The sequence below is a fragment of the Vidua chalybeata genome (genome assembly GCF_026979565.1).
Source record: "Vidua chalybeata isolate OUT-0048 chromosome 38 unlocalized genomic scaffold, bVidCha1 merged haplotype SUPER_38_unloc_2, whole genome shotgun sequence".
In the NCBI taxonomy this organism is placed as follows: Eukaryota; Metazoa; Chordata; class Aves; order Passeriformes; family Viduidae; genus Vidua; species Vidua chalybeata.
Window position 1 is genome coordinate 1 of NW_026530312.1, and position 56,982 is coordinate 56,982.

A 56,982-nucleotide genomic window follows, 5' to 3' on the forward strand; every position below is an offset into this window, starting at 1 on the left:
CCCTATGATGTCACACAGCCACGTGATGTTCACACACCCATCACTGTGATGTCATAGTGCCCCTATGATGTCACACTGCCTGGTGATGTCACACAGCCATCACTGTGATGTCACAGAGCCATCTCTGTGACGTCACACAGCCCACTCTGTGATGTCATACTGCCCCTATGATGTCACACTGCCCCTGTGATGTCACACAGCTATCTCTGTGATGTCACACTGCCCTGTGATGTCACACAACCATCACTGTGATGTCACATAGCCATCTCTGTGACATCACACAGTCTGCTCTGTGATGTCATACTGCCCCTATGATGTCACACTGCCCCTGTGATGTCACACAGCTATCTCTGTGATGTCACACTGCCCCTATGATGTCACACAGTGCCTATGATGTCATACTGCCCCTGTGATGTCACAGAGCCTGCGTGATGTCACATTGCCCTTATGATGTCACACTGCCCCTGAGATGTCACAGAGCCATCTCTGTGATGTCACAGCGCCAGTTCTATGATGTCACCCCGTGATGCCATACAGCAGTGCTGTGATGTCACAGAAGTCTGTGATGTCACAAAGTCACCCTGTCAAGTCACAGTCTGTTCTGTGATGTCACAGGATGCTCTATGATGTTACACAGCCACCCGGTGATGTCACAATCCACGCTCTGATGCCACAGAGCCACCCTCTATGATGGCAGAGTCTGCTCTATGGCCTCACACCCTACTCTGTGACATCACAGCCAGCTCTGTGATGTCACAACTCCATCAGTGACATCACAAAACCCTCAAGAACTCAGTTGCATTGAAACACTGAAGTTTCTTGTACTTTGAAGAGATCCCTGCCAGGGACACAACTGAGAAAGTGTGGAAGGAAAGCCCAGAGCCCCAGTGCTTCAGGGGCAGGTGAGAAGCAGCCCTCGACATGCCAAGGTGGGCAGGTGGTCCCCAGGAGGCCCAGCCAGCCAGGCCTGGTCCGTGTTCCCCTGGTTTGGTGGTGATGCCTTGAGAGGCCACCTAGAACAGAGCTAGACAGTGCTAAAGGAATAAAGCAGGTGTTTATTAAAAGGCCTTCAAGGGATACACCTGGGGCAGTACAAGAGCCTGGCCCTGGCTCCATCCTAGATGGAGTCCAGGTCACGAGTTTTCCCTGGGGCAAACAGGGAGATTTGGTCTGGCAGGATGTGTAAAACAATCTCCTGTAATATCTACTTGTTCTCACACAGAGCACTTGGCTGCAGGGACACATTCCCATCGTTCCTGCCCAGCTTTCAGGATTCAAACAGTGCTGTCTTTCCCCACAGCTGCTCCTTCAGCTGCCTCGGGAGGGGCTTTTGGTCTCTGGACCCACACTCTGGCTCCTTTATTAGCACTGTTGGATCCAAACCCTTTATCTCCACCAACAGCAGTGATTTGAGGTGGATCTCCTTTTTCCCAATTGTTTTAAAAACTGACAATATTAATATTTGTGCTACCCTGTCATGGGGTTGAATAATCCTATCTTGTTCACTATTGTTTAACACAATTCCTTCAATTTCTCCTTGATAATCTGCATCAGTTCCTCCTCCCATGGCATGAGCACTTTGCAAGGCCAAACTCCAGTGAGCTGTATCAAACCAAAGTGTCCTGGAGGAATCTGGATTCCTGTTGCTGTATTGTTAACTCTCATTTGCTTCTGATTTATCCTAACTAATTCAAGTTCATGAAGGTCCAGCCCTGCAGCCTCTGGGCTGGCCCTGCCAGGGCCATCACAGCCAGAACAATTTCCCAGGCAGTCCAAGTCTCACTGTCCATGGCTGTATTTGCAAATTGGGAGCAGCCGTGCACAGCCAGGGGGTTTCCATTTCCCCAGGGGGCCATTGCTAAGGGCATGGAGCACATCTGGGAGATGGCTTCTCCATGGGGACAGGTTCCCATTCCTCATTCTTTCAACTGCTCTTTTAGCAACCCCTTCACCCGTTCAACCAATCCTGCAGCTTGGGGATTGTCTGGGACATGAAAAACCCAGCAGCCTTAATCACTTTATTTCTCACATAACAGACAAAGCATTCTGCACCACAGTATCAGCAAATCCTATGAAAATAGCCAATTTCATCCCTTCCTCCTTTATTCATTGTATGCAATCTTGCAGAGTTTACCACTGACATTTGGGTCTTGGCCAGTCCTTTTCTGTAGGGTATTCAGTGTCACAGTGAGCAGCCAAAGCTGACATATTAGCATTGTCAGCATTATTTCACATTATCAATTTTTAATTATATCTAAAATATATATGATCATGTTATATTTTTTTATAACTGCTATTATTAATAATAATAATTATGTTCACTTGCACAAATGAACCTGAGTTTATGATTTAAACCTTCCTCTGTCCCTCCATGTGGGAAGATTCCAAACTGTCACGAGAGGACACAAGGAAAAACAATGCACTACAGCTATGGTCATGATGAAGAGACTAATTTATTTCTTCTGATTCCAATCATTTATAGTTCTGCAAAGGTGCCAATGGATTGGAGGGTGAACGTGCCACCTCTCCAACGACACTGGGCAAACTACTAGTACATCAAATTTCTCCACGTCTATGAAGGAATGTAAAACAGTAAGTTGTCTACAGAAAGTTGCATGAGAAAGTTTTCTACAAGAACGTAAACTCAGAAGGCTTTAGAAAATCTTAAAAAATCAGGCGAAAAAAAAAAACAGTTCTTCCTCCTGTTGCTGCTATTTCAAATGTGCTGTTAACAAAATCCATCCCTGTCTTCCCAAACCCACAAGTTCTTTTCCTTTTCCCATATGCAATTTTTGGATGCATTTTAAGACATCCACGGGTTCAGCCTCTTTTAACCGACTGCCCCACTGCTCACACGGTGCTCCCACCTCAGCCCACTCCAGAGCCACGGAACTCCAGGGAAGGGCTTCCCACCTGGGAATTTCTGATGGGACTGATTCCTCACATTTACATTTAAAAAGTGACATTTTGTGGTGATCTGGCCAGACTGTGCCAGTTTTGTTTCACCAGTGGGCAGGGTCAGCACCAAAGACACAGACACCAACTGAAGGAATCAGTGTCATTGACCGTAGATCAAAGCAGCAAAGAATCACAAAAGGAGCAGCTCAGCAATGCACCCAACCATCACCACCAGAGATTGCAGCAGTGATTAAGAAAGATCCAGCCCCAGTTACCCTCAGGCTTTACCATCCCCCAGATCCACACAGCAGCTGGGGAAGCTGTCACAGCCAAGGGCTGCAGAGCCACTCCTGGACACTGGCAATTCCTGCAGGTGCCTCCAGCCACAGGTGAGGCTCCAGCCTCGCTGTGAGAGGGCCCAGCTCTGACAGTGCTGAATGAACAAACTGACAGCACTTCTGGTGCGGCAACATCTGCTTTCATCCTCCTCTTGGCTTCCTCCCAAAGCCTGGCCAGGGCCCCAGGAGGAACCAAGGGAGGTGACTTTGACCATTCAGCCCCAGACAAGGCCAGATGTCGGATTTCATGGCCTTGTCTGGCTTCTAAACACAGAAAGGTCAATACATGTTTCACTAATGAGTGGATACATCTATCACAGCGCTAATGACCATGCATGATTCATTAGTGAGCAGATCCAAAGATAACCTTTGGCTGGAAGGTTCATCCAGAGGCCACCTTTGGCTCAGGGCCTGTTGTTCAGGCCTCACTCAGGGCTGTTGTCCAGGCCTTGGCACTTCAGGGACGTGGTTTAGTGCTGGGCTCGACACTGCTGGGCGACCAGCTGGACTGGATGAGCTCAGAGGCCTTTCCCAACAGAAAGGATTCTGTGAGTCCATGATTCCATCTGCCGCATTCAGCCAGGTCCATGTTAGCAGCATTCATTTGCTCAGAAAGTCTCCTCTGGCCCAGCTCTTGTGGCCTGAGGCTTCAGCTCCTTCAGCTCCTGGTGCTCAGCTGCTCGTGCTGAACCAGACGATTCGGAGAGAAGAACACAGTCCATCCAATTCCTTCTGGCACACGGAGAGGGGAGGCTGTGGAAACAGGAGCATTGTTTGCTGTGGCCTCCTCTCTGCCCTTCACGCCTTTCAGCGCTTTGAACCAGCCAAGAGCTTTCTCCAAGAGTGCAATGGAGCAGCTGTTCCTGCTCCCGGGTCTGGCTCTCTCCACTCTCTGACCTTTCCTGCTTTTGTCCCTCTTGCTGTGCCCTCTGCTCCCCCAGGGCTCGGTGGCTGCTGCCCAGGACTGTGGGACTGGCACAGATCCCGTGGTCGAGACCCTCCTTTCTCTGCCCTTGGAGCTGCCTGGGCACAGCAGCCTTTTCCATCTGGAAGCTGCCCATGGCCAGAGAATCCCCAGCTGCGTTCCTTGCACAACCTCCAGGAGCCCAGGGCTGCCATCTCAAGTCCCTGCTGGCACTGGGGGCTCCCAGGTGGGCACAAGGGGGGCAGCAGAGCCAGCAGGGAGCCTGCGAGTCTCTTCCAGCCCTGTCTGCTCCGAGTTTGGGCCTTGGAGCCTCAGGTGGCCAAAGGCAGCTGCTGCTGGTCCCTCTGTGTGCCCGTGTTCAGCAGTGCTGCTCCATCAGTCTGTGCCCAGCAACGGGGAAAAGCCTCAGCCCTGCAGGGCCAGGAGCTGCCGGGCTCTGCCTGAGCAGCTCAGCCAGAGGGAAGGGAGCTGCTCCCCACGGGAACCAGGAGCAAAGGGCTGGAGCACCTCGTTCGGGGGCACAGCCCAAATTCTGTGAGGGAGTAACAGAGTTATTCACGTGCACTGGTGTGTCAGCACTGCAGGTGCTGTGCCTGCAAACACATGGCTCCAGATGTGCAAAAGAATTCTGCAACTCTTGGCTGGATCAGGATGTCAGCAGTGCTGAACTCCAGCTTAGTCTAAAGCAAACACTTTAAACCTCTGCTCATATCTGCTAGAATTTTTACATCAGGGTATCCAGAGAAAAGTAAACAGAGGAGTAAATACTTTCATTGTTTACCAGCAATGTATCTCATTTTGCTATACATTTCTTTTTCAGGACGTTATCTGCTTAAAAAGAAAAATGAGAAAAATATGAAAGAGAAAAACAAGAAACAAATGTGTAGTGAAAATCTTCTGTAACTTTGGATTAAGAGGTAAATGATCATTTTAAAAGGAGAACTCATTTACTTGGGGCATGTTCTAATGGCCTGGATCCATCTTACAGACTGAACTCAGCATCCTTTTTTTAAAGATTTTAGGTTTTGTTTCCAATATTAAGATTTTTTTTTAAATTGGAGTTGAAGCAATAGGAGGATGAGAGATGGATTGTGCACGACTCTGTCTTGAGGGCAAAAACACTGCAGTTTGAAACTTGGACCTAAAGTATTGAAAATGACACTTAAAAATCCCAGTGCATTGTGTGACAGCAGCTTTTCCTATAGGATGTGCAGCATCACAAAGACTTCATCAGTGGGGTTGGGGGTGCTTGGAGCTTTGTCCTGTGCCACTCTGGGATGTCATGAACCAGGACTTCACCTGCCACCAGCCCAGGTCACCCTCTGCCACCACAGCTCCTTGGACCTTGTGTCCCCAGAGCAGACACAAAGTGTTTCTGCTGCTCCCCCTTTGCACAAATCCACAGAGAGCTGGGATTTTTCCAAGTCTCGTGTCTCCATTGGGCCATATTCCCAAAGAACCAGCAGCACATCCTGATGAATACAGTGAGTTACATGGATGGTTGTCAGCTCCACTGCCTGCCTAGAAATCCTGAAACTGCTTCTAAATGCTGCTCCTTCAGCTCCTGGACACCTTCTCACACAGAGCTGGGGAAAAAATCCCCTGGCCACCGGCTAAGAGGTGAGTTATGCCAAAGTTAGAGCTCTGTGAGAAATCTCTCTCCCTCCCTGTCCTTTTAATGTATCTGTGCATGGGGGTTTGCGTTGATGTGTCTTGTATGCAAAGGAAGGAGCGTGCAAGCAACGTGACTGACACTGTCACTGTCCATGCTATTCCATACCCATGGGTACAGAGACATTATGGAAACCCTGGCACAGACAGAGCCTTCTGTCCATGGGTACAGAGACATCCAAGAGCCCCTGGCACAGACAGGGCCTTCTGTCCATGGGTACAGAGACATCCAAGAGCCCCTGGCACACACAGAGCCTTCTGTCCATGGGTACAGAGACATCCAAGAGCCCCTGGCACACACAGAGCCTTCTGTCCATGGGTACAGAGACATCCAAGAGCCCCTGGCACACACAGGCCTGGCACACACAGGCCTGGCAGCACAGGTTGCTTTCCCCACAGGCTGCAGGAGATGAGAACACAACATTTGCCAACACTGACTGCAAGCCACAGCTGCGGGTGCTCCCCGTGAACCTCAGCTCTGGCACCACTGTCTGCCCCAAGCTTCAGGGCTGCAGTGGGAGCCCGGCTGGGCTCTGCCCTGGGGCCATCCTGCAGGGACAGCTGCAAACAGGGAGCATTCCCTTGCCACCAAGAGCCAAGCCAGGGCTGCAGGGCAGCTGCTCCAGCCCTGACTGCACTGCTGAGTGCTGCGCTCTGGGGCTGGGGCTCCCCGCACAGGGCACTGGACTGGTGTGCCAGAGGAGACAGAGAAGCTGCAGCTTCAGCCTAACTGAGGTGGGTGCGTGGGCTGGGAAGAGTGGGAGGCTCAAGGGGATTCACAGAGCTCATCCTGCTGCAAGGATGAGGAAATGGGAGTGGGAGCTCAGCAGTGAGGAGAGCTGAGGGCTGGAGAGCAGCTCTGAAGGACACTAAAATCCCATTGGACCTCTGAGACATTGCTGCTCCTCAGCCAGTGACAGGATGAGTCCCTAAGCCTGGGGCTCGGCCTTCCTCGTGGTGAGGGGCACCAAGGAAGGCAGCAGTGTGATGGAGACTGCCATGGGCTGGGAACTCACTGGGGGAAAAGAGGGAGCAGTTGGGAAGTAAAAGGCAGGTGGGAGAGAGAACTGTTCAGAGAAGGGCTGAGCTACAGCTTGAGCAAGCTGCAAAATGTCATTTGGGGTCATCCCAGATTGATTTCATTTCAGAAGCTATTGAACAAGTTTAATTTTTGGGTGGTGGCATGTTTTCCCTTGGAGGTGTACACTCTGCAAACTTGAGCTGTGTTGCTGAAATGCTCAAGCAAGTCTGTGCTGCAGGGCACACCATTTCTTCTTTGGCTGATTCTGGCCCGGTGCTGAGCTCCAGCAGAGCCCTGGCAGAGCCCAGAGCAGCCTCAGCACCCGCAGAGCCCGGCTGCAAGGAGAGAAAGCAGAAAGCGCCCGTCAGCTGAAGGCTCCTGTCCCCTTGTCCCAGCCGCCCGCGGTGCCCAGGCCATGCTGGCCGTGCCCAGAGCGGTGCCCAGAGCTGCCCATCACTGCTGCCTTTGGCAGCAGAGCAGGAGGGCAGGACATGTGCCCAGCCTGCAGCCAGCCACGGCACATCCAGCCCTCAGCAGCTGCCCGGAGCAGGATGCTCCTGTGCTCGCTGCCATCTCCCCAAAGCTCTGATCCCACCATGCCAAGCAGACGGGACCCACCTGACGCCATCCACCGCTGGAAGAAAAGCTGGTCCCAAACGATGTCCTCAGCCTTCTCCAAGGGCACGGCCCATCCACGCCACAGCTGCTCCCAAGCACTTCCCCATCCAGACTGGACCCCACCTGGAACGCTTCCTCTAGAAAAACACACAACAAATTCTTGAAAATAGATTACAGACAAAAAGGGAACAAGAAAAAAGGTCAAAAATCTTATCTCTGTCAGGGGCTTGAGGAAGGCCCAACCCCTGCATGCCAGGGAAAAACCCACCCACAGGTGAGGGAAGCCCAGGCTTTCTCCTTCCCCCTGCACTGCCCCCAAAATAACGCTGATCCCAAAGCAAACAGGGGCAGTGGAGCAGCCCAAGCCCTTCCTTGCCTGCAAAGCAAAGCAGCCCCTGCACAGGTTCTGGAGTCCCACCTCTGCTCCCACCATGGGGGTTGGTTTGTGTCGGGCTGGCTGCCCCAGCCCCAGCCCCAGCCCGGGGCACGGTGGGTGCTGGGGGCTGTTGGCAGGGCCAGGAGCCCACTCCCATTTCGTACCCACCCCAGCCCATGCCCCCAGCCCTGCCAAAAGCAGCCTGGCAGCCGACTGAAGGATCAGCTGCATCCCCCCCAGCAAAGGGGGAACCTTTGGCTCCCGGCCAAGCTGAGCAATGCCCAAATCTGGGAGCATCCCCCTGCGTGTGGACTCATCTGCAAATTCCCTGTGGAGCCTGGCTTTGGAGAAGGTGCCAGAATCCAAGTCCATCATCTTCAGCTGGCCAGGCCGAGGAAGAGATTGTCATCCTTGAGGTTGTCCTTGGTGTCTCCAGCAGCAGCAGCCCCACCTGGTGCAGCTTCTCCAGGGGCTCCTTCTCCTTCCCTGGGGCCAGACCAGGCTGTCAGGGTTCTGCCTAGGGCCCCAGCTGTCAGGGAACCAGGACAAGCAAAACCCAGGGGATGGTGGCCACCAGTGCTTGCCACACCAGGTGTTCAGCTCAGCTCCAGCCCAAGAGCTGCGTGTTCCCTTCTGCTGACCCTGCTCAGAGCTACAGGCAGCACAAAACCTGTCTGGTTGGCTTTGCCACTGATTGCCAAGAGATGTGTGGAGCTGATACCTGCCAGGCCCCTGGATCCAACTGTGCACGTGGATCTCTCCCATCCTCTAGGGCAGAGGAACACCCTGCACCCAAGGATCACGGAAAAGCTCTTCTAAGGACGGCCTGTCCAAGGGCTGCATGGACAAACACCTCTTAATGACATCCTGGCACTCTGGGGAGAGAAACCAGGAATCACCAGTCAGTTGGAGAAGTTGCCCCCAGTTCCCATGCCCAGGCCATGCTGGGTGTGCCCAGAGCTGGGCCTGAACTTCCCATGGATTCTCTGTTTGGAGGAGAGCAGGAGAGCAGGACTTGTGCCACCTCCTCAGCAGCTGCCAGAGCGGGATGCCCACGAGCTGCTGCTGTCTCCCAGCACTGGTATTGCCCCCGTGGCCAGAGATGAGGATCCACCTTGAGAGAGCCGTCGTGGGAACAAGATCCGCCCCCAGATGATCTCCTGGCCCCTCCTGAACGGGTGCTTGCCCATGACCAGGTGGCACAGCAGGAGGCCCAGGGACCAGATGGTCGCTGCCTCGCCGTGGTAGCGGTGGTGGTGGATCCACTCTGGTGGGCTGTAGGACAGGGTTCCTGTGGAACACAGACAGAGTTCAGCAGGGGGATGCTGCTGCTCCCAGAGCCTGGCCCCAGCACCCCTGGGCATGTGGGGGCTGCCCCAGTGGCACACGGGGTGACCGCTGCCCTCTCGCCAGCACCTGGGACTTGTGTACAGACTCGGGGCTGGAAAAGAAGCCACTGGTGCTGGAAGAGGGCAGCAGAAACCCTGGGAAGGCCCAACCATGACACACAAAAGAAAAACTCACCCAGTGGTGGAGAAACCCACTCGACTCCCTGCCTGCACAGCCCCCCAAAATTGTGAACAAGTCCAGGCAAACAAGGGGAGCAGAGCAGTCCAAGCGCTTCCTCGCCTGCACACCAAACTGTCCAGGGCACGGGGTCAGACCCCCCTCTCTGCTACCCCCATGGGGGTTTTTGTCAGGCTGGCTGCCCCATCTCCAGCCCCAGCCCAGGGCACAGTGGGTGCTGAAAGCTGTCAGCAGGGCTGGGAGCTGGACCCCCTCACACCCCCACCCAAATCAACCTGGCTCCAGCATTAATCCCATCCCAGCTGCAATAGGGGGGAGCCCCGGTGCTGCACCCCGGCTGGCCCATGAGATGCCCAGGAGCATCCCCTGGCAGGGCTCACCTGCAAACTGGGTGTAGGCTGTGTCTTGGAGGAAGGCGCCACAGCCAAAGTCGATCAGTTTCAGCTGCCCTGTGGCCAGGTCGAGCAGGATGTTCTGGGGCTTGATGTCCCTGTGCAGGACCCCGCAGCTGGTGCAGTGCCGCACGGCCTCCAGCACCTGGCGGAACAGCCCCCGCGCCTCCTCCTCCGGCAGGAACCTCCGCTCCGCCAGGAAACCCGACAGGTCCTGGCACCGCTCCGGGCGCTCCAGCACCAGCAAGAAGCTGTCGGGGAGCTCGAGCCACTCCAGGAGCTGAATGACACCAGCGCAGCCAGAGGCCACCTTGGCCAGCAGCACGATCTCCAGGGGTGCGCTGGTGCCGTCGGGCTGCGGGAGGAGCGCGATGCCGTCAGTGGGGCTGAGGCCGTGCCGGGGCTGGGGAAGCCCTCAGCCAGCCCGGGATGCTCTGCATGCCCCGCTCAGCCCACGCCCGCTCTCCCTGCAGGGCTCCCGGCAGCTCCCACCCTGCCGGGCCCCGGCTCATCCCCGCCCGGCACGGCCCGGCTTCTGCCGCTGGCCCCGCTCACTCACCAGCTCGCCCCAGTGCCGGATGCGATCCCGCGGCACCCTTTTGATGGCCACCTGCGAGCAAGGGAGAGCAGCGGGTTCAGCTCGCCCCCCGCCTAGCCCAACCCCATCCTCCTCCTCCTCCTCCTCCTCCTGCGCCCGCCGCCGGCCCCGCCGCTCACCGGGGCGCCGTCCGAGAGCCGCGTGGCCGCGAAGACGCTGCCGAAGCCGCCGCTGCCCAGCAGCGAACCCAGCCGGTACCGCTCCTGCAGGGCCTCCTGCGCCTTCCCTGCGGGCGGGACGCGGCTGTCAGCGCTCGGCCCGGGGCCAGGAGCGGCCCCCGAGCGCCCCCCGAGCGCCCCGGGCCGGCCATCCCCAGGCGTTCTCTGCTGGCAACGGGACAGCGGCGGCTCGGGGCCGGCGGCCGCGCTGCCGAGCGGCGGAGCTCGGGCCGGGGAAGCCGCAGCGGAGGCGGCGGCAGCGGCCGCGCCGCCTGTGTCCTCCGCGGGGCCCGGGAGGAGCCGGGGCCGGGGCCGGGACTGGAGCCCACGTCGGGGCCGGGGCCGGGCTCGGGCCAGGCGGAGCCAAAGGGCGGCGATGCCGCCCCAGCCCCAGGCACTGATGCCCGCCCAGCAGCGCCAGCGCCAGCACGGCCAGAGCCGGGCGGGGGCGAGACCGCGGCGGGACGGCCGGGGACGGGGACGGGGACGGGACGGGGACGGGGACGAGGACCGGGAAGGGGACAGGGACGGGACAGCCCCGCCTGGGGCCGGGGGCGGGTCGGAGGCATGGCCCGGCCCGGCATGGGGAGAGGGAGACTGGGAGAGGAGGGGACAGTGGGAAAGGGAGAGCGGGAGAGGCTACGGGACAGCGGGAGAGGGAGAGGAGATGCAAGAGGAACTTGACAAAGTCGCTTCTTTTTCTGCTGCAGCCGCTGCTGCCGCTGCTGCTGCTGCAACTGTGGCTCTGCTGTGTCACCATGGATCCTCTGTTCCATGAGGTTCCATGGTGTCGCCATGGTCTTCTTGAATTGGCAGTGTCACAATGGACCACTGGTTCCATGAGCCCCCGCTGTGTCACAAGGGTGTGCTTGGTTCCATGAGGAACCAAAAAGCTCTGCATAAACATTGAGCAACAGTTGCTTAACACAGCTGGGAACATCTGTTTGCATTCAAAAGGGAGGTTAAAGGTGAGAAGGGCAGCAGCAGCTTCCATCTGCAACAGAGATCCAGGGAAAGGACAGGGACAGAGAATTCAGCTGGAAGAACTCAGAGAATTCTGCTTCCAGAGATCATTTCTGGCCACACTGTCCCTTGTAGAAAGGTGACACCATTCCAGGCAGCCTGTACTGAGCAGGTGCTTCCTGAGTGGGGTTTGTTGTTCAGGAAACCTGCTCAGGCTTTTCCATTCTTTCCTTCCCAAGAGGAAAACTTCTCCTGGGCCTGTGTGCAGGCAGAGCCCTGAGGAGAGCAGGTGGGACACGGTGCAGTGGGCTGGGACATGGAGCTGCAGAGCTCAGGGACAATGTTCTGCTGCAGGGCACAGGGATGTCAGTGCCAGGTGGGCCATGTCAGACGTGGTGAGGCTGGGGCTGAGGAGCAGCTTGTCCAAACAGGGTCAGCCTGCACGGGGCTCATTCTTCTACATGCCCAGAAGTCCCAAGGAGACATTCAGCATCAAGATCACTTGGGGAATGCTTCTGTCACCTCTTCTCTGAATTGAAAAGTTCAGAGTTTGTTTGAAGACCACCAGACCTTGTGCTTGTAGGTGCCTTTAACCTGCCAGCTATCTGCTGGGATCTCAACACAGCAGAGAAGAGGCAGTCCAGGAGGTTCCTAGAGTGTATGAGGACAACTTCTTGTAACAGCTGGGGAGTGAGCCCACCAGGGGAGGGACTACCCAGACCTGCTGTTCACAAACGGGTGAACTGGAGAAGGGCTGGTGGGACATGTGGGGGTTGGAGGCCATCTGGGGTACAGTGACCATGAAATTACAGAGTTTTCAGTATTTAGTGATAAAAGGAGGGGCATCAATACAACTTCCACACTGGATCTCCAGAGGGCAGACTTTGGCCTATTAAAGAGACTTATTTGAGAGTACCTTGGGAAGCAGCCATTAAAAACAAAGGGGTCCAGGAAGGGTGGGTGTGCTTCAAAACAGAAATCTTGAAGGCACAGGAACCGATTATGCCAGTGTCCTGAAAGATGAGCCGAGGAGGGAAACAGCCGGCCTGGATGGGCAAGGAGTGTTGCAAGGACTAAGGAGCAAAAAAAAGGGTGTATCATCTTTGGAAGGAGGGTCAGGTTTTGCAGGAAACCCTTCAAAGGGTTGCTAGGCCAGATAGGAAAAAAACTAGAGAGGCAAAAGCCAACTTAAAACTCAATCTGGCCACTTCTGTAGAGGTCTATAAAAATATATCTTTATTAATACATCAGTGGTAAAAAGAAGGGCAAGGACAACATCTATTCACTATTGGATGTGGTGGCAAATGCAGTCACTAAAGATGAGGAAAAGGCTGAGGTAGTTAAACCCTTCTTTGCCTCAGTTTTTCAATGAAAAGAAAGGTTGTCCTCAGGACAAGTGTCCTCCTGAGCTGGTGGATGGGGACAGGGAGCAGAACAGCCCCTGTAATCCAGGAGGGAGCAGCTGGGGACCTGCTGAGCCACTCAGATGCTCACAGGTGTATGGGATGGGATGGGATCCATCCTAGGGGGATGAGGGAGCTGGTGGATGAGCTCCCCAAGCTGCTCTCCATCATTTCCCATCAGTCCTGGCTCAGCAGGGAGGTGCCAGAGCACTGGAGGTGCCAGTGTGAGCCCATCCCCAAGAAGGGCTGGAAGGAGGATCTGGGGAACTCCAGGCCTGTCAGCCTGACCTCGGTGCCTGGCAAGGTTCTGGAACAGATCACCTTGAGAGCCATCACAGGGCAGCCACAGGATGGCCGAGGGGTCAGAGCCAGCCAGCGTGGATTTCAATATTTGCATTGATGGTCTGGATGAGGGGATTGAGTCAATGATCAGCAAATTTGCAGATGACACCAAGCTGGGTGTGAGTGTGGATCTGCTGGAGGGTAGGAGGGCTCTGCACAGGGCCCTGGACAGGCTGGATCCAGGGCCCAAATCCAACAAGGTGAGGTTTAACAAGTCCAAGTGCCGGGTCCTGCACTTTGGCCACAACAACCCCTGCAGCGCTCCAGGCTGGGGACAGAGGGGCTGGAGAGCAGCCAGGCAGAAAGGGACCTGCAGGGACTGATGGACAGCAGGCTGGACATGAGCCAGCCGTGTGCCCAGGTGGCCAAGAAGGCCAATGGCTCCTGGCCTGGATCAGGAATGGTGTGGCCAGCAGGAGCAGGGCAGTGATTCTTCCCCTGTGCTGGGCACTGCTTGGGCAGCACCTCGAGTGCTGTGTCCAATTCTGGGCCCCCCAATTTAGGAAGGACATGGAGGGGCTGGAGCGTGTCCAGAGAAGGGCAACAAGGCTGGTGAGGGGTCTGGAGCACAAGTCCTGTGAGGAGCGGCTGAGGGGGCTGGGGTTGTTGATCCTGGAGAAGAGGAGGCTCAGGGGAGACAAGGCGGTGTCAGGGCCCAGGTTGGACTTGATGATCTCCAAGGTCTTTTCCAGCCTTGCTGATTCTGGGATTGTCTGAAACCACCCTTGGAGCAGTTGCAGGAGGAGCCCTGGGCCTCCTCTTCAGAAGCTGCAGCAGCCCAGGTCCCTCAGCACTCAGGCCCTGCAGCAACACCAGGGCCACCAGGGCAGCGGGGCAGGGCCACGGGAGCAGCACTGGCAACACCAAGTGCTGCTGCTGCTGCTGGGCACAGCTGCTGTGCCAGCACTGATCTGCCCCCAGCTCTGCACACAGACATTGCTGCTGCAGCTCCAGAGAAGGCAACAAAAGGGCAGTTCGGCAGAAAACCCTGCTGAAAGATCCTAGAGTTCCTTTAAAGCCACCAAGAGCACAGCCCCTCATTGACACAGTCTGTGGCACAGGGAAGGTGGAGAGAAAGAAAATGAGAAATGGCACAAACAATGATACTTCTTTGTGGACAATCTGAGAAACCTAAGACAAAGGGAAAAGAACTTCCAAAATGAAACCAACAAGAAGTATCAAAGATGACTTTTATTACAAGTGATTTCCAGAAACTGGCCAGCAGTTTAATGTTTTTGAAACCACCCAGTCATCAGTCTCCACACTGCAGCCTTGAGCTCCTGGTTCCTCAGGCTGTAGATGAGGGGATCAGGGCTGGAGACACCACAGAGTACAGAACTGACAGGGCCGGATCCAGGGATGGGGAGGAGATGGAAGGGGGTTTAAGGTAGGCAAATGCACCAGTGCTGATAAACAGAGAGACCACGGCCAGGTGAGGGAAGCAGGTGGAAAAGGCTTTGTGCCGTCCCTGCTCAGAGGGGATCCTCAGCACGGCCCTGAAGATCTGCACATAGGAGAAAACAATGAACACAAAACAACCAAATGCCAAACACACACTAACAGCAATGAGCCCAAGTTCTCTGAGGTAGGATTTGGAGCAGGAGAGCTTGAGGATCTGTGGGATTTCACAGAAGAACTGGCCCAGGGCATTGCCATGGCACAGGGGCAGGGAAAATGTATTGGCCGTGTGCAGCAGTGAATAGAGAAAGGCACTGGCCCAGGCAGCTGCTGCCATGTGGGCACAAGCTCTGCTGCCCAGGAGGGTCCCGTAGTGCAGGGGTTTGCAGATGGACACGTAGCGGTCATAGCACATGATGGTCAGCAGGGAAAGCTCTGCTGAGATGAAGAAGAGAAAGAAAAAGAGCTGTGCAGCACATCCAGTGTAGGAGATGGTGCTGGTGTCCCAGAGGGAATTGTGCATGGCTTTGGGGACAGTGGTGCAGATGGAGCCCAGGTCGCTGAGGGCCAGGTTGAGCAGGAAGAAGAACATGGGCGTGTGCAGGTGGTGGCCGCAGGCTACGGCGCTGATGATGAGGCCGTTGCCCAGGAGGGCAGCCAGGGAGATGCCCAGCAAGAGGCAGAAGTGCAGGAGCTGCAGCTGCCGCGTCTCTGCCAGTGCCAGCAGGAGGAAGTGGCTGATGGAGCTGCTGTTGGACATTTGCTGTGGCTGCACATGGGCACCTGTTCATGGAGAAAGGACAGTGACAAGTCAGGAGAGGCTGACAGGAGCCAAACCTGGGCCATTCCCTGTAGATTGTTCCGCTGGGACTCACCCACCCTTGTTCCTGCTCTGGGCAAACCTTCACCCAGGTCCCTGCCTGAGCTCCAGCTGTGCTGGCTGAGTGTGCCAGGAGCAGCCAGGGCTGTGCGTGGTGGCTCTCAAGGAGCCATCCCTGCCCTGCTGCCCTGGGTTTGTGGCCATGTGGCAGAGGGACACTGCTGGATATTCAGAATTTGTCAAGGGAATCACTCCTACTGCAGACTTAATGGGACCATCTGCACTCCCACTTCTAAGGGAAATAGATGGCAGGAGCTGGTTTCAGGAATTGTTTTCCTAGCCACACATCATTGCTGCCTCTCTGAGGTCAGAAATCCCCAGCATTCCTGCTGCACTCAGAGTTTGGCACTGAGAGATGGGAGAGGCAAAGGATTCCCTGTGGCTGAGGGCAGGTGAGGGGCTGGATGGGCTTGTTCCCCCAGCACTGCTCTGCTCAGCCCCCTCTCCTTCCCCGAGCATCTCCCTGGGCCTGGACATTCCCTCCTGAGAGGTGCCTTGTCCCTGCCAGCGCTCACAGAGCCCATCCCACCCCGTGTGCCCTCGGCCCGGCCCTACAGAAACCTGCCTGTGTGCAGGGCCCTGGCTGGGGCAGGGTCTGTGTGCAGCTGGGCAAGGGCAGCTCAGGAGAGCCCTGCTGGGCCCTGCCAAGGTGATGCTGCTGCTGTCCAGGGCTGAGCAGTGGCTGAAGGCCCTTTGGGAGGCTGCCAGCAGAGAGACTGACCACCCAAAGTCACAGTTCTGGAGTCTCTGTAAATGTTCAAACATTCCTTTGAGGATCCTGTGTGTCCCTTTCAACTCAGAATGTTCTGTCATTCTGGGATTACAATTCCTCTTCTGCTTCTCTCATCCCCATGTTTTCTATGATGAAACGAGAAGAAAAAAAAAAACAAAAAAAAAGCCCTTGCAACAGAGTTAGAACAGTAAAGTAAAAACCAGACCTTTATTGGAAGCTTCCAGGTGTCCCAGTGGGGATGAGGCTCAATTGGCTCCTGTTTTCAACAATTTATAAAGGTTGATTAATTAAGATATTTAACAGGAACACCCAATAGGAGATTCAGTTGTCCCAGTTACACACCCCTAACTCAACCCTTTGGAGAAGGTCCAAGAACTTCTTTGCCCCACTTTTTGTTATGACTGTTCACATGCTGGTCAAAACCAAAATGTTCTTCTTGTAGGCCTTCTTCCAGATAATAAGACTATGCGGTATTTCAGGAATGTATTTAGACAGGTTATTGTTCTAAAATCTAAGAGAAAGTTTAGGAAATGTACTAGAGTTAATTAAGGATTGTATTGATCGAAGTATATAATAGCAGTTTAATAGAATTAATTAAGAGTTTAATAGTGTAAAGTAAGGATTATAGTTTTATAATTACATAATAGTAATTCATAGAGCTATGAATATATAAAAATGTATCCAAAGCAAAAATCTTTTTGTCATCACCGCAACTTTCCCATCCTGTTCCAAGCAGGAAATTGAAAAAAAGTCTCAGGAAAGCTCCTGATCTTTACATCAATCCCAGGCTTACCTACTTTGGGAAGTGTCCTCCGGAGCTGTGCCCAGGCTGGTCTGGAGCTGGGAGCAGCCCTGCCCCAGCCAGCAGCTCTCAGCAGCAGCACCTGCCCTGCTCAGGGTGGCTCCTTCCCCCCACAGCTTCTGGCCAGCGCTGGCAGCAGCTCCCCAGGCCAGCTGAGAGCTGTCCCTGGCAGGCAGCAGAGTCCCTGGCCCAGCACAGCGCCCTGGGCTGCAGGACCCTGCTCTGCAGGACAGCCCTGGGCACCCCTGGCTGCTCTGCACAAGAGACCATCAGAGAATGGACTCACAGGGGCTGTGGGCATTGGGATGTTCCAGCTGGAGGAGATCACTGCAGGAGCTGCAGCTGCATTGTCCTGCAGCCAGAGGTTCCTGTGCCAAGGGCTGGCAGTGATTCTGCCCCAGGCACTTCTCAGCACCTTCCCAGCCCTGACTGATTGAAGCTCTCTGTGCCTCTGGGCTGTGCCCGCGCTGGCTGCAGGCAGTGCCCCAGCCCTGCTGGGCTGGGAGAAGAGCTGCTCATCCAGAGAAATGTGCTTTTGAAGCTCTGCTTGCTTACCAGCATCACCCTCTGTGCCAGGAGCCCGGCCCAGCTCAGCAGCACAGACACAGCACAAGGACTTGAATGAGCCTCTGGGGCTTTGTGCTCAGGCCCTGAACATCAGGCCCTGAGAGGGACCTGCAGAAACCTCTCCAGAGCTCCAAGTCAGAATCCAACTCCAAAGTTTCTTGGACTTTTAATGGGTCCCACTGAGGGACACAAGTGAGAAAGTGTCCCCAGGCCCCAGGCAGAGCAGAGAACTGGAGGCACTGATGACAGGTGGGGACAAAGAGAAGCCAAGTCTTGGTGGCCTGGGGCACAGCAGGGTCTGTGCCACCAAGGGCTGTCAGGAGACACCTTGTCCTGAGGCCCTGGGGCCTCCTGGCACAGCCCCAGCCAGGCTGGGCTCTGTCAGCCCCTTGTCCTGCCCTCAGCATCCCCCCCTAGCCCACATCCCAGTGGCCTCAAGGATCTGCTGGAAGGAGTCCCTGGGGAGCCTTGCTCAGCAATGGCCCTGGGGGCTCCACAATGCTCCCAGGCACTGCAGGTTTTTCAAAGGACTTTGGCTTTGGCTTTTGCCTGGCAGTCTCTGAGAGCTTTCTGCAATCATGGCCTCCAATTATCTGCTGTAATTAGTCCCTGGAGAGGCTTGGTCAGGAACAACACTCAGTGGGGCTCATTAATGCTTCAAGGTACTTCAGTTCTTTTAAGGTACTTGGTGTTTCACTTTTGCTACAGACTCTGTGAGAGGTTTGTGCAATCATGGCCCCAATTATCTGCTTTAACGAGTCCCTGGAGAGCTTTGGACTGACACTCAGTGGCGCTCATTAATACTTTGAGATACTCAAATTTTTTAAGGTACTTCGGATTTTCCTTTCCACAGTGAGATGTTTTTGGGTCATTTTGAGTCTCTGAGAAGTTTTTGTGCCATCCTGGCCTCCAATTCTCTCCTCCAAGGAGTCCATGAGGGGCCTGCATTGGGAATGGACCTTTTTGGGTCCCCTTTATGCTTTGAGACTCCAGCCACGTAGGGCTTTTCTTGTGACTTTGACTCCTGGAAAGGTTTGTGCAATCTCCTCTCAGGCCCTGAGGTTCCAGGGCTCAGCTCCAAATGCACCACGGGGCTCATTAGGATCAAGCAAGTCCTGACAAACCATGGCTCTGCCTTGATTTCCCTCTTGCCTGGCGCAATTAATTTGGAAGTTTCTGTAGTGGTTTTGGTTCACCAATTTGAGATTTCTCGGCCAATGCATCAATTAGTGTGGTGGGTTCAGTGCTGGCTAATTACCAGTGCACTCACTAGAATATACTTACTCTTTTCCTGCTGTGAGATAGGATTAGGAAAAAGGCAAAGTATGCTCAGACTTTAAAAGTATATAAAGAAAAGTTTAGAATATTCAGTAATAGAAAGAGTAATAAGAATCAGAACAAAACTTCCAGAACACTTCCTCTCTCCATACAACCTGACAATGGAAAGAGACAAAACCTAAAATTTTCTGTTAGTTTACCACTGCTAGAATAGTCTTTCTTCTGTTCACTTAGGGAGAGAAGTTCCTCTTGTTAATGTTATGGAGACTTCTCCACAAGAAAACAGTTCTCTCATTGCTTTTCATTTCCACAAATACCAGTCACTCAGAAAATCTGCAATCGTGAAGTCTCTCCCATTTTTTCACAGCTTTTCCCACAGCTGTGTTTATGGGCCATGTCAGCTTATTGTTATTGTATACAGCTTAGGTATTGTTTTAAAGATGAGCTTTTTAAGAGCAAATGTTCTCTTCATTTATTTCTGAAATCATCTTCATCTCACGGAACAGAGATCTTCTTCTTCTCTCCCTGAGGGCACAGGGTCTCATCACTCTTCTCTCTGTCTCTGTTCAAATTTCTCATGGGATCACAGCTACTGCAGCATTTCATTCCTTTAGCATAGAGGCCTTTGCTGAGCAAGTCATCTCCCCATATTTTTCAATGTGTTATAGGGAAAAAAAGAGTCTGATGTATCAATTCCATCCTTCTCCACAGCTTTACCAGAGGATTTCAGCCCCAAGTCAAGGCATCTCCTCATCCCTCCCATCTGGGACTCAACTTCCTCTTCACTGACCTTGGTGTCTTCACGTTGCTCCTGTGTGTGCCTGCACTTTGTCCTTTTCTCTCACTGGAGGGAGGATGGAAGCACGGGAAGAGTCAATATCTCAGGCGGGGCCTGCAGATGGTTGCGTGAGCCCGGCCGGGCTGGGTCCTTGCGGCCGGAGCTGTTTTCCCATGGAGGTTTGTGCAGCGGCTGCGCTGGGGCTGTGTCAGGCTGGGCGGCGCTGGGGGCAGGGCCAGGATCTCAGCAGCCAGGCCAGAGCAGAGCAGCAGCACGGCCGGGGCCGATGGCTTCTCCTGGCCCTGCCCGCTGGTTGCGGGCCAAGCCCAAGGGCGGCAGAAGCTTGGCCCAGCCGGCCCGGCCCGGGGCTGCTCCTGGGGCCCGGCGGATCCTGGCTGGGCCCGGGCTGGCGGCGGGGCAGGGCTCGGCAGCGGCCAGATGTCAGCAAGCGCAGCCACGGCCCGGCCCGGCCTCGGCCCCGCGGCCTCCCCTCCCCTGCCCGGCAGCCGATGGGGCCTGGCGGGCTCCCTGGGAAGGGGCCCGGCCCCACGGCAGGAGCCGCCCGGCCCGCCCCGGCCCAGACGGGGGCTGGCCCGGCCTTGGCACCTGTGTGCTGGCCAGAAGGGAAAGAGACCCAGCCAGGCTTCTTCCTCTTTAACTTGTGTCTTCACAGAGGTGTGTGCAGTTTCCTTAGTGGTTTAACAGATTGTCAATTCTCAAAGCTAATAGTTTCTTGTCAGACGCGGAGGAAACTGCTAGCAGCTTCTCTCAGGACATCACTTCCATGATGCAAAACCACCACAACAGCACAGAGCACAGAGCTCCTTTGTCCGTATGTAGTGGTCATGTGCCTGAGGCCTCAGAACCCCACCTTGGGAGATCTCTGGGTGCTCTCCAATGTGTTTTCAAATGAAAACATTCAGCTCATAGTCTAAGAAAATCACCAGAGGAGAGGGCCTACCTGACCTGTCTGTCCTGGCTATTTTTATTATATCCTCGCAATCCCTGGATATACGGAATTTGGGAGGCCAAATTCTAATTTTGGCCATGGTCTTGGGCAAGAAAGCTGTTTTTTTTCCATAGGAAGGACAGAGCCCCAGTGCTTCAGGTGCAGATGAGATGTGACCACCAGAGGCCACGGCCAGCCAGAGCTGGCAGGATTTTCTGAGAGATACCTTTGAATAGAGGAAAATTCTTAGGGATCTTATCAATTTTGGCAATGGGCATCTGGAAAGATGGACAGTTCTTTCCCATAGCAAGGAAAGCACGGAGCCCCAGTGCTGCAGGAGCTGATGAGAGGCAGCCCTTGGCATTCCAAGATCAGCCAGACCTGTCAGGTGGCCCCTGGGAGGCCAAGCCAGCCAGACCTGTCCCATGTTCCCTCGGTTCCATGGGGCCCCACAGTGTTCCAATGGTCCCTTGCTTCCAGGAGGCCCTGAGGTGTCACAATGCCCCCTTGGTGACACGAGGCCCTGAAGGGTCCTCATGGTCTCCATGGTTCCATCAGGCCCCACAAAGTCAGAATGGTCTCTGGGTCCATGAAGCCTCGCTGTGTCACCATGGCCCCTTGGTTCCATGGGCTCCAGTGGTGCCACAATGATCCCCTTGGTTCCATGAGGTGCCCACAGTGTCACCGGGATCTCCATGGGAAGGAAAGAACTGAGCCCCAGTGTGGCAGGGGCAGCCACCAGAGGCCAAGGCCAGCCAGACTTGATGGTACTGGCAGATTTTGGCTGGGAACAACCCTCGGATATAGGGAATTTTGGACTTGGAATCCCAATTTCAGCCATTTCTGTGTAGATAAGAAGGACAGTTCTATTCCATAGGAAGGCAAGCACAGAGCCCCAGCATTTCAAAGGCAGAAGAAGAAAGAGGTGGCTCCTGGGAGGCCAAGCCAGCCAGACCTCTCTGTCCTGGTAGCTTTTGTCTGAAAGCAAGCCTTGGATATAGGGAATTTTGGAGGTGAAACCCCAGTTTTGGCCATTTCTGCATAGGTAAGTAGGATGGTTCTTTTCTGTTGGAAGGAAACAGAGACCAAGAATTTCAAAGTCTGAAGAGGAGAGAGGTGGCTCCTGGGAATCCAAGCGAGCCAGACCTGTTTGTCCTGGCAGCTTTTGTCATGGAGGAAACCTTGGATACATGGAATTTGGGAGGAGGAATCTCAATTTTGACCATGGATAACTTGAGAAGAAGAACGGTTCTTTTTCATTGGAAGGAAAGCACCGAGCCCTAGTGTTTTGAAAGCAGGTGAGAGGCATCCCGAGGAGGCCAAGGGTAGCCAGACTTTTCTGTCCTGGCTGCTTTCACTGGGGAGCAATCCGTGGATGTACAGAGTTTTGGAAATTGAATCCCAGTTTTGGCCATAGACCCCTGGAGAAGGACAGTTCTCTGCCATAGGAAGGAAAGGCCAGAGCCCCAGTGCTTCAGGGGCAGGTGAGAAACAGCCCTCAACATGCCAAGCTCAGCCAGACCTGTCAGGTGGTCCCCAGGTGGCCAAGGCAGCCAGACCTGTTCCATGTTCCCTTGGTTTCGTGGGACCCCACAGTGTCACAATGGTCTCCTTGGTTCCATGAGGCCCTGGAGTGTCACAATGTCCCCCTTGCTTCTGCAGTGTCACAATGGCCCCGTGCTTCCATGAGGCCTTGCAATGTCACAATGGCTTTGTGGTTCCACAGAGCCCTGATGTGTCACAATGGCCCCTCGGCTCCGTGTGCCCTCGCTGTGTCACAACGGCTCCTCTGTGACACTGCGGGCTCCACAAGGTCACCACGGACCCTTGGTTCCTTGGGGTCCTCGAGTTCCACAATGGTCTCCTTGATTCCATGAGGCAGCACAGTGTCACAATGGACCCTTGGTTCCATGAGGTTCCATAGTGTCACCGTGGTGTCCTTGGACCCTCACTGTCACCACTGACCCATGGCTCCATGAGGTTCCCCAGTGTCACCGTGGTCGCTGTCAGAGGCTGGATGAGATCGATGTCCCGAGACCCCTTGGGATGCTCGGAATGCCCGTGTGGGGCCAGGGCCGGGTCAGGCCTTGGTTTGTGGTGGGACAGAGCCCCGCCCCCAGCCCTGGCCTGGCACAGCTGTCAATCACACAGCAGGGGCGGTGCTAACCCAGCTCTGATTGGCTGAGCTGTCAATCAATCACACACCAGCAGTGCCTACCCTGACTCTGATTGGGCAATCAACTGGCAGTCCCACCCCAGGGGCGGGCCCATGGAGGCCCAGGGGGTTAAAAGCCGGAGCTCGAGGCCAGCCCATGGTCTGGGTCCTGCCTTCTCCTGGGGTTCCTCTGTTGGCGACGCTGGAACCCGAGCAGTCGGTGCCTGTGTGTGTCTTTCTACAGGTCTTCTGTCTTTCAGTTGTTCTCTATTTATTCTCTTTCTAATCCAACTTACCTGGAACGTTTTTGGGCAACTTAACATCTTAAGGGTTAAAGGTTTTTAGGGTAAGTGGTGTAAGTTAATGAAGTTAATGCTAGGATAAGAGGTTTATGTTGAAGTGGATGTTGTATGAAACCCTTTGCTCAAGTTCCTAGATTGTCCATATTTTGCCAGTAAAATTTTGTGTCATTTTGACCTCTTAGCTCCGTTGGTTGGAGCATGGTGCTGGTATCACTGAGGCTGTGGCTTCAATCCCTGTATGGGCCATTCACTTAAGAGCTGGACTTCATGATGCTTGTGACTCCCTTCCTACCAAGAATATTCTTTCATCTGGCCATGGTGAGAATATCTGCTCGGTGTTTCTCCTGTGCACCAAACTCAAGTAAAGGAGCCTTTGGTGACCCCCCAGCATTTCAGTGTTCTGGGGTGTTACAGCCCTGCAGGCTCACAATGGCCTCTTGTTTCCATGAGGCCCTGCAGTGTCACAGTGGCCCCTTGGTTCCATGAGGATCTGGAGTGTCACACAGGTTTGTGACATTTGTCCTTGCTGCCCCTCACATCCCACTGCCCCACAAACAGCCCCGAGCCACCCGTGAGGGACAGGCCCTGCTGTGCCAGGCTGGGCTCAGGGCTTGGCCTTTCTGCTTCCCCCAGCCAGCCCAGGCCTTGCTCAGCATTGCAGTTCCCTGCTCTGAGCCTTTGGCTCCCTGCAGTCCTGGCCTCAAGGATCTGCTCTCACCAGTCCCTGGGGAGCCTTTGGCAGTCCCTGCCCTCAGTGGGGCCCAGTGATGCTCCAGGGGACTTGGAGTTTTGCTTCTGCCTCCTTGAGCAGCTTCTTCAACCTTCTCTCTGTGCCTGAGGGTCCTGGACTCAGCCCTGAATCCAAATCTTCAAGTCTCCAGGGCTTGTGCAGCTGATTGGAGTCAGTTTGGAGTTCTGTTAAGGAGGAAGATTTCAAAGTGCACCTCATGACTTCTTTTCTTTAATCAAGTGAGTATTTTTTTATTTTCCAGTTCATAGAAGAGCTGATAGAAGCATTCCCCAGGTGATCTTGATCCTGAATGTCTCCTTAGGAGGTCTGGGCATGTAGAAGAATGAGCCCCTTGAGGGCTGACCCTGTTTGGACAAGCTGCTCCTCAGCCCCAGCCTCACCATGTCTGACATGGCCCACCTGGCACTGACATCCCTGTGCCCTGCAGCAGAACCTTGTCCCTGAGCTCTGCAGCTCCATGTCCCAGCCCACTGCACCATGTCCCACCTGCTCTCCTCAGGGCTCTGCCTGCACACAGGCCCAGGAGAAGTTTTCCTCTTGGGAAGGAAAGAATGGAAAAGCCTGAGCAGGTTTCCTGAACAACAAACCCCACTCAGGAAGCACCTGCTCAGTACAGGCTGCCTGGAATGGTGTCACCTTTCTACAAGGGACAGTGTGACCAGAAATGATCTCTGGAAGCAGAATTCTCTGAGTCTCCCAGATGAATTCTCTGTCCCTGTCCTTTCCCTGGATCTCTGTTGCAGATGGAAGCTGCTGGGGCCATCCTCACCTTTAAGCTCTCTTTTGAATGCAAACAGATGTTCCCAGCTGTGTTAAGCAGGATTTGCTCCATGTTTCTATAAATCTTTTGTGTTCCCCATGGAACGAAGGGGCCATTTTGGCAGTGAGGGGGTGACGTGGAAGCAAGGAGTCAGTTGTGACCCTGGGGTCCCATGGAAGCAAGGGGCCATGGTGACACAGCAGGGCCACGTGGATCCAGTGGTCCATTGTGACACTGTGGATCCAAGGAGACCATGGAGACACCCCCAGAACCTCATGGAACCAAGGAGTCCATGGTGACCCAGCGGGGCTGCATGGAGCCAATGGCCCATGGTGACACTGCCCATCCAAGGAGGCCATTTGGACACTGCGGAAGCTCATGGAGCCAGGTAGGCCATTGTGACACTGAGGAACTTCATGCCACCAAATATCCATGGTGACACAGCAGGGCACCACGGGAACCCAGGAACCGCTGCTGGCAGTGTGGAAACTCATGGAACCAGGGGCCCTTGTGGCACTGCAGAACCAACACAGCTGCTGCACCTTGTCCCCGGGCCCTGCACAGCTCCTTGGGAGGCACGGCAGGAGCAGCACCCTGGGAGCCTCGGGAATGCCCCTCTGGGATCCATGGCACACGCTCCCAGGGGCTGGAATTCCAGTTCCCAGCCAGGAAAAGATCTTCCTGCCCTTGAAGGCAAAACTCTTATGGAAGAGCCAAAAGCCAAGTGGAGCAAGGTCCTACAGTGACATTTCACTGCCAGCCTTCAAAACTTCACCCATGGTGGTTGTAGCTCCTGGATTGGGAATGAAATCAGGGCAGGGCCTTTGGTGGGAGCTGCCCTGGGTCAAGGGAGACACTGAGAGAGAAACAGAGCAGGCAAAGAAAGGCAGGAGAGAAAAGAGGACACAAACACAAACTGCTGAGAAGGCGGCACTCGGGAAAACAAACCAGAACTGATGGAAAATGAATGGGACAGGAATCAATAATTCTGAAAATTTTATTTACTGCTGAAATACATCCTGCCCACCCAGTCCCACACAACCCCAATCCCACTGCTCCAAATTTGGATCCCACTTCTCCCAATCTTCTTCCAACCCCATCTCACCCTAGAGGCTAAGGAATTGAGTAATTTTGGCATGGGACTGAGGTTTTTTGAGGTTAGAACAAGCCATTTATAGATGGGATTGAGACTATTTTGGGGTAAAATTGCGTTGTTTTCAATGGGACTATTGTTTGCTGTTTGGAATGCAGAGAGATGAAGAACAGTGCCCAAAATCCCCCAAGGACCAACAAATCTTCCATAATATGTCCCCAAACTATAAATTCCCCCTCAATTAGCTGTGAAATGGTGAGACTTTAGACATCTCTGACAAATTTCTTTCTTTTTTTGTCCTATTTCAGGTGTTTTTAAGGGAAGAAGATAGATCAGATGAATATTAGGGCCATACCAAAATGATAACCAGCCAGGTGTCTTCCCTCTGTGTATCACAGGGAATGTGGGTCACTGGGGCTCTGACCAACGTGGGTCCTCCCATGGGGGATGGAGTTGGAGCAGTGCACAAAGCTCTTCCTGCCGTCGGGGCACTTGCAGGGCTTCCCTTACCGGTGAGTCTGCTGGTGTCGGGTCAAGGCAGAGCTGCTGGAGAAGCTCTTCCCACACTGGGGACACTCGTAGGGCCTCTCCCCGGTGTGGACGCGCCGGTGCCTGATGAGGTGGGAGTTGTGCTTGAAGCCCTTCCCGCAGTCGGGGCAGCGGAAGGGCCTCTCCTCAGTGTGAATCCGCTGGTGCAGGAGGAGATGGGAGCTGGTGTGAAACCTCTTCAGACACTGGGGACACTCGTAGGGTCTCTCCCCAGTGTGGGTCCTCTGGTGGCAGATCAGGCTTGAGCTCTGGCTGAAGCTCATCCCACATTCCCCACACTCGTAGGGCCTCTCCCCAGTGTGGATGCGCTGGTGCTTGACGAGGGTGGAGCTGTGCTTGAAACCCTTCCTGCAGTCAGGGCAGAGGAAGGGCCTCTCATCTGTGTGAATCCGCTGATGCACAAGGAGACTGGAGCTGGTGTGAAACCTCTTCTGACACTCAGGACACTCGTAGGGCTTCTCCCCAGTGTGGACCATTTGGTGGATGATCAGTTTAGACCTCTGGCTGAAGCCCTTCCCACATTCCCCACATTTGTATGGCGTTTCCCCAGTGTGGATGATCTGGTGGCTGATCAAGTAGGACCTTCGGCTGAAGCTCTTCCCACATTCCCCACACTCGTAGGGCCTCTCCCCAGTGTGGATGCGTTGGTGGGTGATGAGGTTGGATCTGCAGCTGAAGCCCTTCCCACACTCCCCACACTCGTAGGGCCATTCCCCGGTGTGGATCATCTGATGGCAGATCAGGTTGTTGCTCCGCCTGAAGCTCTTCCCACACTCCAAGCACTTGTGGGGCTTCTCCCCATCATGAACCTGCTCATGGACCACCAGCTCTGAGCTCTGGCTGGAGCTCTGTCCACCTTCCTGGCACAGGGTGGGTCTTTCCTCCTCAGAGCACCCTGGGCTGGGCTTGGAGCCCCTCCTCCTGTGGGATCTCTGGGGATTTTCCTCCCTGTTGGATTCTGGCACCATGGAGCTGTTCAAAACGGTCTCTGCCACGAGGTTCTGCTGTGGGAATTTGTCCTCCCTGGTCTCCATCCTCAGCTCCTTGTCTGGGGGAGGAAGGACAAGGAGAGGATGGGATTTGCCTCCGTGCCAGAGGGAAGGGGAAGGAGATCCCCCCAGTGCGTCCCCGGCAGGACGGCGTCGGCAGCGGGGCTGTCCTGCAGCCGGGGGCCATGGAGGACATGGGGGAGATGGAGCAGGGGAGAGGGGGAAAGGGGCACTGACTTCCTCCTCACCTGCCTGGGGGTCCCGGGGCATCTTCCTCATCCTTGCAGCCTCCTCCTCCATGTGGTGAAGGTTTGGCAATGGGAAATTCTGTTTTGGGAGGAAAAGAAGAGATGAGAACAGAGTTTTGTGCTGATTTGGAGCAATTCAGTCTAAACCAGAATTACAATTTAATAAGAAAATTCGGATCAAGGCAATGATCCAGAAACACTGGCTTAATCTGACAGAGTCAGGATATAACCTGACACCCCGTTGGGCAGGGTGGTGGTAGCAGTCTGATGAAATGGTGGCTGCCGTCTGGCTGGAGTGATGAACGTGATTCTGTCAAAGCGGGGATCCTGTAGAAGGGTCTGGTCTTCCTCTGAAGGTCCAGTGGTGCTGATGGAGCTCTTGTCCTCTGGGAATCCAGTAGGCAAGGTGCTCCTGGTATTGCAAGGGTGAGATTATATCCAGGCAGGAATGCTTGGTTCCTCCCCCTGGGCGGAGCATCCCACAATGGGATGATGTAATTTTATCAGTCCTGCAGTGACACTCAATGGCCCATGAACAGAAGATGGCCCCTGGAGGGCGTTATCAGGGCTGAGTCCTGGCAGAGATAAAGAACACTGCCCCACCTGTTTATCACAGTTCGTGAAGATGGTGACTGAAAACACACTTTTGGTTACATCCCTCTTCTGAGGAACTTGTTCTTTCTGGAGGAACTCTTGGAACAGCTTGGACACTGCTTCCTCTGAGGGACTTGTGGGAGAACTTATGAGGACAATGGCTGTTGTGGGTGGCCAGTGTAAACAAAATATTTTGTTGTCCTTCCTTGAAAAGTTTGTTAAAATCCCTGGAGGAAAGGGAGGAAATGATACCAGCGAGACTGACAAGGATCATTCACCCCAAGGTGAGCAAGACAAGGCTGCCAAAAGTCCTACAAGAATCCCAGCTCATGTAGGAGTGCTGACATACAAACCCACTTTATAACTACCCCAGGTTGTGGAGTCTATTTATTTATTCCATATATTGCTTCAATACCCTTTTAAAGTTTTGAGCCTATTTTGCTTTTCTCCTAATCCTATCTTAGCGCTGAAAATTAGTAAGTATAATCTAGTGAGTGCACTGGTAATTAGCCAGCACTGAACCCACCACACTAACTGATGCATTGGACGAGAAATATCAAATTGATGAACCAAAACCACTGCAGAAACTTTCCTGATGAACTTCCCGAGACAAGAGGGAAATCACGGCAGAGCCATGGTTTGTCAGGACTTGCTTGATCCTAATGAGCCCCGTGGTGCATTTGGAGCTGAGCCCTGGAACCTCAGGGCCTGAGAGGAGATTGCACAAACCTTTGCGGGAGTCAAAGGCACAAGAAAACTCCCAAGTGTCTCAAAGCATGAATGGTTGCCACTGAGGTCCATCCCCAACACAGGCTCCTCATGGACTCCTTGGAGGAGAGAACTGGAGGCCAGGATGGCACAAAAACCTCTCAGAGACTCAAAATGGCACAAAAACCTCTCAATGTGGAAAGGAAAACCCAAAGTACCTGAAAAAAGTTGAGTATCTCAAAGTATTATTGAGCCCCACTGAGTGTCAGTACAAAGCTCTCAAGGGACTCGTTAAAGCAGATAATTGGGGCCATGATTGCACAAACCTCTCACAGAGTCTGTATCAAAAGGGAAACACCAAGTACCTTAAAAGAACTGAAGTACCTTGAAGCATTAATGAGCCCCACTGAGTGTTGTTCCTGACAAAGCCTCTCCAGGGACTAATTACAGCAGATAATTGGAGGCCATGATTGCAGAAAGCTCTCAGAGACTGCAAGGCAAAAGCCAAAGCCAAAGTCCTTTGAAAAACCTGCAGTGCCTGGGAGCATTGTGGAGCCCCCAGGGCCATTCCTGAGCAAGGCTCCCCAGGGACTCCTTCCAGCAGATCCTTGAGGCCACTGGGATGTGGGCTAGGGGGGGATGCTGAGGGCAGGACAAGGGGCTGACAGTGCCCAGCCTGGCTGGGGCTGTGCCAGGAGGCCCCAGGGCCTCAGGACAAGGTGTCTCCTGACAGCCCTTGGTGGCACAGACCCTGCTGTGCCCCAGGCCACCAAGACTTGCCTTCTCTTTGTCCCCACCTGTCATCAGTGCCTCCAGTTCTCTGCTCTGCCTGGGGCCTGGGGACACTTTCTCACTTGTGTCCCTCAGTGGGACCCATTAAAAGTCAAAGAAACTTTGGAGTTGGATTCTGACTTGGAGTTCTGGAGAGGTTTCTGCAGCTCCCTCTCAGGGCCTGATGTTCAGGGCCTGAGCACAAAGCCCCAGAGGCTCATTCAAGTCCTTGTGCTGTGTCTGTGCTGCTGAGCTGGGCCGGGCTCCTGGCACAGAGGGTGATGCTGGTAACCAAGCAGAGCTTCAAAAGCACATTTCTCTGGATGAGCAGCTCTTCTCCCAGCCCAGCAGATGGTCACAGATGGTCATCGATGGCCATTAATGGTCACTGATGGTCACTGATGGTCATCGATGGTCACTGATGGTCACAGATGGTTATTGATGGCCATTGATGGGCATTGATCGTCACTGATGCTCACTGATGGTCATTGACGGTCACTGATGGCCATTGATAGTCACTGACGGCCACTGATGGTCATTGATGGTCACTCATGGTCACTCATGGTCACTCATGGTCACTGATGGACACTGACCATCACTGATGGTCACTGATGGTCACCAATGGACATTGATGGTCACTGATGGTTATTGATGGCCATTGATGGCCGTTGATGGAACTGATGGTCACTGATGGTCACTGATGTCCATTGATGGTCACCGATGGCCATTGATGGTCACTGATGGTTATTGATGGCCATCGATGGCCATTGATGGTAACTGATGTCCATTAATGGTCATAGTTGGTCACAGATGGTCATCAATGGCCATTGATGGTCACTGATGGTCACTGATGTCCATTAATGGTCATAGATGGTCACTGATGGCCATTGATCATCACTGATGGTCACTGATGGTCATTGATGGTCACTGATGTCCATTAATGGTCATAGATGGTCACTGATAGTCACTGACAGCCATTGATGGTCATTGATGGTCACTGATGGCCATTGATCGTCACTGATGGTCATCGGTGGTCACTGATGGCCATTGATGGTCACTGACGGTCACTGATGGTCATTGATGGTCACTGATGGTCACTGACGGTCACAGATGGTCATTGATGGTCACTGATGGCCATTGATTGTCACTGAGGGTCACAGATGGTCATTGATGGTCACTGATGGCCATTGATTGTCACTGAGGGTCATTGTTGGTCACTGATTGCCATTGATGGTCACTGACAGTCACTGATGGTCATTGATGGTCATTGATGGTCACTGATGGTCACAGATGGCCATCGATGTTCACTGATGACCACTGATGGTCATAGATGGTCACTGATGGCCATTGATTGTCACTGATGGTCATCGGTGGTCACTGATGGTCACTGATGGCCATCGATGGTCACTGATGGCCATCAATGGTCACTCATGTCATCGATGGCCGTTGATGGTCACTGATGATCATGGATTGTCACCAATGGCCGTTAATGGTCACTGATGGTCACTGATGGCCATCGATGGTCACTCATGGTCATCGATGGCCATCCATAGCCGTCAATGACCACCAGCGTTCATCAATGGCCATTGATGGTCACTCATGGTCACTGATGGCCATCGATGGTCACTGATGGCCATCGATGGTCACTCACGGTCATTGATGGCCATCCATAGCCATCAATGACCACCGACGGTCATCAATGGCCGTTGATGGTCACTCATGGTCACTGATGGTCACTGATGGCCATTAATGGCCATCGATGGTCACTGACAGTCACTGATGGCCATTGATAGTCACTTATGGTCATCGACGGCCATCCATAGCCATCAATGACCACCGACGTTCATCAATGGCCGTTGATGGTCACTCATGGTCACTGATGGCCATCAATGGTCACTCACGGTCATCGACGGCCACCCATAGCCGTCAATGACCACCGACGGTCATCGATGGCCATTGATGGTCACTGATGGTCACTCATGGTCACTGATGGCCATCGATGGTCACTCATGGTCACTCATGGCCATCGATGGTCACTGACAATCACTCATGGCCATTGATGGTCATCGGTGGTCACTGATGGTCACTGATGGCCACTGATGGCCATCGATGGTCACTCACAGTCATCGACGGCCACCCATAGCCGTCAATGACCACCGACGGTCATCGATGGCCGTCGATGGTCACTCATGGTCACTGATGGTCACTGATGGTCACTAATGGTCATCGATGGCCACCCATAGCCGTCAATGACCACCGACGGTCATCGATGGCCGTTGCTGCTCCCTTGACCGTCCAGAGTCTCCAGGGCCTTTTGTCCACTCGGTGTCCAGTGTCCATCGCGGGCTCCTCTCCGCGTGTCCAGTGGCGCTCCGGCCCCTTTGTCCTCCTGGTGTCCAGTGGTCATCGAGGCCTTCCACCCTTTGCTCACCGTGCAGTGTCCGGCGGTGGCCGAGAGCGAAGGACAGAGGGGGTGGAGCCCTTCCCGGCTGTTCCCAGGTGTTTCGCGGAGGTTTCCCAGCTGTTCCCAGCCGTTTTCCAGGTGTTCTCCAGGTGTCCTCCAGATGTTCTCCAGGCCTTCCCCGTCCCGCCGGCATCGCCCGCCGCTCCGCCGTAAAGCGCCGCGCCGCGCCGCGCCGCCGCAAAGCGAGCGCTCGCGACAACATGGCGCCGCCCTGCTCGCCTCGGTGTATCCCAGCGTGCCCCGCGCCGCCGCCGCCGCCATTCCCGGCAGCCCCCGCGCCGCCCTCAGCCGCCGCCGCCGCCGCTGCTCCGGTGGGTCCCGGGATCGGGGAAGGCGGGGGGGGGGGGGGGCGGATCCCACCGGGATCGGGATCACCGGGAAGGCCCCCGGGGATCCGCCCTGAGCGCCGGTGTCGCCCGCAGGTCCCGGATCCCGCCGCGCCGAGTGAGGAAATGGTGAGGGAGCGGCTCCCCCCCCCCCCCCCCACCGCCCCCCCCATCCCGGGTGGGAATGGAACCGGCCGGGCCCGGAGCAAACCCCGCCCCCCCCGCGGGCGGGAATGGAACCGGCCGGGCCCGGAGCTCCCAGTTCATCCCAGTCCATCCCAGTAACGTCCCAGTAACGTCCCAGTAACGTCCCAGTCCATCCCAGTTCATCCCAGTTCCTCCCAGTCTCTCCCAGTCCCTCCCAGTTCCCTCCCAGTCCCTCCCAGTTCATCCCAGTTCCCTCCCAGTTCATCCCAGTCCCTCCCAGTCCATCCCAGTTCATCCCAGTACAAACCAGTTCATCCCAGTCCCTCCCAGTCCATCCCAGTTCATCCCAGTACAAACCAGTTCATCCCAGTCCCTCCCAGTCCATCCCAGTACAAACCAGTCCATCCCAGTCCCTCCCAGTCCATCCCAGTCCATCCCAGTCCCTCCCAGTCCATCCCAGTACAAACCAGTTCATCCCAGTTCCCTCCCAGTTCATCCCAGTCCCTCCCAGTCCCTCCCAGTCCATCCCAGTTCATCCCAGTTCATCCCAGTCCATCCCAGTCCCTCCCAGTTCCATCCCAGTCCATCCCAGTTCATCCCAGTCCATCCCAGTTCCCTCCCAGTCCATCCCAGTACAAACCAGTTCCCTCCCAGCACGGGCGGCTCAAGCTCCGCCCCCCGGACTCCGCCCGGCGCCGGCAGCGGGAGGAGAAACTGAGGCACTACCGGGAGGCCATGGACACCTTACTGGGGGTACTGGTTTGTACTGGTTTATACTGGGAGGGACTGGGAGGGAACTGGTTTATACTGGGAGGGAACTGGTTTATACTGGGAGGGGGTTAAAGGGGGAGAAATGGGGGTTGGAGGGTGATTTTTGTACTGGTTTATACTGGGAGGGACTGGGAGGGCACTGGGCCATACTGGTTTATACTGGGAGGGCACTGGGCCGTACTGGTTTGTACTGGGAGGGCACTGGGCCATACTGGTTTATACTGGGAGGGCACTGGGCTGTACTGGTTTATACTGGGAGGGTCACTGGTTTGAACTGGGGAGTTACTGGGAGGGAACTGGAATGAACTGGGAGGGGACTGGGGGGGTTTTACTGGTTTATACTGGGAGGGGATTGGTCCATACTGGTTCATACTGGTTTATACTGGTCTGAACTGGGATCCCCGTGTCCAGCAGGGGGCGCCACCTGCCCAGGTGCTCTCCCTGACTGGAACTGGTTTATACTGGTCCATACTGGTTTATACTGGTCCATACTGGTTTATACTGGTCCATACTGGTCCATACTGGTCCATACTGGTCCATACTGGTCCATACTGGTCTGTACTGGTCCATACTGGTCCATACTGGTTTATACTGGTCCATACTGGTCCATACTGGTTTATACTGGTCCATACTGGTCCATACTGGTCCATACTGGTCTATACTGGTCCGTACTGGTCCGTACTGGTTTATACTGGTCCATACTGGTCCATACTGGTCCATACTGGTTTATACTGGTCCATACTGGTCCATACTGGTTTATACTGGTCCATACCGGTCCATACTGGTCCATACTGGTTTATACCGGTCCATACTGGTCCATACTGGTTTATACTGGTCCATATTGGTCCATACTGGTCCATACTGGTCCGTACTGGTCCATACTGGTTTATACTGGTCCATACTGGTCCATACTGGTCCATACTGGTCTATACTGGTCCGTACTGGTTTATACTGGTCCATACTGGTCCATACTGGTCCATACTGGTTTATACTGGTTTATACTGGTCCATACTGGTCCATACTGGTCCGTACTGGTCCATACTGGTCCGTACTGGTCTCCCCGTGTCCAGCAGGGGGCGCCGCCCGCCCAGGTGCTCTCCCTGACGGGCTCGGTCCTGGCCGCCAATCCCGACGTGGGCACCTGCTGGAACCTGCGCCGGCGGGCACTGGGAGCACTGGGAGGCGACTGGTTTGTACTGGTTTATACTGGTTTGTACTGGTTTGTACTGGTTTGTACTGGTGTGGACTGGGAGGGCACCGGGAGGGTGCCGGGAGGGGGTAACAAAGGGTTAAAAGGGAGTTTGGGGTTACTGGTTTGTACTGGGAGGGCACTGGTTTGTACTGGTTTATACTGGTTTTTATTGGTTTATACTGGTTTTTACTGGTTTATACTGATTTTTACTGGTTTATACTGGTTTTTTACTGGTTTATACTGGTTTTTTACTGGTTTATACTGGTTTTTACTGGTTTTTACCAGTTTTTACTGGTTTTAACCAGTTATACTGGCCCATACTGGCCCATACTGGTTTATACTGGTCCATACTGGTTTCCCTTATACTTTTTTTACTGGTTTATATTGGTTTTTTTGCTGGTTTTTGCTGGTTTTTACTGGTTTATACTGGTTTTTGCTCTTTTTCTACTGGTTCATACTGGCTTTTTGCTGGTTTGTGCTGTTTGTTACTGGTTTATACTGGTTTTTACTGGTTTTTGCTGGTTTTTACTGGTTTATACTTTTTTTTCTGGTTACTGGTTTTTACTGATTTTTACTGGTTTATACTGGTTTTTGCTGTTTTTTACTGGTTTCTACTGGTTTTTACTGGTTTCTACTGGTTTTTACTGGTTTATACTGGTTTTTTACCGGTTTACAGTGGTTTATACTGGTTTTTTACTGGTTTCTACTGGTTTTTTACCGGTTTACAGTGGTTTGTACTGGTTTATACTGGTTTTTACTGGTTTTTACTGGTCCTTACCACTTGTACTGGTCCGTACTGGTCCGCACTGGTTTTTACTGGTTTACAGTGGTTTGTACTGGTTTTTACTGGTTTTTACTGGTTTATACTGGTTTTTACCGGTTTACAGTGGTTTATACTGGTTTTTTACTGGTTTTTACTGCTTTCTACTGGTTTCTACTGGTTCTTACCACTTGTACTGGTCCGTACTGGTCCGCACTGGTTTTTACCGGTTTACAGTGGTTTGTACTGGTTTTTACTGATTTTTACTGGTTTATACTGGTTTTTACTGGTTTTTGCTGTTTTTTACTGGTTTATACTGGTTTTTACTGGTTTTTACTGGTTTGTACTGGTCCTTACCACTTGTACTGGTCCGTACTGGTCCGCACTGGTTTTTACTGGTTCCAGGGTGCCCTCGGAGCTGTCGTTCGTGGGGCAGTGCCTGGGCGTCAACCCCAAATCCTACGGGGCGTGGCACCACCGGGGCTGGGTGCTGCGCCACGCCCCGGCGCCCCCTGCTGGCCGGGAGGACCTGGCGCTGTGCGAGCGCCTCCTGGCGGCCGACCCCCGCAACTGTGAGTACTGGTTTGGACTGGTTTATACTGGTTTGGACTGGTTTGGACTGGGGCGGGGTGCTGGGGCCACTGGTTTGGACTGGTTTGTACTGGGTTATACTGGGACAGGGTGCTGGGGGTGCTGGGGCCACTGGTTTGTACTGGTTTATACTGGGATGGGGTGCTGGGGGTGCTGGGATAGGGCTGGGGTCACTGGTTTGGACTGGTTTATACTGGGACAGGGTGTTGGGATAGGGCTGAGGTCACTGGTTTGGACTGGTTTATACTGGGATGGGGTGCTGGGATAGGGCTGGGGTCACTGGTTTGGACTGGTTTGGACTGGTTTATACTGGGTCATACTGGGAGAAGGAGTGGGTGGAGTGTGAGCGCCCCCTGCTGGCTTGGAGGACCTGGTGCTGTGTGTACTGGTTTGGACTGGTTTGTACTGGTTTGTACTGGGATGGGGTGCTGGGGGTGCTGGGATAGGGCTGGGGTCACTGGTTTGTACTGGTTTGTACTGGTTTATACTGGGATGGGGTGCTGGGATAGGGCTGGGGGCACTGGTTTGGACTGGTTTGTACTGGTTTGTACTGGGATGCGGTGCTGAGGGTGCTGGGATAGGGCTGGGGTCACTGGTTTATACTGGTTTGAACTGGTTTTGGGTTCTTGGGGGTCACTGGGTTATACTGGTTTCTACTGGTTTTGGGTTCTTGGGGGTCACTGGGTTATACTGGTTTGTACTGGTTTATACTGGGATGGGGTTCTGGGGGTCACTGGGTTATACTGGGGGATACTGGTTTATACTGGGAGGCAGCTCAGGGATGCTTGGGACCCACTGGGAGCAACTTCAGGTTGTGCTGGGCTTACTGGTTTATACTGGGATGGGGCCTGGGACCTACTGGGAGTGACTTCAGGTTGTGCTGGGCTTACTGGTTTATACTGGGATGGGGCCTGGGACCTACTGGGAGTGACTTCAGGTTGTGCTGGGCTTACTGGTTTATACTGGGAGCTGCCACCACGGCTCTCGGGGGCTCGGGGGCGGCTCCCAGTCCTTACTGGTTTGTACTGGTGCCCTCCCAGTATAAACCTGGGAACCCCCAGATCACACTGGGATCCCCAGGACCGCACTGGGAATGGGTTTGGGTGCATTAACCCTTACTGGTTTATACTGGGAGCTGCCGCCTCTGCCCTTGGGAGCTCGGGGGCGGCTCCCAGTCCTTACTGGTTTGTACTGGTGCCCTCCCAGTCCACGCCTGGGAGCCCCCAGATCACACTGGGATCCCCTGGACCGCACTGGGAATGGGTTTGGCACATTAACCCTTACTGGTTTATACTGGGAGCTGCTGCCACGGCACTCAGGGGCTCGGGGGCGGCTCCCAGTCCTTACTGGTTTGTACTGGTGCCCTCCCAGTATAAACCTGGCAAACCAAGATTGCCCTGAGAGCCCCAGGACCGCACTGGGAATGGGTTTGGCACATTAACCCTTACTGGTTTATACTGGGAGCTGCCGCCACGGCTCTCAGGGGCTCAGGGGCGGCTCCCAGTCCTTACTGGTTTGTACTGGTGCCCTCCCAGTATGAACCTGGCAAACCAAGATTGCCCTGAGAGCCCCAGGACCGCACTGGGAATGGGTTTGGGTGCATTAACCCTTACTGGTTTATACTGGGAGCTGCCGCCTCTGCCCTTGGGAGCTCGGGGGCGGCTCCCAGTCCTTACTGGTTTGTACTGGTGCCCTCCCAGTATGAACCTGGGAGCCCCCAGATCACACTGGGATCCCCAGGACCGGACTGGGAATGGGTTTGGCACATTAACCCTTACTGGTTTATACTGGGAGCTGCCGCCACGGCTCTCAGGGGCTCGGGGGCGGCTCCCAGTCCTTACTGGTTTGTACTGGTGCCCTCCCAGTCCACGCCTGGGAGCACCGGCGGGCTCTGGTGGCCGGGCAGGACGCCGAGGCCGAGCTGGCCTTCGCCGGGGCCCTGCTGAGCCGCGACTTCTCCAACTTCTCGGCCTGGCACCACCGGCTGCGGCTGCTGGCGCCCGCCCGGGGCCGCGCGCAGGGCGAGCCCGGGGCGCTGCCCCCCGAAAGGCTGAAGGAAGGTGAGAGATCCCCCCCGGGAAAATTCCCAAAAATCCCTCGGATCCCAAAAAAAAAAAAAACACGTACAGCGCGTCCTGCGAAGGGTGTCGGGTTCAATGGGTGCCGCTAAAACCCATTGGGGCCCATGGGGTGGACCTGGTGTCCCTAAATCCCCATAGGGTTTAATGGGGTAGACCTGGTGTCCCTGAATCCCCATTGGGTTCAATAGGGTAGACCTGGTGTCCTTAACTCCCATTGACTTTAATGGGGTAGACCTGTTGTCCCTAAATCCTATTGGAATTAATGGGGTAGATCTGGTGTCCATAAATCCAATTTGTTTCAATGGGGTAGACCTGGTGTCCCTAAATCCCATTGGAATGAATGGGGTAGACCTGGTGTCCCTAAATCCCATTGGATTTAATGGGGTAGACCTGGTGTCCCTAATTCCCCATTGACTTTAATGGGGTGGACCTGGTGTTCCTAAATCCCCATTGGCGTTAATGGGGTAGACCTGGTGCCCCTAAATCCCATTGGAATGAATGGGGTAGACCTGGTGACCCTAAATCCCATTGGAATGAATGGGGTAGACCTGGTGTCCCTAAATCCCCATTAGGATGAATGGGGTAGACCTGGTGTCCTTAAATCCCCATGGGATTTAATGGGGTAGACCTGGTGTCCCTAAATCCCATTGGTTTTAATGGGGTGGACCTGGTGTCCCTAAATCCCCATTGGTTCAATGGGGTAGACCTGGTGTCCTCAAGTCCCCATTGACTTTAATGGGGTAGACCTGGTGTCCCTGAATCCCCATTGGAATCAATGGGGTAGACCTGTTGTCCCTAAATCCCCATTGACTTTAATGGGGTAGACCTGGTGTCCCTAAATCCCCATTGGAATGAATGGGGTAGACCTGTTGTCCCTAAATCCCCATTGGATTTAATGGGGTAGACCTGGTGTCCCCAAATCCCTCTTGCTTTCCCTGGCTAGACCTGAACCCCCACACACCAGGGTGCCCCCATTCAGATTTTGGGGTGCCCCCACTCAGTTTTTGGGGTGCCCCCTTTGCCCCCCTGAGATTCTGGGCTGCTCCCTTTGCTCCTGCAGAGCTGGAGCTGGTGCAGAACGCCGTCTTCACCGACCCCACGGACCAAAGCGCCTGGGTGTACCTGCGCTGCATCCTCTCCCGAGGTAACCCGGGCTTCCCTCCCACCCCTGGGGGCTCACCTGGATTTTTGGGGAGCCCCCTGAATGTTGGGGTGCCCCCCCCCACAGCCTCCCCGCCGCCGAGGATCATCTGTGTCCATGTCGACCGCGAGGACGCGACGCTGGCTGTCATCTTCTCCCGGCCTGTCAAGGTGAGTGGGGGCACCTGGGAGCCCCAAAAATTATCTGTATCCCCCCCAAAAAAATCACCTGGATACACCTGAGTACTCCCAGAATCACCTGGGACCCCCAAAAATCACCTGGATCCACCTGGATTCCCCCCTGAATCACCTGGGAACCCCCCCTAAATCACCTGAGAATGCAAAAAACTGCCTGGACACACCTGAGTACCTCTCAAAATCACCTGGGAACCCCAAAAATCACCTGGGTACCCCTACAGTCAGCTGAACACACCTGGATCCCCCCAAAATATCCCCTGGGAACCATCCAGAATCACCTGGATCACCCAAAAATCTCCTGGGTCCCCCCAAAAATCACCTGGATCTCCCAAAACCACTGGGGCCCCCCCCCCGAACTGGTCCTCCTGAATCCCCGTTACTTTGACTGGGTAGGTCTGGTGACCCCAAATCCCCATTGACTTTAAAGGGGGTAGACCTGGTGTCCCTAAATCCCCATTGGGATGAATGGGCTAGACCTGGTGTCTCTAAATCCCTATTGTGTTTAATGGGGTAGACCTGGTGTCCATAAATCCCCATTGACTTTAATGGGGTAGACCTGGTGTCCATAAATCCCCATTGGCATGAATGGGGTAGATCTGTTGTCCCTGAATCCCCATTGGAGTGAATGGGGTAGACCTGGTGTCCCTAAATCCCCATTGGAGTGAATGGGGTAGACCTGGTGTCCCTAAATCCCCATTGGAGTGAATGGGGTAGACCTGGTGTCCCTCAATCCCATTGACTTTAATGGGGTAGACCTGTTGTCCCTAAATCCCCATTGGGCCCAATGGGGCAGACCTGGCGTCCCTCATTCCCCATTGGAATTAATGAGGTAGACCTGGTGTCCCTGAGTCCCCATTGGAATGAATTGGGTAGACCTGGTGTCCCTCAATCCCATTGACTTTAACGGGGGTAGACCTGGTGTCCCTAAATCCCCATTGGAATGAATGGGCTAGGCCTGGTGTCCTTAAATCCCCATTGGGTTTAATGGGGTAGACCTGTTGTCCCTAAATCCCATTGGGTTTAAGGGGGTAGACCTGGTGTCCCTGAATCTCCGTTGACTTTAATGGGGTAGACCTGTTGTCCCTCGGTCCCATTGACTTTAACGGGGGTAGACCTGTTGTCCTTCAATCCCATTGACTTTAACGGGGGTAGACCTGTTGTCCCTCAGTCCCATTGACTTTAACGGGGGTAGACCTGTTGTCCCTCAGTCCCATTGACTTTAATGGGGTAGACCTGTTGTCCTTAAATCCCCATTGACTTTAACGGGGGTAGACCTGTTGTCTGTCATTCCCCATTCATTTCAATGGGCAGACCTCATGTCCTGAACGTTTTGGTGTTAAAACCTCCAATTTTGGGGCTGGAAATTCCCGTTTTTTGGTGGGGAAACGCCCAAATCTTTGTGCTTTTCCCCCCACAGGTGAACCCGGAGTGCCCAGAGCTAAGGGCCACCATGGACGGCTCCGCCCTGGCCGGGCCGTGGCGCTCAGGGGAGGGGCGGCCACGCCCCAGCCACACCTGGGTATCCTCCCCCTGAAGCCAGGAGGGCGGGGCCGGGGTGGGCGTGGCTTGGGGGTGGGCGTGGCCACCACACCTGGCACACCTTGACGGGTGACATCAGCTCTGCGACCTCCCTGCCCCGCCCACCGAGCGCCCCGCCCACCTGGAGGTCACCTGGGCGCCTGACTCCGCCCTCCGTGAGGTGACGCTGCTGCCAGGTGAGGCCACGCCCCCTCTGAGCCCACCCACTTCTGGCCACGCCCTTTCCTCTCCTGGACACGCCCCTTTTCTCTCCCAGGTGAGGCTGAGGCTTGGTGGCAGGAGCCAATCGTGGAGCGGGAGCTGTTCTGGTGAGCCACGCCCCTTTTTTTTTTTGCAAGCCACGCCCATTTCCCCGCCTTGCCTCACCTGTTGGCCCCGCCCCCAGGCCGGAGCTGGGCGTGGCCGATGCTCAGGTGCTGCAGGATCAGGTGCAGATGTGCCAGGAGCTGCTGGAGCTCGAGCCCCAGAGCCGCGGTGAGAGCCCAAAAAAACACCCCGAAATACCCCAGAAAACACCCCCAAAAAATCCCAAAAAACACCCCAAAATACCCCAAAAAACACCCACAAAACACCCACAAAACATCCCCAAAAAATCCCAAAAAACACCCAAAAATACCCCCAAAAACGCCCAGAAAACACCCTCAAAAAATCCCAAAAACCACCCCAAAATACCCCAAAAAACACCCACAAAACACCCCCAAAAAATCCCAAAAACCACCCCAGAATACCCCCAAAAACACCCCAAAATACCCCAAAAAACACCCAAAAATACCCCCCAAAACGCCCAGAAAACACCCTCAAAAAATCCCAAAAACCACCCCAAAATACCCCAAAAAACACCCACAAAACACCCCCAAAAAATCCCAAAAACCACCCCAGAATACCCCCAAAAACACCCCAAAATACCCCAAAAAACACCCAAAAATACCCCCAAAAACGCCCAGAAAACACCCTCAAAAAATCCCAAAAACCACCCCAGAATACCCCAAAAAACACCCAAAAACACCCACAAAAAATCCCAAAAAACACCCCAGAATACCCCAAAAACGCCCACAAAACACCCCCAAAAAATCCCAAAAGCCACCCGAAAAATACCCCAAAAAACGCCCACAAAACACCCCCAAAAATCCCAAAAAACACCCCAAAATACTGCAAAAAGCACCCACAAAACACCCCCAAAAAATCCCAAAAAACACCCAAAAATACCCCAAAAACCACCCCAAAATACCCCAAAAAACACCCCCAAAGCACCCCCAAAAAATCCCAAAAACCACCCCAAAATACCCCAAAAAACAGCCACAAAACACCCCCAAAAAATCCCAAAAAACACCCAAAAATGCCCCCAAAAAAACCCAAAAACCCCAAAAAACACCTCAAAAGACCCCAAAAAAACACCCTAAATACCCCAAAAAAACCCCGAAAATACCCACAAAACGCCCAAAAATACCCCAAAAAACACCCCGAAAATACCCACAAAACGCCCAGAAATACCCCAAAAACACCCAAATATACCCCAAAAAACACCCACAAAACATCCCCAAAGAATCCCAAAAAACACCCCAAAAACCGCCCAGAAAATACCCACAAAACACCCCCAAAAGTCCCAAAAAACCACCAAAAGCTACCCAAAAAAATGTCCGAAAAAACCCAAATAACGCCCTCAAAATACCCCAAAAAACACCCAAAAGTACGTCGCAAAATACCCCAATTAACCCTAAAAAACACCCAAAAATACCTTAAAGAATGCCCAGAAAATACCCACAAAACACCCCCAGAAATTCCCAAAAAACTCCCAAAAAATACCCCAAAAAATACCCCAAAACCCCATAAAACACCTGAGAATACCCCAAAAACGCCCAAAAATACCTCAAAAAAAACCCCAAAAATATCCACAAAACACCACCAAAAACTCCCAAAAAACACCCCAAAAATGCCCAAAAAAACGCAAAAAAAGCTTCCAAAAGACCCCAAAAAACACCCAAAAATACCCCCAAAAAAACCCAATAAACCCCCCAAAAATGCCCCAAAACACCCCAAAAAGACCCCAAAATACCCCAAAAAACACCCAAAACCACCTCACAAAATACCCCAACTAACCCCAAAAAATGCCCCAGAAAAACCCCCAAAACACCCAAAAATACCCCAAAAATGCTCCAAAACCACCCCCAAATTACCCCAAAAAACTCCCCAAAACCAATCCCAGATAACCCCAAAAACACCCCAAAAAATTCTGCAAAAAAACCTTCCAAATACCCCGAGCCCACCCCAAAAAAGCCTGAAAATGCCCCAAAAGCACCCTCGAAATACCCCAGAATAGCAAAAAAAAAACCCCAAATAATGCCCCAAAACATCCTCAAAATACCCCAAAAATGCCCCAAAACCAACCCCAAAATGCCCTAAAAAACCACCCCAAATCCAATCCCTGATAACCCCGAAAATACCCCAAAAACCACCCAAAAATACCTTAAAAATACCCCAAATTCACCCTCAAAACAGCCCCAAAATGCCCCAAGAAACACCCCAAAATCAATCACAAATAACCCCCAAAACTCCCAAAAAAACCCAAAAAACCACCCCAAAACTTCCCCCAAAATACTCCCAAAAATGCCCCAAAAAGCCTCCAAAATACCCCAAAAAGGCCCCAAGAACACCCCAAAAATTCCCCCAAAACACCCCAAAAATTCCCCAAAAATACTCCATAAGCCATCCCTTAAATACTCTCCAAAATACCCCAAAAATTCCCCAAAACACCCCAAAAATTCCCCCACGGCACCTCAAAAAAAACCCTCAAAACCCCCAAAATCCACCCCAAAATTAACCCCGAAACCCCTCCCGAAATCCGCAGCACAAATGCCCCAAAACCCCCCCAAAAAACCCCAAAAATCCCCCAAAAAAACCCAAATCCACCCCAAAAAAACCCAAAAACCCAAAAAAAAAACCCCAAACCACCCCAAAAAAATGAAAAAAAGCCAAAATCCTCTCAAAAAAACCCAAAACCACCCCAAAAAAAACCAAAATCCCCTCAAAAATCCCAAATTTCCCCCAAAAAACCCCACAAGGCCCCTGAAGAATTCCCCAGAAAAACCCTAAAACCACCCCAAAAAATGCTACCAAAAAACCCCAAATTTCCCCCAAATCCCTCAAAAAAACCCAAAATCCACCTCAAAAAACCCAATAAAAACGCCCTAAAAATAACCCCAAAACACAGCAAAATACCCCAAAAATCCCCCCAAAAATAACCCAAAATACCCAAAAAAAGCCCCAAGGAAACACCCCAAAAACAACCCCACAAAACCCCAAAATCCACCCTAAAAACCCCAAAAAAGCTCCAAAAAAACCCCAAATCCCTCCAAAACAGCCCAAAAAATCCCTCACGCCACCCCAAAAAACAACCTCAAAAACCACCCCAAATACCCCCCAAAATACCCCAAAAAATGACCCCAAAATACCAAAAAAAACACCCCAGGAACGACCCAAAAATCCCCTCAAAACACCCCAAAACCACCCCAAAAACACCCCCAAAAACCACTAAAAAAAAACCTAAAATACAAAAAAACCCCCCAAAAATACCCCAAAAAACCCCAAAAAAAAACCCCACAGTGCCCCTAAAGAATTGCCAAAAAAACCCCAAAATCCCCCAAAATTAACCCCAAAAACCACCCAAAATTCCCCTCCAAAAAACCCTTCAAAACCTCAAAAAATAAAACCCAAAATCCACCCAAAAAAAACCCAAAATGCTCCTAAAGAGCACCCCAGGAAAACCCTAAAAATACCCCAAAAAATCCCCAAAAAACATCCAAAAAACCCCAACATCCCCCCAAAATCCCTTCCAAAAAACACCAAATCCACCCTAAAAAAAAAAACCCCAAAACCGCCCCAAAAACCAACCCCAAATATCCCCCAAAATACCCCAAAACTGCCCCCAAAAATACCCCAAAATTCCACCCCAAAAAACACCCCAAAACACTCAGAAAATAACCCAAAATCACGCTAAAAATGCCTAAAAAAACCCCAAAAACCACCCCAAAAATACCCCAAAATTACCCCAAAAATACCCCAAAAACACCCCAAAAATAATCCCTAAACCAGCCCAAAAATACCCCAAAACCACCCCAAAAATACCCCAAAAATACCCCAAAATTCTCTTCCAAAAAATCCCTAAAAAGCTCCAAAAAAACCCAAAATCCCAAAAAAACCCAAAATCCCCCCTAAAGAGCCCCAGAGGGGGAGCTGGACTGGTTTGTACTGGTCCATACTGGTCCATACTGGTTTATACTGGTTTATACTGGTCCATACTGGTTTATACTGGTCCATACTGGTCCATACTGGTCCATACTGGTTTATACTGGTCCATACTGGTCCATACTGGTCCATACTGGTCCATACTGGTTTATACTGGTCCATACTGGTTTATACTGGTCCGTACTGGTCCATACTGGTCCATACTGGTTTATACTGGTCCATACTGGTCCGTACTGGTCCATACTGGTTTATACTGGTCCATACTGGTTTATACTGGTCCGTACTGGTCCATACTGGTCCGTACTGGTCCATACTGGTCCATACTGGTCCGCACTGGTCCATACTGGTCCGTACTGGTCCATACTGGTCCGTACTGGTCCATACTGGTTTATACTGGTCCATACTGGTCCATACTGGTCCATACTGGTTTATACTGGTCCATACTGGTCCATACTGGTCCATACTGGTTTATACTGGTCCATACTGGTCCATACTGGTTTATACTGGTCCATACTGGTCCGTACTGGTCCATACTGGTCCATACTGGTTTATACTGGTCCGTACTGGTCCATACTGGTCCATACTGGTCCATACTGGTTTATACTGGTCCGTACTGGTGCAGGCTGCCTGCTGACCCTGGCCCTGCTCTGGGCCGCGCTGGATCCCCGGGGCCGCGCCCGCCACGTCCGGGAGCACCTGCAGAGCCTGCGGGTCTGTACTGGTCCTTACTGGTTTATACTGGTTTATACTGGTTTGGACTGGGAGGGGCTGGGGGGGAGCGGGGAAGGGTTTGTGGGTTACTGGTTTGTACTGGTTTATACTGGGAGGGGTTTGGGGCCACTGGGAGGCTCTTGGGAAGGAGTTTGGGGCTTACTGGTTTATACTGGTTTATACTGGTTTATACTGGTTTATACTGGGAATGGTTTGGGGGCTCTTGGGAAGCACTGGGAGGGATTATGGGGGTTACTGGTTCTTACTGGTTTATACTGGTTTATACTGGTTTGGACTGGGAGGGGTTCGGGGCTCAGCGGGAAAGCCTGCGGGGGTTACTGGTTTATACTGGTTTATACTGGTTTGTACTGGGAATGGTTTGGGGGCTCTTGGGAAGCCCTGGGAGGGATTTTGGGGCTTACTGGTTTGTACTGGTTCATACTGGTCTGTACTGGTTTATACTGGTCCATACTGGTCTGTACTGGTCCATACTGGTCTGTACTGGTCCGTACTGGTCCGTACTGGTCCGTACTGGTCCATACTGGTTTATACTGGTCCATACTGGTCTGTACTGGTTTATACTGGTCTGTACTGGTCCGTACTGGTCTGTACTGGTCCATACCGGTCTGTACTGGTCCATACCGGTCTGTACTGGTTCATACTGGTCTGTACTGGTCCGTACTGGTCTGTACTGGTCCATACTGGTCTGTACTGGTCCGTACTGGTTTATACTGGTCTATACTGGTCTGTACTGGTCTGTACTGGTCCATACTGGTCCATACTGGTCCGTACTGGTCCATACTGGTCCATACTGGTCTGTACTGGTCCGTACTGGTCCATACTGGTTTATACTGGTTTATACTGGTCCATAGTGGTCCATACTGGTCCATACTGGTCCATACTGGTCTGTACTGGTCTGTACTGGTTCATACTGGTCCATACTGGTCTGTACTGGTCTGTACTGGGCAGGACGCTGACCCGCTGCGCTCCGGCTTCGTGGCCGACGTCCGCTCCCGCTTCGAGGCCGTGCTGGCCATACTGGGAGCGGGGGAGGGGCTGAGCCTGGCCGCCAAGGTAACTGGTTTGGACTGGTTTGTACTGGTTTGTACTGGTTTGGGGCTGGGGGTTACTGGTTTATACTGGGAGGGCACTGGGACAAACTGGGAGGGGATTTGGGGGTGCTGGGAGGGGATTAAAGGGTTAAAAATGGGGAAAATGGGAATTTTTTTAATACTGGTTTGTACTGGTTTATACTGGTTTATCCTGCTTTGTACTGGGAGGGAGTTTGGGGGTTACTGGTTTGTACTGGTTTGTACTGGGAGGGAGTTTGGGGGTTACTGGTTTGTACTGGTTTGTACTGGGAGGGAGTTTGGGGGTTACTGGTTTGTACTGGTTTGTACTGGGACAGCTTCAGGGGGCTTTGGGGGGCGCTGGGAGGGTTTTTTGGGGCTTACTGGTTTGTACTGGTTTGTACTGGGAAAGGGTTTGGGGGTTCTCCAGGATGACTCGGGGACACTGGTTTGTACTGGTTTATACTGGTTTGTACTGGTTTATACTGGTTTGTACTGGTTTATACTGGTCTGTACTGGTTTGTACCGGTTTGTACTGGTTTGTACTGGTTTATGGTGCTTTATACTGGTCCATACTGGTCCATACCGGTTTATACTGGTCCATACTGGTCCATACTGGTCCATACCGGTTTATACTGGTCCATACTGGTCCATACTGGTCCATACTAGTCTGTACTGGTCCATACTGGTCCATACTAGTCTGTACTGGTCCATACTGGTCCGTACTGGTCCATACTGGTCCATACTGGTCCATACTGGTCCGTACTGGTCTGTACTGGTCCATACTGGTCCATACTGGTCCATACTGGTCCCTACTGGTCCATACTGGTCCGTACTGGTCCATACTGGTCCATACTGGTCCATACTGGTCCATACTGGTCCGTACTGGTCTGTACTGGTCCATACTGGTCCGTACTGGTCTGTACTGGTCCATACTGGTCCGTACTGGTCCATACTGGTCCATACTGGTCCGTACTGGTCCGTACTGGTCCATACTGGTCCGTACTGGTTTATACTGGTCCGTACTGGTGCATACTGGTCCGTACTGGTCCATACTGGTCCATACTGGTCCGTACTGGTCCGTACTGGTCCATACTGGTCCGTACTGGTTTATACTGGTCCATACTGGTCCATACTGGTCCGTACTGGTCCGTACTGGTCCATACTGGTCCGTACTGGTCCATACTGGTCCGTACTGGTTTATACTGGTCCGTACTGGTCCATACTGGTCCGTACTGGTCCGTACTGGTCCGTACTGGTGCAGGGGCTGACGTCGCTGCCGCTGCTGGAGCGCATGGCCGCCGTCACTCGCCTGGAGCTGGCTGGGAACGAACTGCGAGCACTGCCGGGGGAGCTGGGAGCGCTGCGGAGAGTGGAGGTGACACGGCAGTGACACACCTGTGACACGCCTGTGACACACCTGTGACACACCAGTGACACACCTGTGACACACACCAGTGACACACCAGTGACACACCAGTCACTTCCCAGTGCTCCCAGTAACACCAGAAGCCCCTCCCAGTCCATCCCAGTCCCTCCCAGTTTGATCCCAGTTCCCTCCCAGTCCCTCCCAGTTTGATCCCAGTCCCTCCCAGTGCCTCCCAGTAATCCCAGTTTGCAGGAACTGGATCTCTCCGACAACCACGTGACCGAAGTGGGCGTGGCCCCGCCCCTCCCCCGCCTGCGCCTGCTGCGGCTGGACCGGAACCGTACGGACTGGGTTATACTGGTTTATACTGGGAGGGCACTGGGAGGGGACTGGGAGCACTGGGAGGGGACTAGGTTATACTGGTTTATACTGGGAGGGACTGGGATGGGCCTGGGACGGGACTGGGAGGGACTGGGATGAACTGGGACGGACTGGTGGGCACTGGGATGGACTGGTTTATACTGGGAAGGGCTGGGAGGGAACTGGTTTGTACTGGGAGGGAACTGGGATGGACTGGTTTGTACTGGGAGGGAACTGGGATGGACTGGTTTATACTGGGAGGGGACTGGGATGGACTGGTTTGTACTGGGAGGGGACTGGTTTGTACTGGGAGGGGCTGGTTTGTACTGGTTTATACTGGGAGGGGCTGGGCGGCCCTGTGGCTCCATACTGGTCCATACTGGTCCATACTGGTCCATACTGGTCCGTACTGGTCCATACTGGTTTATACTGGGCGGGCATTTCCCGCGCTGGGGGGCGTGGCTTAACCCGCAGAGGGGCGTGTTCTGACCGGCCCCGCCCCCAGCGATTGGCCACGCCCCCGCTCTCGCCCCATTGGCTGCCTGGCCCCGCCTCGCCCGGCTGGGATTGGCTGAGACCCCGCTGGGCTCCGCCCCCGGCGGCCCCGCCCTCCTGGCCGAGCTCCTCCCCGGCGTTGACGTCACCTTCAGCTGATTGGCTGCTGCTGCTGCTGCTGGCCACGCCCCTTTCCCGGTGTGGCCACGCCTCCTTTCCCGTTCGGCGCGAGAGCTTCCGCGTTCGGCTCCGCCCCTTCCGGCGTTCAATAAAGGCGTGTCCCAGTAACTTCCAGTTCCCTCCCAGTTTGATCCCAGTTCATCCCAGTCCATCCCAGTCCATCCCAGTCCATCCCAGTCCCTCCCAGTTCCCCTCTTGTGCCCTTCCGGTGCCTCCCACTGGCTCCCAGTCCATCCCAGTACATCCCAGTTAACCCCCCCCAGTCCATCCCAGTATGTCCCAGTCCCATCCAATCCCCTCCCAGTTCCCTCCCAGTCCCTCCCAGTCCATCCCAGTCCCTCCCTGTCGCTCCCAGTCCATCCCAGTTCCCTCCCAGTTCATCCCAGTTCCCTCCCAGTCCCTCCCAGTCCATCCCAGTCCCTCCCTGTCGCTCCCAGTCCATCCCAGTTCCCTCCCAGTTCATCCCAGTTCCCTCCCAGTCACTCCCAGTTCCCTCCCAGTTCATCCCAGTCCCCTCCCAGTCCCTCCCAGTCCATCCCAGTAACCTTCCAGTGCCCCCCAGTCCATCCCAGTTCCCTCCCAGTCACTCCCAGTTCCCTCCCAGTTCATCCCAGTCCCCTCCCAGTCCCTCCCAGTCCATCCCAGTAACCTTCCAGTGCCCCCCAGTCCATCCCAGTTCCCTCCCAGTCCCTCCCAGTCCATCCCAGTGCCCCCCAGTGCCCCCCAGTCCATCCCAGTTCCCTCCCAGTCCCTCCCAGTCCATCCCAGTGCCCCCCAGTGCCCCCCAGTCCATCCCAGTTCCCTCCCAGTCGCTCCCAGTCACTCCCAGTTGCCTCATCCCAACCCCAAACCTCGGCCCCGGTTGCGCCACCGCGGGCGGGGCGGGGGTGGGGGAGGGGCGGGGGTGCCCCCGCGGGTTCGGGGGGGGTGGGGGGGGGTCGGGGTGGGGGAGGGGCGGCGGCCGGACCCGTCCGGGGGGTGGGGGAGGGGCGGGGTGGGGGGGGGGGGGAAATGCGTCACTGCCAAATAGTGATCCATGGCCCAGCCCTGGGGTGAGGCCTTGCCAAATAGTGAGCCGCGGCCCGGCCCGGAGGGTGGGGAGTTGCAAAATAGTGAGTCAGCTGTTGCCAAATAGTGAGCCACGGGGCCAGCCCACGGGGAAGGCCTGCCACAAAGTGAGCCGCACCCCTCCTGCCACATTGTGAGCCATTCGTTCAGCCCATAGAGAACCCCCTGCCACAAAGTGAGCCGCACCCCTCCTGCCACATTGTGAGCCATTCGTTCAGCCCATAGGGAACCCCCTGCCACAAAGTGAGCCGCACCCCTCCTGCCACATTGTGAGCCATTCGTTCAGCCCATAGGGAACCCCCTGCCACAAAGTGAGCCGCACGTCTCTTGCCACATTGTGAGCCATTAGTTCAGCCCATAGAGAACCCCCTGCCACAAAGTGAGCCGCACCCCTCCTGCCACATTGTGAGCCATTCGTTCAGCCCATAGAGAACCCCCTGCCACAAAGTGAGCCGCACCCCCTGCCACATTGTGAGCCATTCATTCAGCCCATAGAGAACCCCCTGCCACAAAGTGAGCCGAACGTCTCCTGCCACATTGTGAGCCATTCATTTAGCCCATAGGGAACCCCCTGCCACAAAGTGATCCACGGTTTCAGCCCATAGAGAGCCCCCTGCCACAAAGTGAGCCGCACCCCCTGCCACATTGTGAGCCACGGTTTCAGCCCATAGAGAACCCCCTGCCACAAAGTGAGCCGCACCCCTCCTGCCACATTGTGCGCCATTCATTCAGCCCATAGGGAACCCCCTGCCACAAAGTGAGCCGCACCCCCCCCCGGCACATTGTGAGCCATTCATTCACCCCATAGGGACCCCCTGCCACAAAGTGAGCCATTCATTCACCCCATAGGGACCCCCTGCCACAAAGTGAGCCATTCATTCACCCCATAGGGACCCCCCTGCCACAAAGTGAGCCATTCATTCACCCCATAGGGACCCCCCTGCCACATAGTGAGCCATTCATTCACCCCATAGGGACCCCCCTGCCACATAGTGAGCCATTCATTCACCCCATAGGGACCCCCCTGCCACATAGTGAGCCATTCATTCACCCCATAGGGACCCCCCTGCCACATAGTGAGCCATTGATTCACCCTATAGGGACCCCCCCTGCCACAAAGTGAGCCAGTGATTCACCCCATAGGGACCCCCCTGCCACATAGTGAGCCATTGATTTGTCCTATAGGTACCCGCTTGCCACATTGTGAGCCTCACCCCTTGCCACATAGTGAGCCATTGATTCACCCTATAGGGACCCCCCCTGCCACAAAGTGAGCCATTGATTTGCTCTATAGGGACCCCCCCTGCCAAATATTGACCCAAAGCCCCCTCCCCATTTTGAGCCCTGCCACATAGTGAGCCATTCATTCAGCCCATAGGGACCTCCCTGCCAAATACTGAGCCAAGACCCCTCCCCATATAGCCGCAGATCCCCCCGCCACAAAGTGAGCCACTGAAAACCCCCATAGACCCCCTCCCTGCCAAATAATGAGCCAAGACCCCTATAGACCCCCCCCCGCCACATAGTGAGCCATTGAATTTCCCATAAGGACCCCCCCTGCCACAAAGTGAGCCATTGGTTCAGCCCATAGAGACCCCTCCCGCCACATGGGGGGTTGTACTGGTTTGTACTGGTTTGTACTGGGAGGGTGCTCAGGACACTCTGGGGCCCACTGGGAACCATTTCGGGTGGTTCTGCTCTTTACTGGTTCATACTGGTTTGTACTGGGAAAGGTTCCGTGGGGTGCCACATAATGAGCCATTGCCCCGCCCGTAGAGCCCCTCCTGCCAAATAGTGATCCCAGGTGGGGCCGGGGAGGCGTGGCCTGAGCTGGCCCCGCCCCTTCCTCCGCTGGTCACGCCCCTTTCCACGCTCCGCCGGCACTGGGAGCTACTGGGAGCTACTGGGAGCCCCCGAGGAGGTACTGGGCGGACCGGGAGAGCGAACTGGGAGCACTGGGAGCACTGGGAAGGGGTTACTGGGCAAACTGGGAGCACTGGGAGGGCGAACTGGGAGCACTGGGAGCACTGGGAGCACTGGGAGGGGCAAATGGGCTGAACTGGGAGCACTGGGAGAGCGAACTGGGAGCACTGGGAGGGCTGGGGGATAACTGGGAGGGGCTTACTGGGCGAACTGGGAGCACTGGGGGGTGACTGGGAGCACTGGGAGGGGGCTACTGGGCAAACTGGGAGCACTGGGAGAGGGAACTGGGAGCACTGGGGGGGCTGAGGGGTGACTGGGAGCACTGGGAGGGGGTTACTGGGCAAACTGGGAGCACTGGGAGGGGGTTACTGGGCAAACTGGGAGCACTGGGAGAGGGTTACTGGGCAAACTGGGAGCACTGGGAGAGGGTTACTGGGCAAACTGGGAGCACTGGGAGCACTGGGAGGGGGTCACTGGTCAAACTGGGAGCACTGGGAGGGGGTCACTGGGCAAACTGGGAGCACTGGGAGGGGGTTACTGGGCAAACTGGGAGCACTGGGAGGGGGTTACTGGGCAAACTGGGAGCACTGGGAGGGGGTTACTGGGCAAACTGGGAGCACTGGGAGAGGGTTACTGGGCAAACTGGGAGCACTGGGAGGGGGTCACTGGGCAAACTGGGAGCACTGGGAGCACTGGGAGGGGGTCACTGGGCAAACTGGGAGCACTGGGAAGGGATCACTGGGCAAACTGGGAGCACTGGGAGGGCGAACTGGGCAAACTGGGAGCACTGGGAGGGGTCACTGGGGCTGCCGGAAGCGGGAACTGGGAGCACTGGGAGCACTGGGAGGGGTCACTGGGCAAACTGGGAGCACTGGGAGGCGTTACTGGGAGCACTGGGAGGGGTCACTGGGCGAACTGGGAGCACTGGGAGCACTGGGAGGGGTCACTGGGAGCACTGGGAGGGAGGCGCGGGGGGAACTGGGCAAACTGGGAGAACTGGTCTGGCGGGGGAGGAGCTGCTGGGACAGGCCCGGCCCGGGGGGACTGGGAGGGACTGGGAGGGACTGGTTTATACTGGGAGGGGCTGGGAGGGGACTGGGAGGGGTTACTGGGGGTTACTGGTTCATACTGGGAGCCCAGGAGTGGTTACTGGTTCATACTGGGAGCACTGGAATGGGTTACTGGGGGTTACTGGTTCATACTGGGAACACTGGAGGGATTACTGGTCCATACTGGGAGCACTGGGAGCAGTTACTGGTTCATACTGGGAGCACTGGGAGTGGTCAGTGGGGGTTACTGGTCCATACTGGGAGCACTGGGAGGGGTCACTGGTTTATACTGGGAACACTGGGAGGGGTCACTGGGGGTTACTGGTCCATACTGGGAGCCCAGGGGTGGTTACTGGTTCATACTGGGAGCACTGGGAGGGGTCACTGGGGGTTACTGGTCCATACTGGGAGCACTGGGATGGTTACTGGTCTATACTGGGAGCACTGGGAGGGGTCACTGGTCCATACTGGGAAGGATGGAAGAGGTTACTGGGGATTACTGGTTCTTACTGGGAAGGACTGGTTCATACTGGGAGCCCAGGAGTGGTTACTGGTTCATACTGGGAAGGATGGAAGAGGTTACTGGTCCATACTGGGAGCACTGGGAGCAGTCACTGGGGGTTACTGGTCCATACTGGGAAGGATGGAAGGGGTCACTGGTTCATACTGGGAGCACTGGGAGGTGTTACTGGGATGGACTGGGGGCTTTTGGAGGGTGGTACTGGTTTGTACTGGTCCATACTGGTTTATACTGGTCCATATTGGTTTATACCAGTCCATACTGGTCCGTACTGGTCCATACTGGTTTATACTGGTCCATACTGGTTTATACTGGTCCATACTGGTCCGTACTGGTCCATACTGGTTTATACTGGTCCATACTGGTCCATACTGGTCCATACTGGTCCATACTGGTTTATACTGGTCCATACTGGTCCATACTGGTCCATACTGGTCCATACTGGTCTATACTGGTCCATACTGGTCCATACTGGTCCATACCGGTCCGTACTGGTCCGTACTGGTCCATACTGGTCCATACTGGTTTATACTGGTCCATACTGGTCCATACTGGTCCATACTGGTTTATACTGGTCCATACTGGTCCATACTGGTCCATACTGGTCCGTACTGGTCCGTACTGGTCCATACTGGTCCATACTGGTTTATACTGGTCCATACTGGTCCATACTGGTCCATACTGGTTTATACTGGTCCATATTGGTCCATACTGGTCCATACTGGTCCATACTGGTCCGTACTGGTCCGTACTGGTCCATACTGGTCCGTACTGGTTTATACTGGTCCGTACTGGTTTATACTGGTCCGCACTGGTCCATACTGGTCCATACTGGTCCATACTGGTCTATACTGGTCCGTACTGGTCCATACTGGTCCATACTGGTCCATACTGGTCCGTACTGGTCCATACTGGTCCATACTGGTCCGTACTGGTCCATACTGGTCCGCACTGGTCCCAGGCCATGCCCGACCCCCGGCTGGACCCGGGCCGTTTCGCCTCCGTTCGCCACGCGGGGGCGCCCCCGGCGCCGTCCCCGCCCCCCGCGCGCCGCGGGCTCTGGCGCCGCCTGGCGGGCGGCTGCGGCTGCTGCGGCTGCTGCGGGAGCCGCGGCCGCGAGCGCGACTGGGAACCGATCCCGGGAGAGATCCCCGGCAGGAGAGCGGCGCAGCCCCTGCGGCCAGGCAAGGGTTAAACACTAAAATGGGGTTGGGGGAAAAAGTCCCGGGTTTGGGGCAAAAAAATTCCGGGTTTGGGGCAAAAAAATCCCGGGTTTGGGGGAAAAAAATCCCGGGTTTGGGGGAAAAAAATCCCGGGTTTGGGGGAAAAAAATCCCGGGTTTGGGGGAAAAAAATCCCGGGTTTGGGGGAAAAAAATCCCGGGTTTGGGGGAAAAAAATTGGGGTTTTTAGGGGGAAAAATGTGGATTTTAGAGCCAAAAATGGGGATTTTAGAGGGGGAAATGGGGATTTGAGAGCCGAAAATGGGGATTTTTGAGGGGAAAAATGGGGATATTTGAGGTTTTTTTGGGGTGGTTTTGGGATTTCTTTGGGGTTTTTGGCTTGGGGGAAAAATGGGGATTTTGGACCAAAAATTTGGGGTTTTAAGGGGGAAAAATGGGGATTTTAGAGCCAAAAATGGGGATTCTAGAGGGGGAAAATGGGGATTTTTAGAGGGGAAAATGGGGATTTTTGGGTTTTTTTTGGTTTTTTTTTTGGGGTGGTTTTGGGATTTCTTTGGGGTTTTTGGTTTGGGGGGGAAAGGGGATTTGGGAAAAAAAATTTGGGGTTTTTAGGGGGAAAAATGGGGATTTTCGAGCCAAAAAATGGGGATTTTAGAGGGGAAAATGGGGATTTTTGGGTTTTTTTTTTTGATTTTTGGAATTTTTGGGGCTTTTTTGGGGCGGGGTTTGGGGTTTTTGGGGAGGTTCCCAGCGGGAAAGGGGAAAAGGAAAATTGGGGCAAAAATTTGGGGTTTGGGGCAAAAAAATTGGAGTTTTCAGGGTGAAAAATGGGGATTTGAGAGCCAAAAATGGGGATTCTGGAGGGGAAAATGGGGATTTTTGGGGTTTTTTTTGGGTGGTTTTGGGATTTCTTTGGGGTTTTTGGTTTGGGGAAAATGGGGATTTTCTACAAAAAATTTGGGGTTTGAGGCCAAAAATTTGATGTTTTTAGGGTGAAAAATGGGAATTTTAGAGCCAAAAATGGGGATTTTTGGGTTTTCTTATTTGGATTTTTGGAATTTTTTTGGGGGGTGTTTTTGGGGGTTTTGGGTTTTTTGGGAGGTTTTTGGGGTTTTTGGGGAGGTTCCCAGTGGGAAGTGAGAAAAGGGAAATTGGGTCAAAAAATCCGGGGTTTGGGGCAAAAAATTTGGGGTTTTTAGGGGGAAAAATGGGGATTTTAGAGCCAAAAATGGGGATTTTAGAGGGGGAAAATGGGGATTTTTGGGGTTCTTTGGGGGTTTTTTTTGGGTTTTTTGGGAGGTTTTTGGGATTTTTGGGGTGGTTTCCAGCAGGAAGTGGGAAAAGGAAAATTTGGGGCAAAAAATTTGGGGTTTGGGGTAAAAAAATTGGGGTTTTTAGGGGGAAAAATGGGGATTTTAGAGCCAAAAATGGGGATTTTAGAGGGGAAAATGGGGATTTTTGGGGTTTTTTTGGGGTGGTTTTGGGATTTCTTTGGGGTTTTTGGTTTGGGGGAAAATGGGGATTTGGGGAAAAAATTTGGGGTTTTAAGGGGAAAAATGGGGATTTTAGAGCCGAAAATGGGGATTTTAGGGCCAAAAATGGGGATTTTTTGGGGTTTTATTTGGATTTTTGGAATTTTTTGGGTTGTTTTTGGGGAGGTTTTTGGGGGTGGTTTTGGGATTTCTTTGGGGTTTTTGGTTTGGGGGAAAAATGGGAAATTGGGGCAAAAAATTTGGGGTTTGGGGAAAAAAACCCGGGGGTTTTAGGGCCAAAAATGGGGATTTGAGAGCGAATAATGGGGATTCTAGAGGGGAAAAATGGGGATTTTTGGGGTTTTTTTGTGATTTTTGGGGTTTTTTTGGGGTTTTTTTTGGGAGGTTTTTGGGGTTTTTGGGGTGATTTCCAGCAGGAAGTGGGAAAAGGGAAATTGGGGTAAAAAATCCCTGATTTGGGGTAAAAAAATTGGGGTTTTTAGGGGGAAAATGGGGATTTGAGAGCGAAAAATGGGGATTTTAGAGGGGAAAAATGGGGATTTTGGTTTTTTTTTTGGGGTGGTTTTGGGATTTCTT

At 53.8% G+C, this 56,982-nt stretch overlaps 3 protein-coding genes, 1 long non-coding RNA gene and 1 pseudogene across 4 annotated transcripts; 2 read left to right on the plus strand and 3 right to left on the minus strand.

Moving 5' to 3' along the window:
• Positions 1-8,245: 8,245 nt before the first annotated feature.
• On the minus strand, positions 8,246-11,319 carry LOC128782808 (serine/threonine-protein kinase pim-1-like). Its single transcript, XM_053933294.1, has 7 exons — positions 11,272-11,319; positions 10,484-11,161; positions 10,326-10,376; positions 9,755-10,121; positions 8,962-9,138; positions 8,569-8,722; positions 8,246-8,333 (listed from the first exon to the last, which is right to left on the minus strand). Exons 1-6 carry the CDS (start codon positions 11,317-11,319, stop codon positions 8,616-8,618), a joined length of 1,428 nt encoding a protein of 475 aa, XP_053789269.1. The 3' UTR covers positions 8,246-8,333; positions 8,569-8,615.
• Positions 11,320-11,339: 20 nt separating this feature from the next.
• LOC128782811 (uncharacterized) lies at positions 11,340-12,397 on the plus strand. Its single transcript, XR_008428894.1, has 2 exons — positions 11,340-11,490; positions 12,069-12,397. It is a non-coding gene; the product is annotated as an uncharacterized LOC128782811 (long non-coding RNA).
• A 2,006-nt stretch (positions 12,398-14,403) lies between these two features.
• On the minus strand, positions 14,404-15,596 carry LOC128782810 (olfactory receptor 14A16-like; annotated as a pseudogene).
• Positions 15,597-23,143: 7,547 nt separating this feature from the next.
• On the minus strand, positions 23,144-32,177 carry LOC128782809 (zinc finger protein 239-like). Its single transcript, XM_053933295.1, has 3 exons — positions 31,967-32,177; positions 27,463-27,541; positions 23,144-27,273 (listed from the first exon to the last, which is right to left on the minus strand). The coding sequence occupies exons 2-3, from the start codon at positions 27,512-27,514 to the stop codon at positions 26,183-26,185; spliced, it is 1,143 nt and encodes a 380-aa protein (XP_053789270.1). The 5' UTR covers positions 27,515-27,541; positions 31,967-32,177; the 3' UTR covers positions 23,144-26,182.
• An 82-nt stretch (positions 32,178-32,259) lies between these two features.
• On the plus strand, positions 32,260-49,285 carry RABGGTA (Rab geranylgeranyltransferase subunit alpha). Its single transcript, XM_053933297.1, has 17 exons — positions 32,260-32,310; positions 32,422-32,454; positions 33,127-33,225; positions 34,317-34,432; positions 35,601-35,767; positions 37,652-37,846; positions 38,928-39,011; positions 39,096-39,178; positions 40,623-40,724; positions 40,824-40,920; positions 41,001-41,052; positions 41,130-41,218; positions 45,609-45,697; positions 46,667-46,771; positions 48,032-48,145; positions 48,389-48,476; positions 49,002-49,285. The coding sequence occupies exons 2-17, from the start codon at positions 32,452-32,454 to the stop codon at positions 49,148-49,150; spliced, it is 1,632 nt and encodes a 543-aa protein (XP_053789272.1). The 5' UTR covers positions 32,260-32,310; positions 32,422-32,451; the 3' UTR covers positions 49,151-49,285.
• Positions 49,286-56,982: the final 7,697 nt, after the last annotated feature.

What these genes read in the sequence shown, in the direction of transcription:
- LOC128782809 (XM_053933295.1), bottom strand. Translation starts at nt 27,514, where the DNA reads ATGGAGGAGGAGGCTGCAAGGATGAGGAAGATGCCCCGGGACCCCCAG. An exon ending in GCCCCGGGACCCCCAGGCAG is followed by an intron (nt 27,274 to 27,462) that starts GTGAGGAGGAAG and finishes TTCCTCCCCCAG; the next exon opens with ACAAGGAGCTGAGGATGGAG.
- LOC128782808 (XM_053933294.1), bottom strand. Translation starts at nt 11,319, where the DNA reads ATGGCGACACCATGGAACCTCATGGAACAGAGGATCCATGGTGACACA. An exon ending in GGCTCTCGGACGGCGCCCCG is followed by an intron (nt 10,377 to 10,483) that starts GTGAGCGGCGGG and finishes CCTTGCTCGCAG; the next exon opens with GTGGCCATCAAAAGGGTGCC. An exon ending in TCCGGCACTGGGGCGAGCTG is followed by an intron (nt 10,122 to 10,325) that starts GTGAGTGAGCGG and finishes CTCCTCCCGCAG; the next exon opens with CCCGACGGCACCAGCGCACC.
- RABGGTA (XM_053933297.1), top strand. An exon ending in GCTCGAGCCCCAGAGCCGCG is followed by an intron (nt 41,219 to 45,608) that starts GTGAGAGCCCAA and finishes GTACTGGTGCAG; the next exon opens with GCTGCCTGCTGACCCTGGCC. An exon ending in GCTGCGGCTGGACCGGAACC is followed by an intron (nt 48,477 to 49,001) that starts GTACGGACTGGG and finishes CCCCGCCCCCAG; the next exon opens with CGATTGGCCACGCCCCCGCT.